Source organism: Poecile atricapillus, chromosome 27, assembly GCF_030490865.1.
Source record: "Poecile atricapillus isolate bPoeAtr1 chromosome 27, bPoeAtr1.hap1, whole genome shotgun sequence".
Classification (NCBI taxonomy): Eukaryota; Metazoa; Chordata; class Aves; order Passeriformes; family Paridae; genus Poecile; species Poecile atricapillus.
Window position 1 is genome coordinate 1,202,305 of NC_081275.1, and position 69,943 is coordinate 1,272,247.

At 39.9% G+C, this 69,943-nt stretch overlaps 3 protein-coding genes across 7 annotated transcripts in view; all 3 read left to right on the plus strand.

The window, feature by feature from the left end:
• Positions 1-11,438: 11,438 nt before the first annotated feature.
• HOXB4 (homeobox B4) lies at positions 11,439-15,399 on the plus strand. Of its 2 annotated transcripts, XM_058858158.1 has the most exons (3): positions 11,692-11,790; positions 12,536-12,731; positions 14,203-15,399. In XM_058858158.1, exons 2-3 carry the CDS (start codon positions 12,614-12,616, stop codon positions 14,991-14,993), a joined length of 909 nt encoding a protein of 302 aa, XP_058714141.1. In that variant the 5' UTR covers positions 11,692-11,790; positions 12,536-12,613; the 3' UTR covers positions 14,994-15,399. The 2 variants fall into 2 exon arrangements, with proteins under 2 accessions (XP_058714140.1, XP_058714141.1); XM_058858157.1 differs by lacking the exon at positions 12,536-12,731 and having other exon boundaries at positions 11,439-11,790.
• Positions 15,400-22,485: 7,086 nt separating this feature from the next.
• Positions 22,486-59,987, plus strand: HOXB3 (homeobox B3). Of its 4 annotated transcripts, XM_058858155.1 has the most exons (5): positions 22,486-22,588; positions 39,700-39,765; positions 47,254-47,317; positions 56,421-56,941; positions 58,494-59,987. In XM_058858155.1, the coding sequence occupies exons 4-5, from the start codon at positions 56,530-56,532 to the stop codon at positions 59,258-59,260; spliced, it is 1,179 nt and encodes a 392-aa protein (XP_058714138.1). In that variant the 5' UTR covers positions 22,486-22,588; positions 39,700-39,765; positions 47,254-47,317; positions 56,421-56,529; the 3' UTR covers positions 59,261-59,987. The 4 variants fall into 4 exon arrangements, with proteins under 4 accessions (XP_058714138.1, XP_058714137.1, XP_058714139.1 ...); XM_058858154.1 differs by lacking the exons at positions 22,486-22,588; positions 39,700-39,765; positions 47,254-47,317 and adding an exon at positions 53,269-53,342; XM_058858156.1 differs by lacking the exons at positions 22,486-22,588; positions 39,700-39,765; positions 47,254-47,317 and adding an exon at positions 54,193-54,454.
• An 8,100-nt stretch (positions 59,988-68,087) lies between these two features.
• Positions 68,088-69,943, plus strand: part of HOXB2 (homeobox B2) — a 3,318-nt gene continuing 1,462 nt past the window's right edge. The window contains exon 1 of the mRNA XM_058858277.1: positions 68,088-68,862. Coding sequence (XP_058714260.1) covers positions 68,508-68,862 — 355 coding nt within the window. The 5' untranslated portion in view covers positions 68,088-68,507. The remainder of the gene's footprint in view (positions 68,863-69,943) is intronic.

Consider the following 69,943-nt stretch of genomic DNA (forward strand, 5'->3'; position numbering starts at 1 on the left):
ATCTGTGGGTTTTTTTATCTGTGGGGTTTTTTATCTGTGGGGTTTTTAATGGGGTTTTGAGCTGTGGGATTTTTTGAAGAAGTTTTATCTGTGGGGTTTTTATCTGTGGGGTTTTTATCTGTGGGGTTTCTCGGTGGGTTTTTTATCTGTGGGATTTTCAGTGGGTTTTTATCTTTGGGGTTTCTCCGTGGGGTTTTATCTGTGGGATTTTATCTGTGGAGTTTCTGAGTGGGGTTTTTATCTGTGGGGTTTCTTGGTGGGGATTTTATCTTTGGGGTTTCCCAGTGGGATTTTATCTGTGGGGTTTCTCAGTGGGTTTTATCTGTGGGATTTCTCTGTGGGGTTTTTATCTATGGGGTTTCTCAGTGGGTTTTTATCTGTGGGGTTTTTATCTATGGGGTTTCTCTCTGTGGGGTTTCTCAGTGGGGTTTCTTAGTGGGGTTTTTATCTGTGGGTTTTTATCTGTGGGGTTTTTATCTGTGGGGTTTCTGAGTGGGGTTTTTATCTGTGGTGTTTCTTGGTGGCGATTTTATCTTTGGGGTTTCTCAGTGGGGTTTTATCTGTGGAGTTTCTGAGTGGGATTTTATCTATGGGGTTTTATCTGTGGGATTTCTAGGTGGGTTTTTATCTGTGGGGTTTCTCTCTGTGGGGTTTCTCAGTGGGTTTTTATCTGTGGGGTTTTTATCTGTGGGGTTTTTATCTTTGGGGTTTCTCGGTGGGGTTTTTATCTGTGGGGTTTTCAGTGAGGTTTCTCCGTGGGATTTCTCTGTGGGATTTTCAGTGGGGTTTCTCTCTGTGGGGTTTCTCTCTGTGGGATTTTCAGTGGGGTATTTCTCCGTGGGATTTCTCTGTGGGGTTTCTCTGTGGGGTTTTTATCTGTGGGGATTTTATCTTTGGGGTTTCTCAGTGGGGTTTTATTTGTGGGGTTTCTCTCTGTGGGGTTTTCAGTGGGGTTTTCAGTGGGGTTTTCAGTGGGGTTTTCAGTGGGGTTTTCAGTGGGGTTTCTCTCTGTGGGGTTTCTCTCTGTGGGGTTTTCTGTGGGGTTTTCAGTGGGGTTTTCAGTGGGGTTTCTCTCTGTGGGGTTTTCTGTGGGGTTTCTGCCGGGATTGGGGATCGCCTGTAACATCCCCGAGCAGCCAGCAGAGCTCGCTTCACACCAAGTTCACGTCCAGCGGGGCCAGAGCGGCCCCACAACCCCGCGACCCCCGGCGGGACCCCCCAAATCCCCCAAATCCCCCAAATCCCCCAAATCCAGCCCCAAACCTCCCCATCCCCTCCAAAAAACCCCATCGAGCTCCCCCAGATCCCCCAAAAAATCCAAATAACGCCCTGAAACCTGACGGGATTCCTTTTTCCCCCCTTCCCCACCCCTCCGATATTTCAAATTAAAAAAGCGGAAAAGGAGAGAAAAATAAAAGCAGAGATCCGAGAGGGCGGCGGAGATAAAAAATCTGAATTTTTGGGGTTAGATAAAAACTCTGATTTTTGTGGTTAGATAAAATAAAGCTCTTATTTTCTGTAGTTAGATAAAAAACTGATTTTTGTGGATTAGATTAAAAACTCAGATTTCTGTGGATAGATAAAAACTCTGATTTCTGTAGTTAGATAAAAAATGTGATTTCTGTAGTTAGATAAAAAAACCTGATTTTTGTAGTTAAATAAAAAACTCTGATTTCTGTAGTTAGATAAAAAACCGATTTTTGTAGTTAAATAAAAACTCTGATTTCTGTAGTTAGATAAAAAATCTGATTTCTGTAGTTAAATAAAAAACTCTGATTTCTGTAATTAAATAAAAAACCGATTTTTTTTTAGTTCTCCACTAAGGATAATAATTTAAAAAAAAAAAAAAAAAGGCGAGAAAAATCACATTATTTTTCCCGCTAAAAATAATAATAATAATAAAAAAAAAAAGGCGAGAAAAATCACATTATTTTCCTTTTTTTTTGGTTTTTTTTTCCTTCTCTTTCGGAAAATAAAAAGCACCGAAGCAGCGCCGCGCTGTTTTTTGGAGCTGCAGACGGCAACTGCGGTCTTGGGGGGCTTGTTAGTACAGGGTTATAGCTCGAGGGGTCAAAAAGTTGAGGGTCAAAAGTTGAGGCTGTGCGTGACTCGGTGTTGTGTACAACCCTGAGAGAGCGATGGGAAAAGGGAAAAAAAATGGAGAGAGAGAGGAAAAAAAAAAAAATAGAGGAGAGGGGGGAGGAAAAATCTGGGAGAGGAGGGAAGGATTTTCCAGCGCGAAAATTAAAAATAATAATAATATTATTATTATTATTATTATTAATGAGAATAATATTAAAAAAATTATAAATAAAATTAGGGAATGAAAGATGCGAAATTGGAAATTCAAATCCTCTCCCGCGAGGAAAAGCTGAATATTGTGTTTTGAGATAAGCCCCGAAACGCTGTTTGGGCTGGAAAGGAGCAGAATGGGAGGGAAATTCATTTATTAAATCCAATTACGCCCAGCTCCCTCTAGGATATTAACGCCAGCAGTTAAAAAATAATTTTCATTCCGGCGTCAATTTTGTTTGGAGAGGGTTTAAATTATCCAGGAAAAAAAATAAATAAAAAAAGGAATAAAAAAAAAGGAATAAAAAAAAGGCGGCCACGGTTGGTGAAAATCTGTTGGAACATCTTGGCTTGGAAACGATTCCAAAGCCTTTGGAGAACGGATTTTAAAATGCAAAAACCCATCCAAAAAAAGAATTGAGAAGTGAAAAAAAACCCAACAAAACCCTCGGCGATTTATTCTGGTTCCCACCTCAGCGGTGGGAAACCTGGAGCGGTGATTTATGGGCGAAACGCGGGGGCTGAGGGCTTGGAAAAATTCAATATATGAATTTAAAGGCGGTTTGAAGTGCCCGCTTGGCTCGGGTTAAAGGAGCCGGGTTTATTATTTGATTTTGCAGGCGGAATTGGGCTGAAAATGCGATTTTATTCCTGGCTCGCTGCAACAGTTTAATGAACTGATGTAATAAATATTTCCCTTGGCGTCCCAAAGTTATTTCTGCGCTGCCAGACTTCGGAACCCTCCAAACTCTTAAATATTATTTGCACTGGGAGCGGGGGAAGAGCTTTTCAATCGCTCCTTAAGCAAACACTCGGAGCGAGGAGAAGTCTCCTGGAAAAAAAAAGGGGATTTAAAAAAAATATAGAATATAAAAAAAAAAATAGAATATAAAAAAAATAGAAGATAAAAAAATAGAATATAAAAAGAAATAGAATATAAAAAAATAGAAGATAAAAAAATAGAATATAAAAAAATAGAATATAAAAAGAAATAGAATATAAAAAAATAGAAGATAAAAAAATAGAAGATAAAAAATAGAATATAAAAAAATAGAATATAAAAAAATAGAATAAAAAATAGAATATAAAAAGAAATAGAATAAAAAAATAGAATATAAAAAAATAGAATATAAAAAAATAGAATATAAAAAAATAGAATATATAAAAAATATAAAAAATAGAATATAAAAAGAAATAGAATAAAAAAAATAGAATATAAAAAAATAGAAGATAAGAAAATAGAATATAAAAAAAATAGAATATATAAAAAAATATAAAAAATAGAATATAAAAAGAAATAGAAGATAAAAAAATAGAATATAAAAAATAGAAGATAAAAAAATAGAAGATAAAAAAATAGAATATAAAAAAAAATAGAAAAATGAGAATAATAGATATTAAAAAAAATAAATAAAAAATCCATGGGAATTTTCTCTCCTCCCCCGCTTTTTTTTAATTATTTTTAATTTTTAATTTTTTTATTATTTCTAATTTTTAATTTTTTATTATTTTTAATTTTTGATTATTTCCTCTCCCAGCCTTTTAAACATTTCCAAGCACTAAAAACCCCTCACAAAACTCAATTTTTTTTTTCCTCGGCGGGGCGGGGGGGTGAGAAAACGATTGAAAAAATCCGAATATTAGAACCCTGGGAAAGTCCCTCTGGAAAATCCATTGGATCCGCGGTGAAAATCCAGGAGCATCTCGGAGCGTTTTGTTTCGCCTGATAAGGCCGAGCTTTAATTAATTACCGTGAATTTCCTGGGTATTTATAAAATTATAAAATATCGCTGCAAAAGAGCTCCCGTTTAGCGCAAACTCCACAAATCCATCTCCTCTCCCTCCTAATTATTCCACTTATCTCAGGCCAACACTCATTTCTAGCCCGCCTTTTTTATGGATAATAAAATCCATTTATTTCTCGGGATATTAAAGCGAGCAGGTATAAAAATAACCCCAAAAATCAAATTAAATCGATGTATACACAGAAAGATCCAGCGGGCGCCTCCCGAGGTTTTTTTTTATTTTCCTTTTTTAATGTTCGTTTCCCCCCACCCTTGGCAGCGTTTAAATTTCAATTTAGGGAGGGGAGGGGAGGGCAGAGGAAATTAAAGGTATCATTTTCAAGGATATTTCTGATTTATCTCCCGAGTCTGAGCCCGGGCAGCTGCGAACTCCTTCGGGGTTGGGGTTTTTTAAATTTTTTTTCCTTCTATAATTCAGTTTTTTGGTTTTTTATTTTAATTTTTTCCCCTCTAAATTGAGTTTTTTGGGGTTTTTTTTAATTTTTTCCCCTCTATAATTCAGTTTTTTTGGGTTTTTTAAAAGTTTTTCCCCTCTAAATTGAGTTTTTTGGTTTTTTTTAAATTTTTTTTCCCTCTGTAATTCAGTTTTTTGTTTTTTTTTTTTAATTTTTTCCCCTCTAAATTGAGTTTTTTTGGTTTTTGTAAATTTTTTTTTTCCCTCTATAATTCAGTTTTTTGGGTTTTTTTTTTTAATTTTTTCCCCTCTAAATTGAGTTTTTTGGGGTTTTTTAATTATTTTTCCCTCTATAATTCAGCTTTTTTGGTTTTTTTTTAATTTTTTCCCCTCTAAATTGAGTTTTTTGGTTTTTTTTTAATTTTTTCCCCTCTATAACTGAGTTTTTTTAGGTTTTTTTTAAAAAAATTTTCTGCTCTATAATTGACGGGTTTATTTGTTTTTTTTTAATATTTTTGCCCCTCTATAATTGAGTTTTTTTGGGGTTTTTTTTTCTTATTTTTTCCCCCTCTATAATAGAGTTTTTTTTGCTGTTATTTTTTAAATTTTTTTTCCCCCTCTATAATTAAGGTTTTTTTAGGTTTTTTCTTATTTTCCCCCCTCTATAATTGAGGGGTTTTTGCTGTTATTTTTTTAATTTTCCCCCTCTATAATTGACTTTTTTTTGGGTTTTTTTCTTATTTTTCCCCCTCCTCTATAATTGAGGTTTCTTTTCCTGTTTTTTTTTATTTTCCCCCCTCTATAATTGACTTTTTTGGTTTTTTTTTCATTCTCCCGCCTGACAATCGATAGAATCCGGTTTTTAATCTGGATTTTCTGTCGGAGCTGGCGGTAAAAACCGAGGGGGCGAAAAGGGAATTCCCGCAGGGAAGAGGAGCCGGGAGCCAAACGGGCTCAACTCACCCAAATATCCCAAATTTTAAATTATTTAGAGAGTTATTATGAATTTACAGCGGATTTTGGGGTGGGTTCACACAAATATCCCAAATTTTAATTTATTTAGAGCGTTATTATGAATTTAAAGCGGATTTGGGGCTGGGTTCATACAAATATCCCAAATTTTTTAATTTTTTAGAGAGTTGATATGAATTAAAAGCGGATTTGGGGATGGGTTCACAAAAATATCCCAAATTTTAATTTTTTTAATTTTTTTTGAGCGTTATTATGAATTTAAAGCGGATTTGGGGGATGGGTTCTCACAAATATCCCAAATTTTTTAATTTTTTAAAATTTATTTAGAACATTATTATGAATTTACAGCGGATTTGGGGATGGGTTTACACAAATATCCCAAATTTTTAAATTTTTTTAATTTTTTTTGAGCGTTATTATGAATTTAAAGCGGATTTGGGGTGGAGGGAGGGGTTTAAATCTGATTTTCCCCCTGGTAAAAGCAGGTGTGGGTTCGTTCCCACCTCTCCTTCCCCGCCTTTATCAACCTCAGAGGCGCCGCTCGCGGTTTTTTATTTATTAATTCAAAAGTTCCGCCCTGAAGAAAATCCCTTGGAACCTCCAGAGCTCGGTTTTGGGAGAAATCACAAAAATAAAAATAAAAATGGAAATGGAAATGGAAATAAAAATAAAAATGGAAATGGAAATGGAAATGGAAATGGAAATGGAAATGGAAATGGAAATGGAAATGGAAATGGAAATAAAAATAGAAATAAAAAGAGAAATAGAAATAGAAATAGAAATAGAAATAGAAATAGAAATAGAAATAGAAATAGAAATAGAAATAGAAATAGAAATAGAAATAGAAATAGAAATAGAAATAGAAATAGAAATAGAAATAGAAATAGAAATAGAAATAGAAATAGAAATAGAAATAGAAATAGAAATAGAAATAGAAATAGAAATAGAAATAGAAATAGAAATAGAAATAAAAATAAAAATAAAAATAAAAATAAAAATAAAAATAAAAATAAAAATAAAAATAAAAATAAAAATAAAAATAAAAATAAAAATAAAAATAAAAATAAAAATAAAAATAAAAATAAAAATAAAAATAAAAATAAAAATAAAAATAAAAATAAAAATAAAAATAAAAATAAAAATAAAAATTAAAATTAAAATAAAAATGAAAATAAAAATAAAAATAAAAATGAAAATGAAAATGAAAATGAAAATAAAAATAAAAATAAAAATAAGAATAAAAATAAAAATGAAAATGAAAATAAAAATAAAAATAAAAATAAAAATAAAAATAAAAATAAAAATAAAAATAAAAATAAAAATAAAAATGAAAATGAAAATAAAAATGAAAATAAAAATAAAAATGAAAATGAAAATAGAAATAAAAATAAGAATAAAAATAAAAATGAAAATAAAAATAAAAATGAAAATGAAAATGAAAATAAAAATAAAAATAAAAATATTAAAATCAACCCCAAAGCTTTTGCGGTTCTGAGAGAAAAAAATAGAATTAAATAAAAAAAAAAAAAAAACAAAAAAAAAGGGGAAAACAGCTCGGGGCGGGCGGAAAAGGAGGGAAAAAAGAGGGAAAAAAAAATAAATAAATAAAAGCTCTAAAAATTGGGGGTGAAGCGCGGGTCAGCGCGGCCCGGGGCGGACACGCCTCGCTGTTTAACAAAGACTGCCAAACTATGAGATTAATACCAAAACTTGCGCCTTTCCCACCCCAAAATGCTCAGAAGGGCCTCCCGGAGCTGCCGGCAGCGATTCCGCTCCCTCCCGGGACCATGGGGGGGTCTGGAGGGGGAGGGGGAACCAGCCAGACCCCCCCCCAAAATATTAAACAAAATTATTATTAATAATAATTATAATAATTATAATAATGATAATAATAAATACCCGCCAGCAGCAAAAAAAAAAAAATTCAAAAAAAAATTAAAATTCAAAAAAAATATCAAAAATAGGAGGGGAAACGAGAAGAAAAAAGAGAGAAAAAAGAGAAAATAATGAAGGTTTATTTTTAGTTTTAAATCAGAATTAATCGCGCTGCAAAAAGCGGAGATGAAGAAGGGAGGGGAGATTTGGGATTTATTTATTTTTTTTTGCGGGGGGGGGTTTTGGTTTTTTTTTTAGGATTCCGCCTCCAAAACCTCTCAGAATTTTGAGGGAGAGCCTTAAAAAATAAAAATAATCCCTGGGGGAATTTCTGGGAGGAAAAGGAGCCTCGTCGTGCCAAGGTAGGAACCGCTCCGGGACCGCACCTGGGGGACCCCAAAATCTCTTTTTTTTTGGGGTGGGGGGCGCTGGGAGACCCCCCCAAAACCGGGAAAAATTTGGGGCTCCCCTGGCTTTAAAACAACCCCAAAAAAATCCCAAATTCGGGGGTGTCCCACCTCTACCTTGTGGTTTGGAAATGGGGGGAAAAAAAGGGAAAAAAACCCAAAAAAAACCCCAAAATTTCGCTGTTTGGGAGTTCCGGGGGGTTCCAGGATTGGAAATTTGGGGTGGGAAAGGGAAATTTCTTGGAGTTTTGGTGGTGAGAGGGGGAAAAAAGGAGTTTTGGTTGGCGCTAGGGGTGCTGGTCCGCAAAACCCGGCGTGGAGAGCAAAAATAATCGGATTTTCTTCCCTATTATTTGGTTTTTTTAAAGAGACGTGGGAGGGGGTTAAAAATGGGGAATTAAGGCCTGGATGTTTCTCGTGCTGGGGTGGGAGAGAAAACGGAATAAAATCAAATAAATCACGGAGGAGAAAGAGGAAGGAGGAATAAAATTTAAAAGAGAGAGAGAGAGAGAGAGGGAAAAGAGGGATAAAACAAGAAAAAAAAATGAAATAAAAAATCCAAGGAGCTCTGATGGGATTGGTTCTGTTATTTTATGGCATTTCCACGTTGGAGGAGCAAGATCGGGTTTGGCTCCTCATTTTTAAGGCAGGTTTTAGAGGAAAAGGTGAATTCTGAGCGCTGCTGGCGGCCGGAGGTGGGAAATTCTGCTCGGGGCCAAAAGATTTCGCTGCTTCTGCTGGAAATTTATTTTAAATTTATTAATTTTTTAAAATTTATTATTTTTATTTTCGGGTTTTTATTTTAAATTGCGTCTGTGAAGCGATTTGGTTTTTTTTTTTATTTTTTTATCTGAGATATTTTTGGTTTATTTTCTTAAAGCGCTGCTTGGTTTATTCTGGGTTTATCCGGGAGCTTTTAGCAGGAAAAGCGATTTATTCACCTTAAAAAATACCTGAAAAATTCCGTGGAGCGGAGAACGGGGAGAATCGGGGGATTTTATTCTCTTCTTTTATTATTATTATTTTCATTTAAATGGGAAGGGAAACGCGGGACTCGGTGGAATCTGCTGATTATACGGACAGGAATTTTAATGCGAGGGGGGGAAAAATCAGCTTTTCCCTGATGCCCTCTCGTCTGCGGCATTTAAACTCAATTAATTCGGGAGATACTTGACCTGAAAATGTTCCGCCTTTTGAAATACAGAAAAAAAAGAGACAGAGAGACAGAGAGAGGGGGAAAAAAAATAAAAAATAAAAAGAAAAGAAGCGAGGTCGCTGCTCTACTTTTAATCTCTTGGGTAACTGTAATTTTAAACGAAATCTCAACATGATGCTACCCTCATTAGTTCCGAATGAAGGTTCATTACCTAGACAGTATGAATATTTTATTGCTTTATATCCCTTTTTTTTTTCTTCTTTTTTTTTTTTTTTCGGAAATGAAACGCCTTTGATCTTTTTCTCGGGTTGTAAAAAAGAATTGCCTGTCATTAAAAAAAAACCTGTCGTCCCATCTGCCTTTACATTCTGGATTTCTTTTCATCTGTTTCTTTCTTTTCTTTTTATTTCTCCCCTTTTTTTTTTCTTTTCTCTTTTTTCCCCTTTTTTTCTTTTTCCCTTTTTTCCCCTTTTTTTCCTTTTTTGCCCCTTTTTTTCCCTTTTTTCTTTTTCCCTTTTTTCCCTTTTCCCCCTTTTTTCCCCTCTTCTTCTTTTTCCCTTTTTCCCCCTTTTTCCCCTTTTTTCTTTTTCCCTTTTCCCCTTTCCCCCTTTTTTCCCCCTTTTTCCCCTTTTTTTCCTTTTTCCTTCTTTTTCCCTTTCCCCTTTTTTTTTCCCTTTTTCCCCATTTTTCCCCCCAATTTTTATTTTATCCTTTTCCCACACACTCGCGGCTAAACCCAAACCTGGGGTGACCTCCAAGAAGGGAAAACGGATGAAATCAGAAAATCGTGACGAACCTTTCAGGGCGGGGTGGGGACGGAGCTCGGGGGATTTTCTCTTTTAAAAGGCGCATTTTTGGCTTCGCCTCTCGTTGCGCGCCCGCCCCTCCTCCCTCACCCCTAGAACCGATATTTTTGGGGTTTTTAACCCCAAATTAAAGTCCAAGGTGCGGAGAGAAAGGTGGGAAAAAAAAAATCCCGATTTTCCTCCCCAGCCTCGCTGCTTTAATCCATCACCTTCCCCCCTCCCAAGCCAATATTCCGATATTTCCAATCGGAAATCCCCCCAGATTGCCCAAAACCCCAAAAGTTTGCCCCAGAAGAGAATTGTGGCGGTAGGAGAAGATCTGTGACCGAGGAGGACGCATCTGTCTTCTATATGTACCCTGTAGATCCGAATTTGTGTAAAGGAAGTTGGGTCACAAATTCGTATCTAGGGGAATATGTAGTTGACACAAACACTACAAACCCAGAAGCCATAAATCCCCCCCCAAAAATAACCCCAAAAAAACCCCAAAAAATAATAATAAAAAACTAAAATTAAAGGGTTTAAGCAGAAAAGCGCGTTAGGGCTCCAAAGGAATCCTTTGGGTTTGACCTCAGCTCAACTCGGCGATAAAAGTTTATCATCGCTCCGAGATAAACCCGCGGCTGCCAAGGGGGGTTTGGGGAGGGGGGAAGTCGCAATATCGCCGCGATTTTCGGAGCGGGGAGCGCAAATTTTTCATTGGTGAGGTGTCGACATCGATTAAAACGAAAACAACCCCCCCAAAAAAATATATTAATATATATAATTATTATTATTATTATTGATAGGAGCGCTTTCCTCCCCGCGGAGAGTTTGGGGTCTGGCTGGGGGAATTGGGGGTGGCTTTTCAAAAGCTGCCGGGTCGCGGTGGCTTTTAAAGCGTCTTTATTTCGAGAGGAGAAGATGCATTAAGACTCGGCTTAATTGGCTTTTTGTAATTGCTCATCAAGGGCCGGAGTTGGGGCTCGGAGGACCGGGGCTGTTTTCCCGGCGTGGGAAAAAAAGCGCTCGGGGCCGGCCCGAAATGTGATTTTAGGAGCTCGGGTACCCCGAATTAGCTGATGAATTTCTGATCGATCCCCGAGCAGCCCAATCCATCTCTGCCAGCTCCTCCCGCATCACCCCCAGCCCCCTCTCGGGGGGGGTCGCGGCTCAGCTGCGCTGGATGGGGCGGGGGGCTCGCAGCCCCCGACATCCCCCCAGCGCCGCCGCCACCCCCTTGGAGAAAAAAAACCGATTTTTTACCTCAAATCCTAATTATTCTGGTTTTTTTTTGTCGCCTTTCCCGGGGGGGCTGGGTGTGTTTGCCGTCCCCCAGCCCAGGACACACCCCCGGGGGGAGTGCGCAGAGCCGGGGAGGGGGGACCGCGGCTCGGGGGGGAGCGGACACCCCCCGGTGACCTCCGGGGGATACCGGGGGGCCCCGGGAGAGCCCGGCCTGGCCAGCTCCCCTCAGCCGGGGCTCGCCGTGCCCCTCGCCATTGGCCCGCGCTGTCACATGGAGCCAACTTTGTTCACTTGACAGTGAGGAGGAGGCTCCGCCGAACAGGAAAACGAGGAAAGGGAGGCGCAGGGGGGGCGGGGGGGGACGACAGGAATAAATTTTAAGGAGAGAAAGAGAGCCGGAGAGCCAGAGAGAGAGATACATACATATATATCTATATATCTATATATATATATATAATTTTCTTCCCCTCCCCGAGCGCGAATTCCCCCCCTCCCACCCCCGCCAAGAAATTAATGGCCATGAGCTCATTTTTGATCAACTCCAACTATGTGGACCCCAAGTTCCCACCCTGCGAGGAATATTCCCACAGCGATTACCTCCCCAACCACTCGCCGGAATATTACCAGAGGCACCGCCACGACTCTTTCCAGCACGAATCCAACTCGTACGAGCCGCGATCCTCGTGCAAGGAGCAGATTTACTGTCCCGCCTCCGGGATGTCCCCGCGGGGTCACATCCACGGCGGGCCCGGCCAGCGGAGCCCCGGCTCGCCCCCATCCTGCAGCCAAAATCCGGGAGAGCCCCGAGAGGAGCCCGTGGTTTACCCCTGGATGAAAAAAGTCCACGTGAGCACGGGTAAGTGGAGGGGAAAGAGAGGAAAAAAAAAACCCAAGAGAGTCTCGGGGCTTTATGGTTTAAGTAGCACCTCAAAGTCTTGTAGAAATCTTATTGCGGCGGTTGTAAAATAACCATTCCGGGGGAGATTTACGAGCGCCTGTTTGCGGAGCGCTATAATTACATCCTCCATAAATTTTTATTGCTCTGCTTGGCCATGTGCCTTTGAAGTCTCTGTTACCATCCTCCTCCAATTTCTTGCAGGCTACTTCTCTCTTTTTATTTTTTTTATTTTTTTTTTCCTTTTATTTTTTCTTTTTTTTTTCTTTTTTTTTTTCTTTTATTTTTTCTTTTTTTTTTCTCCTTCCCCCACCTCCCCCCCCTTTTTTTTTTTTATTTTTATTTTTATGGCCCTCGAACCTTCATAAGTGAAGTTTTATGTTTTGGTAATTTGTATTTAAGTGGCGGGTTGAATAAACTTTTACTATTTTCCCCTCCCCTGCCCTCTTTTATTTTTTTAATCTCTTTTTTTTTCCCCCCTCCCTTTTTCTTTTATTCCCTTTTTTCCCCTCTTTTTTTCCCCTCTCTTTTATTTTTTCCCCTTTTATTTTTTTCCCCTTTTATTTTTTTCCCCTTTTATTTTTTTCCCCTTTTATTTTTTCCCCTCTTTTCTCTTTTTTATTTTTCCCCCCTCTTTTTATTTTTATTTCTTAAGAAAACGGAAATATTTAATAAACATCACCCCCCGCTCTCGCCGCTTTTCCAGCGCACACGGAGCGGGGAGGGGGGGGAAGAACTTTTGGGGATAAATCCGCGATGTTCTGGCTCAGCTGCCTCTCCATAAATGCGAATTTCCACGCTCCAAACGTGGCCGGGGGACTTTAGGAAAACCTTGGGAAGGGAATCCACGCCAAGCCGTGAGGATGGAGGCGGAGATTTGCACATCGGGATGTTTTTAAAAGGTTTGCTTTGTATTATTTTCAATTTTTATTTTTTTCCGAAAAAAAAGCAAATCTCCCCTTTCCAGACAACACCAGACGCTTTTATTTTGATTTTTTTGTAATTTTTTAAGGGGGGGAAGAACCCATTGAAGGAACAGCTCCGTAACTCTGCTGCTTTTTCTTTTTCCTCCTTTTTTTTTATTTATTGTCCCCTTGGTTTTTCCCCTTTTTTTGTGCGTGTGCTCCTCTCTTTTTACTTTTTTTTTTGTGTTTTCCCCTCCTTCTTTATTTTTATTGTGTGTGTGCGGTTTTCCCTCGTCCCTTTTCCCTTTTTTGTGTGTGGTTTCACATCTTTTTCCCATTTTTTCTGTGTTTTCAATCTTTTTTTCCCCTTTTTAAAAAATTTCCTTTTTGTTTGTGTTTTCACATCTTCCCCCCCCTCCACCCCCCACTTCTTTTATTATTTTTATTTTTTTTTTTGTGTTTTCACATCTTCCCCATTTCCTTTTATTATTTTTTTTATATTTTCCCATCTCCTCCCTTTCTTTTTTTCAATTTTTTTCAATTTTTTTTTTTACACTTCCCCATCTCCCCCTCTTTTTTTTAATTTCCACAAAATATTTCCACATCTCTCCCCCCTCTTTTTTAATTTCTTTAAATTTTCTTTTTAATATCTTCCCATCCCCCCTTCTTTTAATTTTTTTACATTTTTTTAATATTTCCACATCTCCCCCCCACTTTTTTCTCAATTTTTTTCAATTTCTTTTTAACATTTCCCCATCTCCCCTTTTTTTAATTTTTAATTTTTTTTTAATATTTCCCCATCTCCTCTTTTTTTGAATTTTCTTAATTTTTTTATTATTTTCCCATCTCCCCCTTTTTTAATTTTTAATTTTTTTAATATTTCCCCATCTCTCCCTTTTAAATTTTCTTAATATTTTTTTAACATTTCCCCATCCCCATTTTTTTAAATTTTAAAATTTTTTTAACATTTCCGCATCTCCCCCTTTTTTAATTTTTTATTTTCTTTTAATATTTCCCCATCTCCCTCTTTTTTTAATTTTATTTTTTTTAATATTTCCCCATCTCTCCCTTTTTTTTAATTTTAATTTTTTTTTATTTCCCCACCCCCTTTTTTTTTAAATTTTATTATTTTTTTAACATTTCCCCATCTCCCTTTTTTAAATTTAAATTTTTTTTTAACATTTCCCCATCTCCCCCTTTTTTTTTAATTTTAATTTTTTTTTAACATTTCTCCACCTCCCCCTTTTTTAATTTTTATTTTTTTTTAATTTCCCCATCTCCCTTTTTTTAAATTTTAAATTTTTTTTATTTCCCCATCTTCCCTTTTTTTAATTTTTTTTTTTTTAACATTTCCCCATCCCCCTTTTTTTTTTAATTTTAAATTTTTTTTTTTTTTTGTAACATTTCCCCATCTCCCCCTCCCTTTTTTCTCCCCCCTCCATCCTCCTCTCGCCCCCCACCCTGGCAGTGAACCCCAATTTCTGCGGCGGGGAGCCCAAGCGCTCGCGCACGGCCTACACCCGGCAGCAGGTGCTGGAGCTGGAGAAGGAATTCCACTACAGCCGCTACCTGACGCGCCGGCGCCGCGTGGAGATCGCGCACGCCCTGGGCCTGGCCGAGCGCCAGATCAAGATCTGGTTCCAGAACCGCCGCATGAAGTGGAAAAAGGATCACAAGTTACCCAACACCAAGAGCCGCGCTGGATCCGCCCCCGGATCCCTGCAGATCCCGCAGGGAGGAGCCCAGAATCAGATCCCGCAAGGAGGATCCCAAAATCAGATCCCGCAAGGAGGATCCCAAAGGCAAATCCCACCGGGAGGATCCCAAGTGCAAATCCCACCGGGAGGAGCCCATAATCAGATCCCAGCAGGAGGATCCCAAAATCAGATCCCACCAGGTGGATCCCAAAGGCAAATCCCACTGGGAGGAGCCCAAAATCAAATCCCAGCAGGAGGATCCCAAGCGAGGATCCCACCAGGAGGATCCCAAAATCAAATCCCACCAAGGGGATCCCAAAATCAAATCCCACTGGGAGGATCCCAAAATCAGATCCCAGCAGGAGGATCCCAAGTGCAAATCCCACCGGGAGGATCCCAAAGGCAGATCCCAGCAGGAGGATGCCAATCTCAGATCCCACCGGGAGGATCCCAAGCGCAGATGGCGCCGGGAGGATCCCAAAATCAGATCCCACAAAGAGGATCCCAAACGCAGATCCCACCAGGAGGATCCCAGATGCAGATCACGCAAGGGGGATCCTAAACGCAAATCCCGCAAGGAGGATCCCAGACTCGATCCCACCTGGAGGATCCCCGACACAAATCCTACCAGGAGTATCCCACACTTGATCACACAAAGAGGATCTGAAACTCGATCCCACCAGGAGGATCCCAAACTTGATCTCACCATGAGGATCCCAAACTCGATCTTACCAGGAGGATCCCAAACTTGATCTTACCAGCAGGATCCCAAACTCGATCTTACCAGGAGGATCCCAAACTCGGTCTCACCAGGAGGATCCCAAACTCGATCTTACCAGGAGGATCCTAAGTACAAACCCTACAAAGAGGATCCCAAACACAAACTCTGCAAGGAAGATCCCAAACTCGATCCCACCAGGAGGATCCCAGACTCGATCCCACAAAGAGGATCCCAAACACAAATCCTGCAAGGAGGATGATCCCAGAAGACTCGATCCCACAAAGAGGATCCCAAACACAAATCCTGCAAGGAGGATGATCCCAGATGCAAATCCCAACGGGAGGATCCCATGCTTGATCACAAAAAGAGGATCCCAAACTCGATCCCACCAGGAGGATCCCAAACACAAACCCTGCAAGGAGGAGGATCCCAAACTCGATCCCACCAGGAGGATCCAAAACTCGATCCCATCAGGATGATCCAAAACTCGATCCCATCAGGATGATCCCAGACTTGATCCCACCATGAGGATCCCAAACACAAACCCTGCAAGGAGGAGGATCCCAAACTCGATCCCACCAGGATGATCCAAAACTCGATCCCATCAGGATGATTCCAAACTTGATCCCATCAGGATGATCCCAAACACAAATCCCAGCAGGATGATCCCAAACTCAGATCCCACCATGAGGATCCTAGACTCGATCCCACCATGAGGATCCCAAACACAAACCCTGCAAGGAGGAGGATCCCAAACTTGATCCCATCAGGAGGATCCCAGACTCGATCCCATCAGGAGGATCCCAAACTTGATCCCAGCAGGATGATCCCAAACACAAATCCCATCAGGATGATCCCAAACACAAATCCCACCATGAGGATCCCAAACTCAGATCCCACAAAGAGGATCCCAAACTCGATCCCACAAAGAGGATCCCAAACCTGATCCCACAAAGAGGATCCCAAACTCAGATCCCACAGACCGTCCACCCTATAACCCGAACTCACAGAGGCGCCAACACCCCAGAACTCCAATCCCTATTATTATTATAATAATTATTATTATTAACTATTATTATTAATTATTATTATTATTAATTATTACCCTAATTATTTCCACCTCTCCTCCAAAACTCCCCGCGCTCTCTGGCCGAGCCAGGGCTGGGGAAGGGTTGATTTTTCCCCGGGATTTGGCGAAGATGGATCCTCGTTTCATCTTTAATCACGCCGAGCTCGGCCCCATTTGTCATGTTTACTCTGGCGTACAAAGGCCGGACCTTATGTCTGCGATTACCTCGACAACAGCGCTGGCTTTAATAAATGAGCTCGAGCTCTCCCACACCAACTGCCATTTCTACACCGCCCCCTTTTTATTTGCCTTTTTTCCCCCTTTTTTCCCCCATTTTTCTCGTTTTTTTCTCCTTTTTTCCCCTTTTTTTCCCCTTTTTTTTCTCCTTTTTCCCCTCATTTTTTTGCCTTTTTTTTCTCCTTTTTTCCCTCTTTTTTCTCCTTTTTTCCCCCTTTTTCCCTTTATTTTTAATATTATTTTCTCCTCTTTCAAACTTTCTCCTTTATTTTTCTTTTATTTATAATTTTCCCCCTTTCTCCCCCTTTCTCCCCCTTTTTCTCCTTTTTCCTCCTTTTTTCCCTCTTTTTTCCTTTATTTTTAATATTATTTTCTCCTCTTTCAAACTTTCTCCTTTGTTTTACTTTTATTTACGTTTTTCCCCTTTTTCTCCCCTTTTTTTCTCCTTTTTTTCTCATTTTTTCTCCTTTTTCCCTCTTTTTTCTCCCTTTTTCCCCCTTTTCCCCTCTATTTTAAATAGTATTTCTCCTCTTTCAAACTTTTTTCTTTTGTTTTACTTTTATTTATGTTTTTCCCCCTTTTTTGTGCTTTTTTCTCCTTTTTTTCCTCATTTTTCTCCTTTTTTCTCCTCTTTTTTCTCCCTTTTTCCCCCTTTTTCCCTTTATTTTTAATATTATTTTCTCCTCTTTCAAACTTTCTCCTTTATTTTTCTTTTATTTATAATTTTCCCCCTTTCTCCCCCTTTCTCCCCCTTTTTTCTCCTTTTTTCTCCTTTTCCCTCCTTTTTTCCCCCTTTTTCCCTTTATTTTTAATATTATTTTCTCCTCTTTCAAACTTTCTCCTTTGTTTTACTTTTATTTACGTTTTTCCCCTTTTCCTCCCCTTTTTTTCTCCCTTTTTCTCCTTTTTTCTCCTTTTTTCCCTCTTTTTTCCCTCTTTTTTCCTCCTTTTTCCCCCTTTTCCCCTGTATTTTAAATATTATTTCTCCTCTTTCAAACTTTCTCCTTTATTTTTCTTTTATTTATAATTTTCCCCCTTTTTTTGTCCTTTTCTCTCCTTTTTTCCCTCTTTTTTCTCCTTTTCCCCCTTATTTTAAATATGATTTTCTCCTCTTTCAAACTTTTTCCCTTTGTTTTACATTTATTTATATTTTTCCTCCTTTTTCTCCCTTTTTTCTCCTTTTTCTGCTTTTTTCCCTCTTTTTTCCTCCTTTTTTCCCCCTTTTCCCCTTTATTTTAAATATTATTTTCTCCTCTTTCAAACTTTTTTCTTTGTTTTACTTTTATTTATATTTTTTCTTTGTTTCTTCCCCCTTTTCCCTCCTTTTTTCCCTTTATTTTTAACATTATTTTCTCCTCTTTCAAACTTTCTCCTTTGTTTTACTTTTATTTATATTTTTCCTCGTTTTTCCCCCTTTTCCCCTTTATTTTAAATGTTATTTTCTCCTCTTCCAAACTTTTTTCCTTTGTTTTTATTTCATTTCTTTTTTAATTCTTTCTTCCTTTCATTTTCCTTTTTTATTTTTTTTTTGTTATCCCTTTTTTCCCTTCTTTTCCCCCCATCCCATTTTTTCCCCTTTCTGATTTCCCATTTTTTATTTAATTTCAATTTCTCTCCTCTCCAAACCCAAAGTTTCTCTCCCATCATCCCAAAGACTCCGAACTGGAGAGAAAGAGGGAAAAAAAAATTTTACCAAAAGACCAAAAACTCGCTATAAAAACAACCAAAATCTGCTCCAGGGACTTGGGGAGCTCTCAGATTTTGGGACAAAAAACCAAAATTTCATAAAAAAGGAGGAAAATCAGGTCCAGGATGTGTTGGACAAAGAACGAGGATGAAGAGGATGCAAAACCCTTTTTAATTTGGATTATTTTGTGGTTTTTTTTTAATATTAAATCCATTGTGAGCCAGAGGGGGGTGGGGAGGGAGAGGATTTGGGGCTGAAAATGTGAATTTGGGGGGTGGGGGAGGGGTTTGCCTCCATCCGCCCCTCCCCCACCCCCATCGCTCCCTTTGTCCTTCGGGATATCCCGGATTTACCTGGAATTCAACCCAAAAAAAAAATCGGAAATAAATTTTTCCTCACCGATTCGCCCCCCGTGTGATTATTTTTGTATTTTTGTTATTTTTTTGGGGTGGGAGTTTTGTTGGTGGTGAAAAAGGGGGAGGGAAAATAAATGTATTTTTTTATAATTAAAAATGAAAATATAATTAAATATATTAATAATTAATATAAAAATATATATAATATATAATATACATAATATATATAATATATAATATATAATATATATAATATATAAAATATATAATATATAATATATATAATATATATAATATATATAATATATATAATATATATAAAATATATAATATATATAATATATATAATATATAATATATATAATATATATAATATATATAATTAAATATAGGAAATATTTAAATATAGGAAATATTTAAATTTAAATTTAAAAAGTGTTTTTTTTTTTCCAATTAAGAATTAAAATATGAAGAAAATGAAATGAAAATTGGATTTCTTTAAGAATTGAAGTAGGATTAGAGCTGAATAAAAAGTGTTCCTTTAAAATGAAAAATCGGAATTAAAATTAAGTAAAAAATAAACGGATTCCTTTAAAATGAGGAATAAAAATAGAATTAAAAATAAATTAAAAAATAAATAGATTGCTTTAAAATAGGGCATAAGAATATAAGTAAAATTAAATTTAAAAACGCGGATTTTTTTTAAGTTAAAGATGGAAGTGTAATTAAAATAAAAGTAAGGAATAAGGAATGAGAAATAAGAAATAAGGAATGGGAAATAAGGAATAAGGAATAAGAAATAAGAAATAAGAAATAAGAAATAAGAAGTAAGGAATGGGAAATAAGAAATAAGAAATAAGAAATAAGAAATTAGAAATAAGAAATAAGAAGTAAGGAATAAGAAGTAAGGAATGGGAAATAAGAAATAAGAAATAAGAAATAAGTAATAAGAAATAAGAAGTAAGGAATGGGAAATAAGAAATAAGAAATAAGAAATTAGAAATAAGAAATAAGAAATAAGAAATAAGTAATAAGTAATAAGAAATAAGAAATAGGAAATAAGAAATAGGAAATAGGAAATAGGAAATAGGAAATAAGAAATAAAAAATAAGAAATAAGAAAATAAATAATAGAAAAATCAAAATAAAAATTAATAAAAAATAAAAATTAAAAAATTAAAAATAAATAAATAATAAATAATAAATAAATAAAAATAAATAAAAATAAAAATAAAGAAAAATAAAGAAAAAATAAAGAAAAAATAAAGAAATAAAAATAAAAATAAAATAAAAATAAATAAAAATAAAAATAAAAAATAAATAAAAAGAAAAACCAAATAAAACCAAATAAAAATAAATTAAAAATAAATAAAAATAAGCGTTTTTTTCCCAATTTCGCTGTTTTTTGCAGCAGTTTTTGCTGTCAGCTTCGCAGCCACAGCCTCTAATGAAAACAAAAGATGTTTGAGCAGGGCCAGATCAGCTTTAAGTACCGCTAAGCCTCGGATATTTTGATTTATTTGTTCAAAGCTCAGATTAATTCGCTTTTCCCCCAGCCAGACAAAACAGGAGCGCTCATTAACGCTTTGCTGCCTCGGATTTCTCCAGAGATAATAATCGGATTTATTACATTTATTATTATTATTATTATTATTATAAAAAAAATAAAATTTAAAAACTTAAAATAAGGTAAAAAAAATATTCAAAATAATTTTTTTAAAAATATAAAAAATGTAAATAAATATTTTAAAAATTAAAAAAATATTTAAAAAAAATTTAAAATTAATTAATTAATAAAAATACAATTTTTTTTGAAAAAATATATTAAAAAATAAAAGAAAAATATAAAAAAAATAATAAAAAAAATCAAAAATATGTATAAAAAATTTTTAAAAAAATATATAAAAAATTACCAAAAAATTCAAGAAAATCCCTCCTCCTCCGAGGTAATTAATGCGTTAATGAGTCTAATTTTTGCCCAGCTGTTTCTGGGTGTTGGCTTCGGTTTTTGGGGGGTTTGGGATCACAAAAGGAGCCGCTCCTGCCATAGCTCATAGCCTGACAAGCAAATAGATAATCAAGAAGACAAATGGCTCCTTTTGTGAGCCGCAGCTCTTGTATTAATTTTCATTTTCTTTCTCATAGAAAAGGATGGAGGAGAAAAAAAAAATAATAATAAAATAAAAGGAGCCGCTCAGGATGAAAAAAAATATATAAAAAAATCGAGGTTTTGGGTTAGGAATGGGGAGAAAAATTGGGATTTTTGGGGAAATGCTGGTGATAATAATAAAAATATGTTAAATTTAAATAGGGGGAAAAGCACATTAAATATGAGTTAAAGATATTCAATGGGAAAAGGAGTGAAAGGATATTAAATGGAATTGTGAGTAAAATACATTGAATGGAAATAGGAGTGAGGTATAAATGTAAATATAAGTAGAAATAGATATAAATGTATTTATTTATGTAAATATGTTTATTTATATGGATGGAAGTGTAAATATAGGTATAAGTATAAATATAGATATAAATATAAGTGTAAAGGTAGGTATAAATATAAATGTAAGTATAAATGTAAGTATAAATGTAAGGATAAATAGATAAAAAAATAATAAAAAATAAAAATAATAATAATAAAAAAATAAAGTAAGATAAAGCAAAATAAAATAAAATAAAATACAAATTTAAGTATAAATATAAGTATAAATATAAGTATAAATATAACCATAAATAGATAAAAAATAATAAAAAATAAAAATAATGAAAAATAAAAATAAAAATAATAATAAAAAATAAAAATAAAAATAAAAATAAAGTAAGATAAAGTAAAATAAAATAAAAGACAATAAAATAAAGATAATAATAATAATAATAATAATAATAATAATAATAATAATAATAATAATAATAATAATAATAATAATAATAATAATAATAATAATAATAATAATAATAATAATAATAATAATAATAATTCCCTGATTTGTTCAACATTCCCGGGATTCTCCAAAAATCCCAGATTCCCTCCCCCCTTTATCCCGAGACAAAGGCAGGGCTGGGAATAAGGAGGAGCTCACCCCCACACCTTGTGACAATAAAAACACCCAAAAAAATTCCTCCTCCATCAAAACCCTGCCGGGATTTTTAATTTCTCCCCTTTTTTAACACTTTTAAAAATAAACAATAATAAAATTCCCGCTGTCACACGCTCCAGGCGCGCTGTGATGGAAAAAAAAAAACCTAAAAAAATTCAGATTTTGTTGTTTTGTTTGCGGGTTTTTGTTGAATTCTCGCGGTTTTGGAGGTGGCGAGGCCAAAACTTGGGAGTTTCTGGTTTTATTTCTTTTCTTTGTGGCCAGGGTTGTATTTTACCCCAAATCCCGCAGTTTTGGGACTGGTTTTGATCTCTGTTGAATTTTCTTCCGCCGTTCCTCCCTTTGATCCGCCGGTAAAGAGAGCGCGATTTTCTACTGGGGGGAAGCTCTTAAAAAACAGCCAAAAATGGAGGTTTTCAACCCAAAAAACAACAACAAAAAAAAGAAAATAAAATAAAAAAAAGAAGAGACATATGCTGGCAGGAATGCGGGGTTGGATTTTCCCTCTAAAGAGGGAAATCAAAGCTGGGGGAGCTGAAAAGGGGGAGAAAAGAAGATTTTCTATAGGACCTCAAAAGTTCACAGCCATTAAAAGCGGACAGAAGGCAAGAAAAATGCGAGAATTATACAGAAAAATCATTAATCAACTTCTTTTCTTTAAATACTTATCCCTTTTTTTCCCCCATTGTTATTCAACAGCAAATCTCCGCAGACCGTCTGTCGGGAAAAAAGCACCCGGAGTCCTCCAAGAAACCTTCTGGGGCCAGAATAATAATGATAATCATGAAAATAATAACAATTATCATTATAATATTCATAAGAATAAAAGCCGAGCCCCTAAAGGTGAAATATTTTGATTTTTTGAGGGGGAGAAAAGGCAAAAAAAAAAATCCAAGAGCTGCTCCCAACCCCCTCAAGGGCTGGATGAGTTTGGAAGGAATCACCCCGAGCGTGAGGGCGATGGAAAAAAATAAGGATTTGGGAGCGAAGCAGGTAAAGGATGGGTTTGGGGTGGGGTTGGTGCCTCCTTCCGCCAGAAATTCGGGGTGGAAATCAAAGAAAAAAATCAAAAAAGGGTTAAAAAAATTATTTAAGGCGGGAAGAGAAACTCCAAAGAGGAGTTTTCATTTTTTTGATGTATTTTTTAGGAAGTTTCTGGCGCGTCCGTGGTGATTTTGGGGTTTTTATTTGAGATTTCTCCCGGATTTGGGGCTGGGCGTGGTTGGGGTTTTGGTGCCGGAGCTCGCGGGTTTGGGAGGTCGGGATTTAAAAGTGGCTTTTTCCTGGTTTTTTTTGTGAGTTAAATCTTTCCCGGGATGGTTTGGGGGAGGGGGTGGTGGAGCGTCCGCTGGGTGTCCCGGAACTGGGAATATTCCTGGATTAAACTGTGCCAGAAATTGGGAATATTCCTGGTTCAAACTGTCCCAGGAATTGGGAATATTCCTGGTTTAAACTGTCCCAGAAATTGGGAATATTCCTGGATTAAACTGTGCCAGAAATTGGGAATATTCCCGGATTAAACTGTGCCAGGAACTGGGAATATTCCTGGATTAAACTGTCCCAGGAATTGGGAATATTCCCGGTTTAAACTGTGCCAGGAATTGGGAATATTCCCGTTTTAAACTGTCCTAGGAACTGGGAATATTCCTGGATTAAACTGTCCCAGGAACTGGGAATATTCCCGTTTTAAACTGTCCTAGGAACTGGGAATATTCCTGGATTAAACTGTCCCAGGAATTGGGAATATTCCCGGTTTAAACTGTCCCAGGAATTGGGAATATTCCTGGATTAAACTGTCCCAGAAATTGGGAATATTCCTGGATTAAACTGTCCCAGGAACTGGGAATATTCCTGGATTAAACTGTGCCAGGAATTGGGAATATTCCTGGATTAAACTGTCCCAGAAATTGGGAATATTCCTGGATTAAACTGTCCCAGGAACTGGGAATATTCCCGGATTAAACTGTCCCAGGAACTGGGAATATTCTCGGTTTAAACTGTCCCAGGAATTTGGAATATTCCTGGTTTAAACTGTCCCAGGAACTGGGAATATTCCCGGATTAAACTTTCCTGGGAATTGGGAATATTCCTGGTTTAAACTGACCCAGGAACTGGGAATATTCCCAGTTTAAACCTGTCCCAGGACCATTCCCAGTTTAGGCTACCCCAGGAGCTCCCAACATTCCCGGCTTAAAATGTCCCAGGAATTCAGAACATTCCCAGTTTAATCTATCCCAGGACCATTCCCAGTTTATCCCAGGACCATTCCCAGTTTACTCTGTCCCAGGAATTCAGACCATTCCCAGTTTACCCCAGGACCATTCCCAGTTTATCCCAGGACCATTCCCAGTTTCATCCATCCCAGGAATTCGGAATATTCCCAGTTTAATCTATCCCAGGACCATTCCCAGTTTATCTCATGCCCATTCCCAGTTTATCCCAGAACCATTCCCAGTTTACCCCAGGACCATTCCCAGTTTAGCCCAGAACCATTCCCAGTTCATCCCCTGCCCATTCCCAGTTTACCCCACGCCCATTCCCAGTTTAGCCCAGAACCATTCCCAGTTTCATCCATCCCAGGAATTTGGACCAATCCCAGTTCATCCCCTGCCCATTCCCAGTTTATCCCAGGATCATTCCCAGTTTACTCTGTCCCAGGAATTCGGACCATTCCCAGTTTACCCCATGCCCATTCCCAGTTTATCCCAGTTAATCCCAGTTTATCCCAGTACCATTCCCAGTTTATCCCAGAACCATTCCCAGTTTCATCCATCCCAGGAATTCAGAACATCTCCAGTTTATCTCAGGCCCATTCCCAGTTTACCCCAGGACCATTCCCGGTTTACCCCATGCCCATTCCCAGTTTATCCCAGTTAATCCCAGTTTATCCCAGTACCATTCCCAGTTTACCCCAGAACCATTCCCGGTTTACCCCAGAACCATTCCCAGTTTATCCCAGTTAATCCCAGTTTATCCCAGTACCATTCCCAGTTTACCCCCTGCCCATCCCCAGTTTACCCCACGCCCATTCCCAGTTTATCCCAGTTAATCCCAGTTTATCCCAGTACCATCCCCATCCCAGGCCGTGCCGGGCTGGTTTTCTCCCGGGATTTTCTGTGTCCCGGATCTGCACGGCGGGAATTTCCCTGGGAAAAGCGGGATAATGTGGGAAAAGCGGGATAATGTGGGAAAATGTGGGAAAAGCGGGATAATGTGGGAAAAGCGGGATAATGTGGGATAATGTGGGATAATGTGGGAAAATCCGGATAATGTGGGATAATGTGGGAAAATCGGGATAATGTGGGATAATCGGGATAATGTGGGAAAAGCGGGATAATGTGGGAAAAGCGGGATAATGTGGGAAAATCGGGATAATGTGGGATAATCGGGATAATGTGGGAAAAGTGGGAAAATGTGGGAAAATCGGGATAATGTGGGATAATGTGGGATAATGTGGGAAAAGCGGGATAATGTGGGATAATGTGGGGAAATCGGGATAATGTGGGAAAATGTGGGAAAAGTGGGATAATGTGGGAAAAGCGGGATAATGTGGGAAAATCGGGATAATGTGGGATAATGTGGGATAATGTGGGAAAATCGGGATAACGTGGGATAATGTGGGATAATGTGGGAAAAGCGGGATAATGTGGGAAAAGCGGGATAATGTGGGATAATGTGGGATAATGTGGGATAATGTGGGATAATGTGGGATAATGTGGGAAAAGCGGGATAATGTGGGATAATGTGGGATAATCGGGATAATGTGGGAAAATCGGGATAATGTGGGAAAAGCGGGATAATGTGGGATAATGTGGGAAAAGCGGGATAATGTGGGAAAAGCGGGATAATGTGGGATAATGTGGGATAATGTGGGAAAAGCGGGATAATGTGGGAAAAGTGGGATAATGTGGGAAAATCGGGATAATGTGGGATAATGTGGGAAAAGCGGGATAATGTGGGATAATGTGGGAAAAGCGGGATAATGTGGGAAAAGCGGGATCTGAGGAGCGGCCGGGCTGGGGTCAGCCAGAGGACACGCTTTGTGCCGGCTCCTCCAGCCCAGGAGTGACCTCCAAACCCCTTGACCTCCCTTAGGCCGGACTTTGTGCTCAACCCCCGGCCCAGCAAAGCTCGGCTTATCCCCAAAAAAACCGGGAATGGCACCGGGAAAGGACAGAAAACAGAAAAAATCGTGTTAAAAATTGATTTATTTGTGTTTTTTCAGATGTTGATAGGGTTTCTCCGCTCGTTTCGCTGTTAAAAAATTGGGGTTTTGGTTTGTTTTTGGTTTGTTTTTGGTTTGTTTTTGGGTTGTTTTTGGGTTGGGGGAGGGAAATTTGGCTCCGCGGGAGGTTTGGTCCTAAAAAAGTCAATTTTTAGGGGGGGAAAAGGGAGCGGAGCGGAGAAACCGCGGCTTGGAATGGTCTCGGTGGTGATTTTGAGAATTTCCTTTGTTTGTGAGAATCCCTCTGGTTCCTCCTCCTCCTCCTCCTCCTCCTCCTCCTCCTCCCGAGCCTCCGGGGCGGGACCCGGGATCCTCGGGAATCTTCTCCCGGGAATCCCCCGAGATTCCCAACCCCGATCTGCGGGAGCCCTTTGTTATCTGTAGCCAAAAACTGGAAAAATGAGAATTCCCAAAATCCCCAAAAATTGGAGCAAAAGATTCTCAGGGAGATCCCCAAAATTGGAGCAAAAAATCAGCCAAAGATCCCCAAACTGGGCCAAAAAAACCCCCAAATATCCCCAAATTGGACCAAAAATCCCCCAAAAATCCACGAATTGGACCAAAAATCCCCCAAAACTCCCCAAATTGGACAATAAAATCCCCCAAAAATCCACGAATTGGACCAAAAATCCCCCAAAAATCCCCAAATTGGACAAAAAACCCGAATTGGACCAAAAAATCCTCCAAACATCCCCGAACTGGACCAAAAAGTCTCCCAAACATCCCCAAATTGGACAAAAAAGCCGAATTGGACCAAAAAATTCCCCCCAGGATGCCCAAAATTGGACAAAAAAAAAATCACCCGAACATCCTCAAACAGGACCAAAACCTCTCAAAGATCCCCAAAATTGGACCGAAAATCCCCAAAATTGGACAAAAAACCCCCCAAAATTGGACAAAAAAACCCCAAAATTGGACAAAAAATCCTCCAAAATTGGACAAAAAAACCCCAAAATTGGACAAAAAAAACCCCAAAATTGGACAAAAAACCCCAAAATTGGACAAAAAACCCCAAAATTGGACAAAAAAAACCCCAAAATTGGACAAAAAATCCCCCCAAAATTGGACAAAAAACCCCAAAATTGGACAAAAAATCCCCAAAATTGGACCAAAAAACCCCAAAATTGGACAAAAAAACCCCAAAATTGGATCAAAAAAACCCCCAAATTGGACCAAAAACCCCCAAAATTGGACAAAAAACCCCAAAATTGGACAAAAAAACCCCCAAATTGGACCAAAAACCCCCAAAATTGGACCAAAAACCCCCAAAACTGGACCAAAACCCCCAAACTTCCCCCAAAAAAATGGATTTTAGTGAGAAAATCGCGGATCCCAACCCCAGCGGGGCACCAGGACCGCGGGAATTCCACGAAAAAAATCCAGGAAAATTCAATTTATCGTCCCTTGGCTTCTCCCGTGCTGATCAGGGGGGGACCGGGGGGATTTGGGGACAAATTTGGGGCCAAATTTGGGATTTTGGGGAGGGGCTGCGAGTCCTTTTTAAAGCAGCTCCGGGAGTTTCTCAGCTGCGCTGACAGATTTATGATCCTCAGTAAGAAATGCGTGTTTAAATCTGTAAATCAATCCGCGCTATATAAACTCACATTTTATCTTCACAAAACCCTTTGATCGCTCCCAGGGCCCGAGCTTCTCTTTTTTTTTTTCTCTTTATTTTATTTATTTCCCACCCTTTTGAACCTTTTTTTTTTTTTTTAAATTATTATTATTATTATTTATTTAAAAAACAGAATTTAAAGCGAGGCTGCTCTGGGGTGAAACAACCCCAAAAAAAAACCCTCAGAGGAGGGGGGATGGATTTATTCCCGTTTTTTGGGGGTTTTTTAGTTGTTATTTTCTATTTTTTAATGGATTTACCCCTTCGCACGCGTTTTATGAGGAAATAAAAAAAAACCGGGAAAAAAAGAGGGGAAAATAATGAAAATAAGAGAGAAACGCGGCTTAAGAATTGACCTGAAGTTCTCCTAAAATTCGCTTTTTCCTCCCTCTCGGAGCTCCCCCAGGCAGGGGAACCTCTTTTAATGGGATTTTTTATCCCTCCCAGCCTCTGGCACTCGATAAAATCCATTCAAAAATAATCGAGGGGTTTTCAAATCCGCCCAGCGAGTCCAAAATCCGCTTTTTTTTAAAATATTTTGAATTATTTTATGTTTAATTCCAGCTCTCTCCGGGGTTTATTATGAGAAATGATATATTTTATATTTATTTATTGGGGTTTTGGGGTGTTTCTGGGGGGATCTTGGGATCTGGGGGGGTTCCGAGGCGGTGACCCCGAGGTTTTTTAGGATTTTTGGGTTTTTCTCGGTGCTGATTTTTGGGGGATCCCCTCCCCCTGTTCCTCTCCCTGGCTTTTCCCAGCGCTTCCCTTTGTTTCTCTCTCTCCCTCTTTTATTTTTTCCCGGGATTCTTGCACTTGGCAGCGCTCCTCAGACACGAAATTTGATTTTTTTTCCCCATTTTTTTTTTGCTCTCTGGGTCTCCCCTCCCTCTTTATGGCAATAAAACCCGGAGGAACAATGGGAGCAGCAGGAGAGGCCGCGGGACTCGGGGGAAACTCAGATTTTCACAGCAGGAATTGGAATTTTTTGGGCTCCGGGAGGTTCGGGGGGAGATTTGTGATCAGAATCTCAGCGTGGGTGGAGGGAAAAATAAAATAAAATGAAATGCGGTGAAATAGGAAATAGAATGAAATTTGATGTAATATAGTGCAATAAAATATAAAAAATAAAATATAAAAGATAAAATAAAATATTAAAAAAATACATAAAATAAAATATAAAATAAAATATAAAATAAAAGATAAAATAAAATAGAAAATAAAATAGAAAATAAAATAGAAAATATAAAATAAAATGAAATACAATAAAATATAAAATACAATAAAATTCAATACAGTATAATAAAATAAAATATAAAATAAAATAAAATATATAAAATAAAGTAAAATAAAGTAAAATAAAATAGAATAAAATAAAATAAAATATATAAAAATTAAAATATAAAATAAAATAAAAATTAAAATATAAAATAAAATAAATAAAATATAAAATATAAAAAAATAAAATAAAATAAAATAAAATATAAAATAAAATGAAATACAATAAAATAAAATAAAATAAAATAAAATAAAATAAAATAAAATAAAATAAAATAAAATAAAATAAAAATAAAATAAAATATATAAAATAAAATAAAATAAAATAAAATAAAATATAAAATATGAAACGAGGGAAAACCGGGCTGTGCTTTGGCTGAGCCAAGCTCCGACAAAACCAAACCCCAGGACTGGTTTAGGAAATTCTTTGAGGGGGAAATAAACCCAAAATCGCGGTGTTTAACAAAGAATTGGGTTCCTTTGAGAGGCAGCGCGGGGCGAGGGGTCCGTGCTGGAGTTGGGTTGGAAAGTCCATTTATTTTTTAATAAAAAAAAATAAAAAATAAATAAAAAAAATTAAATTAAATAAAAAAACTCTGTGTTCCGGTGGAAGGTCACAGTGGTCCTTGGAGGCTGAAAGTGAGAGACCCCCTTCCCCCTTCCCCATCACGTGATTCATTAAATAATTAATGCAGAGCTTGCAGAACCGATATGGATTCGTCAGGAAAATCGCGGGCGCGCTCTCCCCGCGCCTGACGTGAAATTCAACCGCCCTTTAAAAAGAGGGGGGAAAAAAAACGGAAAAAAAAAGAGATAAAAAGGGGAAAAAAAAAGATAAAGAGGGAAAAAATATAAAGAGGGAAAAAAAGATAAAGAGGGAAAAAAAAGGATAAAAAGGGGGAAAAGAGATAAAGAGGGAAAAAAAAGATAAAGAGGGAAAAAAAGAAAAAAAGGAAAAAAAAGATAAAGAGGGAAAAAAAAGATAAAGAGGGAAAAAAAGATTAAAAAAAAGATAAAGAGAAAAAAAGATAAAAAAGAAAAAAAAGATTAAAAAAAAAGATAAAAAGAAAAAAAAGATTAAAAAAAAAGATAAAAAGAAAAAAAAAGATTAAAAAAAAAGATAAAAAAAAAGATAAAGAGAAAAAAAAGATAAAGAGGAAAAAAAAAAAATCCGAGAGGGGGAAAAAAAAAAAAGAAAAAAAAAAAAAAAAGGAGGAGGGGGGGAGAGAAAAAAGCGAGAGGGAAAAAGAAAGAGGAGGAGAGAGGGAGAGGAGTCTGCAATAAAACAATTCTCGGGGAGCACCAAGCCACGCCGAGGGCTGGATTATTGTAAGTAGCAGGGGCTTCCCGAATTCCGAGCGTGTCTTCTATGTCCATGTAAATTTATTGTTTGTTATTAATGTTATTGTCGTAAAAATGTGACAAATCGCCGTCTTCATTTCCTGCCGTTCCTCTTCCTCTGTGTGTTTAGACCCATCCAGGCATTTCATTGAGAAATTCAGTTTTTTTAACAATTTTTTTTTTTTCTCTCCGCTTCTTTTTTTTTTTTTTTATTATTATTTTATTTTTTTTCCCTTTCTTCCCCCTCCTCTCCTCTTTGATTTATTACAATAAACATGTCAGCGGCGGCTCTGCTGCCATTGTGCGCGTGTTTGGGAGCCGGAGCTGGGTTGTTTATGGCGCTAACCCAGATAAATCAAATTTTTTTTTCCCTTTTCCTTTCATTCCCCGAGCCAAAGCGATGAAATTTCCGAGCGAGGATCTCTCCCCTTTACCCCTCTCTCCCTGGAGTTGATTATTTCATCCTCTTCGCAGCCATAGATCAGCCGCTAATATGAAAGCTCTGTAGCTGGGGGTCTTAAATTACGGCGTCTGTGATTACCAATTAAGGAGAGATTTGTATAAATTTTGGGGGAAGCGGGAACGCCTCGCTGCCGTGGAAACCTCGGGGAAGAGCGCTCGATATCAAAACCTCCCCATGGCTTTTTTTATTTTGGCGAAAAACTCATTTTTCTCCCCGATTTTTAGCCCAGGATTTGGGTTTTTTAATGGAAATTATTAATCCGCCAGGGGCTCAGGGAACAATGAGGATCCGGGGTGACCCCAAGAGGTTCCCCCAACACCCCTGGAAACCGCGGCGAGGGGAATCAGCTCATTCGGGGGCTTTTTGAGCTCTCTCGGTGTTTTTTTACATTTATTTTTATTTTATTTTATTTTATTTTATTTTATTTTATTTTATTTTATTTTATTTTATTTTATTTTATTTTATTTTATTTTATTTTATTTTATTTTATTTTATTTTATTTTATTTTTTTATTTTTATTTTATTTATATTTTATTTATATTTTATTTCTATTTTATTTTAATTTTATTTTTTTAATTTCTATTTTATTTTTATTTTATTTTTATTTTATTTTTATTTTATTTCTATTTTATTTTAATTTTATTTTTTTTTATTTCTATTTTATTTCTATTTTATTTTTATTTTATTTCTATTTTATTTCTATTTTACTTTAATTTTATTTTAATTTTATTTTAATTTTATTTTAATTTTATTTCTATTTTATTTTTATTTTATTTCTATTTTATTTCTATTCTATTTTTATTTTATTTTTATTTTTTCCGCGGATTTTTTTAGGCTGGAGATGAGCCAGGGGAGGTTGAGGATGGGATCAAAGTTGGGAAAAGCGCCCCGAGGTTGGAATTTCTCCTCATGAGCCCGGCCTGGGGATAAAACCGAGCTGGGAGGAGAAAACGGAGCCCAAAATGGGCTAAAAACGGGCAAAACTCGGCCGGGAGCTGCTCCTGGTTGTAAAATATCACCGGGAATTCTCTGCGGAGCCGCCGGGGCGGGCGGGGAGCGGATTGGAGCGGCGGGAATAAAGGGACAGGCTGGGGGAGAGTATCCTCTGAGTATCCCCTGTGTATCCTCTGTGTATCCTCTGAGTATCCTCTGAGTATCCCCTGTGTATCCTCTGAGCATCCCCTGTGTATCCCCTGTGTATCCCCCAAGCATCCTCTCAGTATCCCCCATGTATCCCCCGAGCATCCTCTGAGCATCCCCCATGTATCCCCCGAGCATCCTCTGAGTATCCCCTGTGTATCCTTGGAGCATCCTCTGAGTATCCCCCGTGTATCCTCAGAGCATCCTCTGAGTATCCCCTGTGTGTCCTCAGAGCATCCTCTGAGTATCCCCCGTGTGTCCTCAGAGCATCCTCTGAGTATCCCCCGTGTGTCCTCAGAGCATCCTCTGAGCATCCCCTGTGTATCCCCCAAGCATCCTCTGAGTATCCCCCATGTATCCTCAGAGCATCCCCCGCACATCCTCAGAGCAAACCCCGTGAATCCCCCATGTATCCCCCGTGTAACCCCCGTGTAACTCCCGTGTAACCCCTGTGCAACCCCTGTGTAACCCCCGTGTAACCCCTGTGTAACCCCCGTGTAATCCCTGTGTAACCCCCATGTAACCCCCGTGTAACCCCCGTGTAACCCCCGTGTAACCCCCGTGTAACCCCTGTGTAACCCCCGCGCAGACCGGGGAGGTTCAGGAGGCAGCGCCGCCTTCCCCGAACTGCCACAATTCTGCCCCAAATTCCCCAATTCTGCCCAATTCTGCCCCAAATCTGCCCCAAATCTGCCCCAAATCTGCCCCAAATCTGCCCCAAATTCTTCCCCAATTCTGCCCCAATTCTGTCCCAATTCTGCCCCAAATCTGCCCCAATTCTGCCCAAATCTGCCCCAAATCTGCCCCAAATCTGCCCCAATTCTGCCCCAAATTCCCCAAATCTGCCCCAAATCTGCCCCAATTCTGCCCCAATTCTACCCCAATTCTGCCCAATTCTGCCCCAAATCTGCCCCAAATCTGCCCCAATTCTGCCCAATTCTGCCCAAATCTGCCCCAATTCTGCCCCAAATTCTGCCCCAAATCTGCCCCAACTCTGCCTCAATTCTGCCCCAATTCTGCCCCAATTCTGCCCCAAATCTGTCCCAATTCTCCCCAATTCTGCCCCAATTCTGCCCCAATTCCTCCTCAATTCTGCCCCAATTCTTCCCAAATCTGCCCCAATTCTTCCTCAATTCTGACACAAATCTGTCCCAATTCTCCAATTCTGCCCCAAATTCTGCCCCAATTCTGCCCAAATCTGCCCCAAATTCTGCCCAAATCTGCCCCAATTCTACCCCAATTCTGCCCAAATCTGCCCCAATTCTGCCCCAATTCTGCCCAAATCTGCCCCAGTTCTGCCCCAAATTCCCCAAATCTTCCCCAATTCTTCCTCAATTCTGCCCCAAATTCTCCAATTCTGCCCCAATTCTGCCCAAATCTGCCCCAATTCTTCCTCAATTCTGACCCAATTCTTCCCAACTCTGCCCCAGTTCTGCCCCAAATTCCCCAAATCTGCCCCAAATCTGCCCCAATTCTGCCCCAAATTCCCCAAATCTGTCCCAATTCTGCCCCAAATTCCCCAAATCTGCCCCAAATCTGCCCCAAATTCCCCAATTCTGCCCCAATTCTGCCCCAGTTCTGCCCAAATCTACCCCAAATTCCCCAATTCTGCCCCAAATCTGCCCCAAATCTGCCCAAATCTGCCCCAATTCTGACCCAAATCTGCCCCAAATCTGCCCCAATTCTGCCCCAATTCTTCCTCAATTCTGCCCCAAATTCCCCAAATCTGCCCCAATTCTGCCCAAATCTGCCCCAATTCTTCCTCAATTCTGACCCAATTCTTCCCAACTCTGCCCCAGTTCTGCCCCAAATTCCCCAAATCTGCCCCAACTCTGCCCCAATTCTGCCCCAAATCTGCCCCAATTCTGCCCAAATCTGCCCCAATTTTGCCCCAATTCTGCCCCAATTCTTCCTCAAATCTGCCCCAAATTCCCCAAATCTGCCCCAAATTCCCCAAATCTGCCCCAATTCTGCCCCAAATTCCCCAATTCTCCCCAATTCTGCCCCCAGCCCTCTCCGGGGGTGGCGTTGAAAGGCGAGAGGATGAACGCAGAGCTCTCGCTGCTCTCCCGTTGTTTTGGGTGGGTTTTTTTTTATTTTTTTTCCCCGTTTTTCCTTTTATTTAAATATTTTACAAGCTCCGACAGGCGGGGAGTCAATAAAACTGACAACGGGAGCAAAGATTAAACGCTGGCAGCGGATCCTCGGCTGAGAATTCACCGCGATTTTCCTCCCCCCTCCCTTCCCTCCCAGCCCGGCCGGGGAAATCCAGCTCTGCCTGCCAGAATAAACCTTTGTGGAGCGGAATTAGGGGAATTCGGGCGATTTCATTAAAAATTCAGGGATATCCAGGGACGGGGAGCGAGGCAGAAATGCGGCATCGCTCTCTGTCAAAGCCTCCTGGTAATTGGAGTTGTCGGCTCGCAGTGGGTGCAGAGCCCCCTCCCCATTTCTCCCCCTTCTTTATTTTATTTTATTTTATTTTATTTTATTTTATTTTATTTTATTTTATTTTATTTTATTTTATTTTATTTTATTTTATTTTATTTTATTTTATTTTATTTTATTTTATATCATTTTATTTTATTTTATTTTATTTTGTTATTTTCATTAAATATATTTTTGTTTATATATAAGTATATAAAATATATATATAAGTATATATAAGTATATAAATATATATATTTTATATATATAAGTATATAAAAAATATATATATTTTATATATAAGTATATAAATATATATATTTTATATATAAGTATATAAAATATATATAAGTATATATAAGTATATAAATATATATATTTTATATATATAAGCATATAAAATATATCTATAAGTATATATAAGTATATAAATATATATATTTTATATATATAAGTATATAAGTATATATATAAGTATATATAAGTATATAAATATATGTATTTCTTTATTTGTTAAATATATTTACATTTATACATACAAGTATATAAAATATATATAAGTATATATAAGTTATATATGCAATAGATATACAATAGATATAATATAATATAATAAATATAAATATATATTTCTTTATTTGTTAAATATATTTATATTTATATATATGTCTATAAAATATATAAATACATATATAAATACAAAAAATATATAAAAATATATATATACGTATATAAATATATAAAAATTATTTATTTATTAAATATATTTATATTTATGTACTTATATAAAATATAAGTATATATAAAAATATATAAGTATATAAATATATATATAAGTATATAAATACATATTTCTGATTATTTATTTATTATATTATATTATATTTAATTTTAAATTCCTCTCTGATAAATGGGGTCTCTGAGGGGGGGACCCAGCCCAGAGCCCCCCGCGTTTAAATCAGTCTCGGGGTTTTATTTAATTGATTTAATTGATTTAATTGATTTAATTGATTTATTTTATTTATAAAGGGTTTAATAAATCCCTTTGTGTGGGGTTCCGGGCCCCAGCCCCTGCCCCGGGGGGATCCCGGGGGCTCCGGACCCCGAAATGATCCCAAGGGAGCCCCGGGGGGACCCGAACATTCCCAAGGGAGCCAAAAACTGCCGGGAGAGAGCCGGGGCCTTCGGGAGACCCCAGACCCAAAACAGGAGCCAGAGCCAGAGCAGGACCCCAGACCCAAAACAGGACCCCAGACCCAAAACAGGAGCCAGAGCAGGACCCCAGACCCAAAACAGGAGCCAGAGCCAAAACAGGAGCCAGAGCCAGGAGGGGACCCCAGACCCAAAACAGGAGCCAGACCCAAAACAGGACCCCAGACCCAAAACAGGAGCCAGAGCCGGGAGGGGACCCCAGACCCAAAACAGGAGCCAGAGCCAAAACAGGACCCCAGACCCAAAACAGGACCCCAGACTCAAAACAGGAGCCAGAGCCAAAACAGGACCCCAGACCCAAAACAGGACCCCAGACCCAAAACAGGAGCCAGAGCCAAAACAGGACCCCAGACCCAAAACAGGACCCCAGACCCAAAACAGGAGCCAGAGCCAAAACAGGACCCCAGACCCAAAACAGGACCCCAGACCCAAAACAGGAGCCAGAGCCGGGAAAGGACCCCAGATTCAGAACGAGGAGGGGACCCAAGACCCAGAATGGGGAGGGGACCCCAGATCCAGAGCCGGGAGGAGACCCCAGACTCAGAACGGGGAGGGGACCCCAGACTCAGAGCCAGGAAGGGACCCCAGAGCAAGAACAGGACCCCAGACACAGAACAGGACCCCAGACCCAGGGTGGGACCCCAGCCCCAGGGTGGGACCCCAGACCCAGGAGGGGACCCCAGACACAGAACAGGACCCCAGACCCAGACCCAGGGTGGGACCCCAGCCCCAGGAGGGGACCCCAGACACAGAACAGGACCCCAGACCCAGAACAAGACCCCAGACCCAGAACAAGACCCCAGACCCAGGAGGGGACCCCAGCCCCAGAACAGGACCCCAGACCCAGGGTGGGACCCCAGCCCCAGGAGGGGACCCCAGACCCAGAACAGGACCCCAGACCCAGCCCCAGGGTGGGACCCCAGCCCCATCTGAGGCTGCAGCAGTCAGAGCCCCCCTCTCCCGCTCCTCCGGGCTCAGGGCTGGAAGTGACCCCACAAAACCTCCCCAAGAAGGATTTTCTGGGGAGATCCTCGCTCCCCCCGCAGCTCCTGATTGCTCCTCAGACCCTCAGGGCTCATCCCCGCTTCCCACCAGCTCCAAAATCCCAAATTTTCCAGGGACAGGAGAAAAAATTTGGCTCAGATCTGCCGAGGGAAGCCGGGCCCAGCAGCTCCGCTCCCCTCTCATCATCTCCCCTTCCCCACCTCCCTCCCCACTTTTAAACCCCCATTTCTTGATAAACTCACTAAAAACCAGGTTTTTTCCCCCCTCTCAGCATCTTCTCCCCTTCCCCACCTCCCTCCCCATTTTTAAACCCCCATTTCTTGATAAACTCACTAAAAACCAGTTTTTTTCCCCCCTCGCAGCCTCACACGGCGGATAAAACCCTCGGGAGGCTCGGGCTGGGGGATAATTGGCTATTTCAAGTGGCTCGAGCGAGCGGAATTTCATTGATTTCTGGGCAATCAGCCCTTTCTCCTCGGCTGTCATCTCCTGCCAAGGTCCCGCTCCCAAAAGAAACCTCCCTCCTCTTTCCCCTCCCGATTTTTTTTTTTGCCCGGAGAGGAAGCGATTAACGCCGTAAATATGAGTCAACAGCACCTTAATTCAGAATTTATTGCGGGCGGCAGGGGAGAGTTATTTCACATCAAAGCCTGGCGGAGGCGCGGGGGAAAAAAAAAAAAAATATATATATATATATAAAAAAAATATAAAAAACTAAAGGACAACGCGGAGTTTTGAGGTTTAGGTTCCCCTATTTTTTATTTTTAAGGTGTTTGATGTGTTTTGAGAGCTCAGAGCCGCGATCAGCCCGGTCCCACCAGGCTCGGGAGAGCCGCTTCATTCTCATTTTAATTTTTAAAACCCGACTCGCAGGCGGCCGAGACAAAAGGGGAAAAAAAGTTCCGAGGCTTCGCAGCCAAACAGGGAAAAGTTTGGGAGCGGGGAGAGTTTTCTTTGAAGTTTTCTCCTTTTTTTTTTTTGCGGGGAGGAGGGAAAGGAGGGGGACACGAAAGAAATAAAAGGCAACAAGGGCGTTTCAACACTTCCCTGCTCGCAGCATCCCGAGATGAAAAGCGGGGCAATAAATCAGAGGCGATGGTGGCGATTTGACTTTTTTTGGGTTTTTTTTTCCTCTAATTTTTGGGGTTTTTTTCCTCTTTTTTTTAGGTTTTTTTTCAGGTTTTTTTTCCTCCCTTTTTTGATTTTTTTTTCCTTTTTTAAAGTTTTTTTTTCTCTCTTTTTTGGGGTTTTTTTCCTCTTTTTTTGAGTTTTTTTCCCTCCCCTTTTTGAGTTTTTTTTTCCTCTTTTTTGAGGTTTTTTTTTCCTCTTTTTTGGTTTTTTTTTTCTTTTTTTTTCTTTTTTTTTATCTATTTTTTTGTTTTCTTTTTCTCTTTTTTGTTTGTTTCTTTCCTTATTTTTGGAGGGTTTTTTTCCTCCCTTTTTTGAGGGTTTTTTCTCTTTTTGGGGTTTTTTTTTCTCTTTTTTTTTTTAATTTTTCTCTTTTTTCGGTTTTTTCTCTCTTTTTTTTTTTTTCCCCTCTTTTTTCGGGGTCGTTTTTTTTTTATTATTGAGATTTTTTTTTTTTCCCTTTTCCCTCCTTTGTTTTTTAGCGTGGAGAGGAGGGGAGGGGTTAAGGAGAAACCCTCGCGTCTCCTTTTGGATGTTGAAATCCCTCAGGGTTTTATTGGCAGCGCCACCGGCAGCTCGGGGGAGAAGCCTGAGAAAAACTCCGGCTGGAATTTTCCCCTCTGGAATTCCTCCGGGATGGGGAAAACAGGGATCCAACCCCTCTCCCACCGGGAATTCCCATCCCATCACCTGCCGGCTTTGTTTTTTTTTTATTATTAATATTATTATTATTATTATTATTATTATTATTATTATTATTATTATTATTATTTTTTAGGATGAGGAGGCTTTTCCCAAAAATCCCCAGCAGCTTTTTGGGGATGGAATTCCCTCTCCCCTCTCTCAGCTCTTCTTTGATGCGCTGATGAGAATTCCCAGGATGGGGAAAAAAAAAAAAAAAAAAAGGGATTTTTAACCCTTTTTTTGGTGTTTTTGGGATGCCCCGAGATGGGAGGAGAAATCCCGTGAAACCACCCCAAAAAAGGGGGGGAAAATCGGATTTTTCCGCGCCGCTTTTTCCTTTTCCCCAAATTCTTCCTCCGGGAGATTTTTTTTGGGATCTCTATGGATATTCCAGGAGCCTCCTCAGGCTTCTCCCTCATTCCCAGGATTCAGGAGAGGATCCTCGCAATGCAAAATTCCCGGAATTCCTCCTTTTCCTCACCAAAATAAACCCCCAAATCTCTTTTTTTTTTTTTTTTTTTTTGTGGCTACCGGGACCTTTCCAAAAACCCCAAAACCCCTGGAAAAACCAAGATTTAAGTCCGGGCTTCCCTTCCAAGGGCGGGATGGGAGGGGAGATGAAAGAACCTAAAAATCCTCTCCGCCTTTTAATTTTAATTTCAATTAAAATTAATTTTAATTCCAACTTTAATTCTTCTCTCTCCTTTTCCTTCCCCGACTTTCTCCCTCTCCTCTGGGGTTTTTTTTTCCCGTTTTTTTTCCCGGGATGAGACATCTGGAATTAATTCCCGGCCCTGACACCGAGCTCTGGCCGCTTCCCACTGGCTCGGGGCAGCAGAACCCGTTTGGTTCCCCCTCTCTCCAGCACCCCCTTGTCACCCTCTGTCTCAAACTTCTCGCAACATTTGAAATCTTCATCAAGAGAAAAAACTTTTCCCGACAGATCCCGGGGATTCGGGACTGGGGGAGGGATTTTTGGGAGTTTTTTCCGCGTTTTTTGGGAGTTTTTTTAGCGGTTTTTGGGAGTTTTTTCCATTTTTTTGGGAGTTTTTTCCCGTTTTTTTGGGGTTTTTTTACCGGTTTTTGGGAGTTTTTTTTCATTTTTTTGGGAGTTTTTTCCCGGTTTTTTTGGGTTTTTTATTCCAGAGGGAAACGCTCGCTCGCTTCTCTTCATCCCTCCTGGCTCGCTGCTTCTCCAGGAGGGATCCTCATCCTCTCCATCCTTTTTCCATCCTTTTTCCATCCTTTTCATCCTTTTTCCATCCTTTTTCCATCTTTTTTCCATCCTTTTTCCACCTTTTCCATCCTTTCCATCCTTTCCTAAATTACTAAATTTTTTTAGTATTTTTTTTTTAATATTTTTGCCCCAATTCCTCATTTTTTTCCCTCCACTCCCTTCTGTTTGCAACCAACGCGTCCCCCCCGCCCCTTTAAAAAAAACCTAAAAAATTAAAAATAATAATTTAAACCATCTTTAAAGAAGGGAAAAAAAAACCACCAAAATAAATTAAATAAATTCTCCCAATCCCACCGAGACCCAGCTGGGGGTGAAATAAATCAAAATATTCTTAATTTTCCTGCTCCAGTGACGAATCCTCAGCGCCCCGAGCCGGCTTTTTCCTCCTCCTCCTTGGAGTTCTGGAGTCTCGCAGGTAAGAAGTTCCCAAAAAATCAAATAAAAATCAAATAAATCAATTAAATCAATTAAATCAGGGGCGGCGAGCTGCAATTAATTGCTCCAAAATCTTTGATGAGGCTTCACCAAGAGCAGGAGCTGCCTCAAATTAATGGGGGGAGCTGAAAAGGAGCAAAAAAAATTATCAAGAATCGGATTTTTTCCCAAAATTCCGGGGGGTTTTTGGGGTTTTTCTCTCCTCTCACTGATTTTTTGGGGTTTTTTTTGGGTTTTTTGTCTCCTCTCACCGATTTTTTTTGGGTTTTTTTGGTTTTTTCTCTCCTCTCACCGATTTTTTGGGGTTTTTTGGGGTTTTTTTGGGTTTTTTTGGGTTTTTTCCCCCTCCCCGGAACGCATTTGTTAAAAGATTTCTCACTTTCTGTGTGGTTTGAAAAAAAAACAAAACAAAACAAAAAAAGAGTTGGGAAAAGGTGATTTATGGCCCCAGCGAGGTTTTCTTTTTTTGTTGTTTACTCGGAGGGAATTGTAATTAAATCCCAAAAAAAAAGGAAAATAGGGATTAAAAAGGGTGAAGTTCCCAAAACTCGGCGCTTTTCCCTCCCCAGATGTGGCCCCGGAACATCTGGATGCTCCAGCTGCTTCTCCTTCCCCCGGGGAACTCCAAAATCGGCTTTTTTTGGGGGAAAAAATGAGATTTTTGGGGAATTGTTTGGTTTGGAGGGATGAGGGAAGTGCCCGGGTTTGGAAGGGAGGGCGTGGGAATTTCGGGTTTTTTTTAATTCTTTGGATTTGAGCTCAAAATTTCTGTCCCAGGGAAGGAAAAATTCGCGTTTTCTCCTCCCCCGGAACTTTTAAACACGACAGGAAAATCCTTTGTGTGGATGGGGAGGGGAAAGGGGGAAAAAAAACCCGAAAAATGGAATTAAAGCGGCAAAATTGGGTTGTAAATTGAAATTTTTTTGTGCTCTCCCCTCTCCTCCCTCCGGAGCGAGAGAAGAACTCAGGAGGAGCTTCCAGCTCCAAAAATCTCCTCAAACATCGGGAAAAGCGGGGAAGTTTTGGGCTCGGATTTATTTTATTTTATTTTTATTTTATTTTATTTTATTTTATTTTATTTTATTTTATTTTATTTTATTTTATTTTATTTTATTTTATTTTATTTTATTTTATTTTATTTTATTTTATTTTATTTTATTTTATTTTATTTTATTTTATTTTATTTTATTTTATTTTATTTTATTTTATTTTATTTTATTTTATTTTATTTTTTATTTATTTCATTTTATTTTATTTTATTTTATTTTATTTTATTTTATTTTATTTTATTTTATTTTATTTTATTTTATTTTATTTTATTTTTATTTCATTTTATTTCATTTTTATTTCATTTTATTTCATTTCATTTAATTTTATTATTATTTTCTATTATTTTATTTTAGTTAATTTCATTTAATTTCATTTAATTTCATTTCATTATTATGTTCTATTATTTTATTTCACTTTATTTTCTGTTATTATCTTTTCCTCTTATTTTATTTTGTTATTATTTTATTTTATAATTTTATAATTTCATAATTTCATAATTTTATAATTTTATAATTTTATAATTTTATAATTTTATAGATTTATTATTGTATTATTTTATTATTTTATTATTTTATTATTTTATTATTTTATTAATTTATTATTTTATTATTTTATTATTTTATTTATTATTTTATTATTTTATTTTTTATTTTATAATTTTATAATTTTATAATTTCACAATTTTATAATTTTATAATTTTATTTGCTAACTTCATTTAATTTTATTTCACTGCTGACCCGAGCTCTTCATCCTCTGCCCAACAAAACCCGCGCAGAACCCGCAGCCCCGAGCGGCCGGAATTTCATTGATTTTCTCATAAATCACCAAATCCATCAAAAACCCAAAGTTTTCTCTGCAGTAAATTGATATTAATGAACATTTTCTGCTCTTTAACCCCGTGGATTTTCCAGAGGGGATGTGGATTTATTTCATTTTTATTTGATTTTTTTAGTGTTTGATTTATGTTTGATTTATATTTGATTTTGTTTTTTATGTTCGATTTATCGATTTGATTTATTATTTTTATTTTTTTATTTATTTTTTTATTTATTTTGGATTTATTTTGGATTTATTTTGGATTTATTTTGGATTTATTTTTTATTTATTTTGGATTTTTTTGATTTATTTTGGATTTATTTTTTATTTATTTTTTATTTATTTTGGATTTTTTTTGATTTATTTTGGATTTATTTTGGATTTATTTTCGATTTATTTTCGATTTATTTTGGATTTATTTTGGATTTATTTTGGATTTATTTTCGATTTATTTTGGATTTATTTTTGAATTTATTTTTGATTTATTTTTTATTTATTTTCGATTTATTTTTGATTTATTTTGGATTTATTTTCGATTTATTTTGGATTTATTTTGGATTTATTTTTTGATTTATTTTGGATTTATTTTCAATTTATTTTTGATTTATTTTTGATTTATTTTGCATTTATTTTTTATTTATTTTGAATTTATTTTCGATTTATTTTTGATTTATTTTCGATTTTTTTTATTTATTTTGGATTTATTTTGGATTTATTTTGGATTTATTTTCGATTTATTTTTGATTTATTTTTGATTTATTTTTAATTCATTTTGGATTTATTTTTGATTTATTTTTGATTTATATTTGATTTTCCCAGTCTCCCTAAAACCAAAAAATCCGATTTTTATTCCCGGTGTGAGGAATCCGATCCCGGCTGGGACTTTCTTGAGAAAACTTTTTATTTATTGTGAAAAATGAGTTTATTTGGGGTTTTCCCCTCTGGGGGCTCTCCCGGCCTTGCTGGGAATGGGATATTTGGGATATTTTGGGATATATTTGGGATATTTTGAATATTTTGGATATTTTGGATATTTTGGGATATATTTTGGGTATATTTTGGGATATATTTGGGATATTTTGGGTATATTTTGGATATTTTGGGATATATTTTGGATATTTTGGGTATATTTTGGGATATATTTGGGTATTTTGGGATATATTTTGGATATTTTGGATATTTTGAATATTTTGGGATATATTTTGGATATTTTGGGATATATTTTGGATATTTTGGGATATATTTTGAATATTTTTAATATTTTGGGTTTATTTTGAATATTTTGGGATATATTTGGGATATTTTGGGATATATTTTGGAAATTTTGAATATTTTGGGTATATTTTGAATATTTTGGATATTTTGGGAAGTATTTGGGATATTTTGGGATATATTGGGATATATTTTGGATATTTTGGATATTTTGGATATTTTGGGATATATTTGGGATATTTTGGATATTTTGGATATTTTGGATATTTTGAATATTTTGGATATTTTGGGATATATTTGGGATATATTTGGGATATTTTGGATATTTTGGGATATATTTTGGATATTTTGGGTATATTTTGAATATTTTGGATATTTTGGGATATATTTTGGAAATTTTGGAAATTTTGAATATTTTGGGTATATTTTGAATATTTTGGATATTTTGGGATATATTTGGGATATTTTGGGACATATTTTGGGAATTTTTGATATTTTGGGATATATTTTGGATATTTTGGGTATATTTTGAATATTTTGGATATTTTGGGATATATTTGGGATATTTTGGGATATATTTTGGATATTTTGGATATTTTGAATATTTTGGGATATATTTGGGATATTTTGGATATTTTGGGTATATTTTGAATATTTTGGATATTTTGGGATATATTTGGGATATTTTGGGACATATTTTGGGATATTTTGGATATTTTGGGATATATTTTGGATATTTTGGATATTTTGGGTATATTTTGAATATTTTGGGATATATTTTGAATATTTTGAATATTTTGAGTATATTTTGATTATTTTGGATATTTTGGGATATATTTTGGGATATTTTGAATATTTTGGGATATATTTTGGATATTTTGGGATATATTTTGGGATATTTTGGGATATTTTGGGATATTTTGGATGTTATTTTGGCCACTCCCAGCTGGAATTTTATCCCGGCTCATCCCTGTGAAAATCAGGGATGGGATTTAACCCCTTCCTCTCCCTCCAACTCCCCTCGCTCCCAAATTCTCCCGGATTAAAAATTAACCGGGATCTCGGGAGTTCTTTCAAGCGCTGATGAGAATTCCCAGGATGGGGGGGAAAAAATGGGATTTTAACCCTTTTTTTGCTGTTTTTGGGATTTCCCGAGCGGGGAGGAGAAATCCTGTGAAATCACCCCAAAAAATGGGGAAAAAATCGGATTTTTCCGCGTGGCTTTTTATTTCCCCAAATTCTTCCTCCGGGAGTTTTTTTTTTTGGAATCTTTATGGATATTCCAGGAAATTCCTCGGGTTTCTCCCTCATTCCCAGGATTCAGGAGAGACAGAAAAATTCCCGGAATTTCTCCTTTTCCTCACCAAAACTCTGGCGTGGCTGCTCCGGGAAAAGTTTTGAGGAGAAAAAGCTTAAAATCCTCATTTTCTCCTCCTTTTTTCTCTGTTTTTTGGTCTTTTCCCTCCTGATTTTTTTATCTTTTGGAGGAGGAAGGTGAGGGGTTAAAAAAATGGGGAAAAAATGGGAAACGCCTCCTCAGTGCTGTGAAAAAAAAAAGTTATTTTCGTTTTTTTCCCGATCCCAAATCTCGTTATTTTTTCCTTGGATTTCCGCTCTCGCTCTCCCCGTCCGGGTTTGTTCTCAGGAAGGAGCAAACATCAAAAAAAAAGGGAAAAAAGTCAATTAAAAGTTAAAAAAAATTATAAAAATTGTAAAAGGGAAGGGAAAAAAATAAAATAGTCCCGGGGGAAAAAGATGAAAAAAAAATTTAAAAAAAATTAAAAAAATAAAATAAAAAAATAATAGAAAATGAAATGAAATAAAATAAAATAATTAATAATAAATAAATAAATAAATGAATGAAATGAAATGAAATGAAATGAAATAAAATAAAATAAAATAAAATAATTAATAAAAAATAAAATAAATAAATAAATTAAAAAAATAAAATAAAATAAAATAAAATAATTAATAAAAAATAAAATAAAATAAAATAAAATAAAATAATTAATAAAAATAAAATAAAATAATTAATAAAAAATAAAATAAAATAAAATAAAATAAAATAAAATAAAATAAAATAAAATAAAATAAAATAAAATAAAATAAAATAAAATAAAATAAAATAAAATAAAATAAAATAAAATAAAATAAAATAAAATAAGGTCGGGATGGGAATTGGGAGCTGGAATTCCCGGGAATTTTTTGGGAATTCCTGGGATGTGCGGGAGGGATCCTCTCCTTTCCCGATTCTCGGGAAAATGGGGAAAAAAACCCCAAAAAAAATCGTCTTGACGTGGTTGGGTCACGTGGGGAAAATTCCCAAATCCAAAGGATCGGGAGCAAAGGAAGGTCGGGAATGAGGGGGAGGAGAAGGGAAGAGGGGATGGGAATTCCCATCTTTTATCCCAAAATCTCCCAAATCCCCCCCAAAAAAACCCCTCGCTGAGCCGGGAGGGGATTTTTGGTTTCCCCACGCCAGGACCAACCCCGGGGGGTTTAATTTTGATTTTTTTGGGGTTTAATTTTGATTTTTTTGGGGTTTAATTTTGATTTTTTTGGGGTTTTTTAAATGATTTTTTTTTGGGAAACGATTCCAAAGTGATTAATCATTAACCCTGGGATTTATCGCTGCTCCCAGCAAAGGTCAGGGAAGGAAAAAACTCCGATTCCTCCAGGCAAACCCAGCGTATTTTCATTTTTTTATCCTTTTTGGGGTTCTAAAAAGGCGGAAAAATTCAAATTTCTGGGTTTTTCTGGCCAAAAAAACCGAAAAAAATAAATAAATAGAGATGGGGGGAGCTCCCCCCCCTCAGGGGGGCGGGACCGGCCCCGCCCCCGAGAGAAAAATTAATAAAGAAAAGAGGAAAAAAAACTCAAATCAAAACAAAGAGCGCGGAGAGGGGGCGGGGGAAACCTCGCTCCATCCAGGGAATTAATGAAAAACCAGGAAAAACAAAGAAAAACAAAGAAAAACACAAAACAACGAAAAAAAACCCTCGGCCTCAGCCGTTATTTATTCCGCCTCCTTGTTCGTTTGTTTCTCTTTTTCCCTCCTTCCCTCACCCCAAAAAATCTCGATTTTCCCTCTTTTTTCCACTTTTTTTTTCCCATTTTCCCCTCCTTGGGATGAACTCGTGAATCGCCAACCCACAACTCATAAATATCATTTTTTTCCCCTTTTATTTTGATTTTTTTTTCCCCCTTTTTTCAACTCCAGCGGCCTCAGCTGAGCAGGGGGGGGATGGAAAACCTCCAAAAAACAAAATAAAAATAAAAATAAAAATAAAAAATAATAAAAAAATAATAAAAATTAATAAAAAATAATAAAAAATAATAAAAATAAAAATAAAAATAAAAATAAAAATAAAAATAAAAATAAAAATAAAAATAAAAATAAAAATAAAAAATAAAAAATAATAAAATAAATAAATAATAATAATAATAATAATAATAATAATAATAATAATAATAATAATAATAATAATAATAATAATAATAAATAATAAATCTGCGGGCAGAGGCTGAGGAAGGTCAGGGAACATCCGCGGGTGATTTATGGACTCGGGGATTTTGTCACAAGCGGAACATTTTTATTTCAGATTAATAACATCAACATTCACAACGGAAACGGAGTTATTAAAACCGGCCCGAATGTTTCCCAAAACGAAAATATTTTTAAATGAGATCGCTTTTGGCTTTTTTTTTTTTTTTTTTTTTTTTGGCTTTTTTTAACCCTTTTTTTTCCCTCCTCCTCCTCCTCGCGGAGTTGCGGTGGGAAATCTGGGAGTGGTTTTTTTTTTTTGGGATGTTTTGGAGTTTCCAGGGTGTGAATTTTGGGGGCAAATCGGGGTCGTGTCCTCGTTATCCTCCTATAAAACATCTCCGCCCTCCCCCTCCTTGGGAAGCAGGAAATTACCCAAAAAAAAATGAAAAAAATTTAAATTTTCAGGAAAAACCCCTCGTGTTTCCCCTCCTGTTTTATTGCTGTTAATTAACTGCGGGTAATTAATCTGGTTTAACACTGAAATGAGCAGGACTGAGCCAGAATTCCCTCCCCACGCCCAAATTTTGGGAATCACCTTCAGAATTCCCCAAAGGGAGCCCCAAAAACCGGGAAAAGTTTCCCAAAACCGCGGGGAGGGGGATGGGAATTTCCAGAGGGGAAAAAAAAAATGGGAAAGAGACGGGATTGCCCCAAATCTCCGGGAATAAACCCCAATTCCCACCCCTGGGTGTTTTTGACTGGGGAGGAACCCCCAGAGGGGTTTTTAATTCCATTTTCCCCCAATTCCTTCCCCAAAAAAATCCCCAAATCCGCCTGGTTCTCACCCGACTTTCACCGCGTTTTGTTGTTTTTTTTTTTTCCGCATTTTTCCCCTTCCTCAGCATTTCTCCTCTCCCAAAATCCGCCTGGGGCCGGGATTTGCTGGAGCTGCCCTCGCAGGACCGGGTGAGTTTTGTCTGTCGTGTCCGTCTGTCCTTCCTCTCCAAACCCCTCAGCCTCGCTCCCTTTGGATTCTTTTCACCCCCCTAAAATTCAATTTAAATTCAAATTTAAATTCAAATTTTTCCGCCTCACCCCCCAAAACGAGCAAAAACCGCTGCGCATCCCGAGCCCTTTCCCTGCACGGCGAGCCTGGAAATTCCGGGATTTATGGAATAACTTTGGGATCGGATTGTCTGTCGTGTCCGTCTGTCCTTCCTCTCCAAACCTCTCAGCCTCGCTCCCTTTGGATTCTTTTTCCCCCCCTAAAATTCAATTTAAATTCAAATTTAAATTCAAATTTAAATTCAAATTTTTCCCCCCCAAAACGAGCAAAATCCGCTGCGGATCCCGAGCCCTTTCCCTCCACGGCGAGCCTGGAAATTCCGGGATTTATGGAATAACTTTGGGATCGGATTGTCTGTCGTGTCCGTCTGTCCTTCCCCTCCAAACCCCTCAGCCTCGCTCCCTTTGGATTCTTTCCCCCCCCCTAAAATTCAATTTAAATTTAAATTTAAATTTTTCCGTCTCACCCCCCCAAAACGAGCAAAATCCGCTGCGCATCCCGAGCCCTTTCCCTGCACGGCGAGCCTGGAAATTCCGGGATTTATGGAATAACTTCGGGATGGGAATTCCTGCGCTCCCTTTGAAGGGATAAAAATCCCTCCCCGCTCGCCACATTTGGTGCCGAGGGAGAAATGAGCTGCGAGCCGAGCAGAAATGACAAAACCTGCCAGGGTTTTTTTTTTTTTCCCAGCTGGTTGAGGTTAAAATGGGAATTTTTTGCGCTCCAGAGGAGGCACCCGCAGAATTCCAGGCGCTTCTGGGTGTCCAGGAGCTCCGGATGAGCGAGAGGAGCTCCGGGGATCCCGAGGGGAGCTGCCCCAGAGGGTTTTAAAGACGTTTTAAGTTGTCCGAGATGGATTTAAAGACGTTTTAAGTTGTCCAAGATGGATTTAAAGAAGTTTTTAAGTGGTCCGAGATGTTTTAAAGAAGTTTTTAAGTTGTCCAAGATGTTTTTTAGGAAGTTCTGAAGTTGTCCAAGATGGTTTTAAAGAAGTTTTTAAGTGGTCCGAGGTGTTTTAAAGAAGTTCTGAAGTTCTCCAAGACGGTTTTTAGGAAGTTTTTAGGCTGTCCAAGATGGTTTTAAAGAAGTTTTAAGTTGTCTGAGACGGTTTTAAAGAAGTTTTGAAGTTGTCTGAGATGGATTTTAAGAAGGTTTTAAGTTATCCGAGATGGTTTCAGGAAGTTTTTAAGCTGTCCAAGACGATTTTGAAGAAGTTTTTAGGTTGTCTGAGATGTTTTTAGGAAGTTTTAAGTTGTCCAAGACGGTTTTGAAGAAGTTTTTAGGCTGTCCGAGATGGTTTGGAAGAAGTTTCGAGGTTGTCCAAGATGTTTTTAGGAAGTTTTGAAGTTGTCCAAGACAGTTTTAAAGAAGTTTTGAGGTTGTCCAAGATGTTTTAAAGAAGTTTTGAAGTTGTCTGAGATGGATTTTAAGAAGGTTTTAAGTTATCCGAGATGTTTCAGGAAGTTTTAAGCTGTCCAAGATGGTTTTGAAGAAGTTTTTAGGTTGTCCGAGATGTTTTTAAGAAGTTTTTAAGTTGTCCAAGATGGTTTTAACGAAGTTTTAGGTTGTCCCAGAGGGTTTTAAACAAGTTTTAAGTTGTCCAAGATGTTTTTTAGGAAGTTCTGAAGTTGCCCAAGATGGTTTTGAAGAAGTTTTGAAGTTGTCTGAGATCGTTTTGAAGAAGTTTTGAGGTTGTCCAAGATGTTTTTAGGAAGTTTTAAGTTGTCCAAGATGGTTTTAACGAAGTTTTAGGTTGTCCCAGAGGGTTTTAAAGAAGTTTTAAGTTGTCTGAGAGGGTTTTAAACAAGTTTAAAGTTGTCCAAGATGGTTTTAGGAAGTTTTTAAGTTGTCCGAGATGGTTTTGAAGAAGTTCTTAAGTGGTCAAGATGGTTTTAAAGACATTTTAAGTTGTCCAAGACGGTTTTAAAGAAGTTTTGAAGTAGTCCGAGATGGTTTTAAAGAAGTTTAAAGCTGTCCAAGATGGTTTTAAAGAAGTTTTAGGTTGCCCCAGATGGTTTTAAAGAAGTTTTTAGGTTATCCGAGATGGTTTTGAAGAAGGTTTGAAGTTGTCCAAGATGGTTTTTGGGAAGTTTTTAAGTGGTCAAGATGGTTTTGAGGAAGTTTTAAGTTGTCTGAGAGGGTTTTAAACAAGTTTTAAGTTGTCAAGATGGTTTTTAGGAAGTTTTGAAGTTGTCCGAGATGGTTTTTAAGAAGTTTCAAGTTGTTCCAGATGGTTTTGAAGAAGTTTTAAGTTGTCCAAGATGGTTTTAGGAAGTTTTTAGGCTGTCCAAGATGAGTTTTAAGAAGTTTTTAAGTTGTCTGAGATCGTTTTGAAGAAGTTTTTAAGTGGTCAAGATGGTTTTTAGGAAGTTTTAAAGTTGTCCCAGATGGTTTTGAAGAAGTTTTGAGGTTGTCCGAGATGGTTTTAGGAAGTTTTTAAGTTGTCTGAGATGGTTTTTAGGAAGTTTTATGTTGTTCAAGATGGCTTTAAGGAAGTTTTAAGTTGTCCAAGATGGTTTTTAGGAAGTTTTTAAGCGGTCAAGATGGTTTTGAGGAAGTTTTAAGTTGTCTGAGAGGGTTTTAAACAAGTTTTAAGTTGTCCAAGATGGTTTTTAGGAAGTTTTGAAGTTGTCCGAGATGGTTTTGAAGAAGTTTTAAGTTGTCCAAGATGGTTTCAGGAAGTTTTTAGTTTGTCCAAGATGGTTTTTAAGAAGTTTTGAAGTTGTCTGAGATGGTTTTGAAGAAGTTTTAAAGTTGTCCACAGTGGTTTTTTTTTCCTCTTTCCCTTTTTCCCTGGGAATCCCACGCCGGGGTTGCTGTCTCGTAGCAGGAGATTGATGTCGGAGCAGCTCATAAAAATGAGTTTTTTATGATTTTATGAGGTTTTTTTTTCCTTTTCCAGATGAGAGGGGTGGGGAGGTGAAAAAAAATCACAATAAAATGGTAATTACGGCTTTTCCTGGTCCCATCTGGGGCTGGAGGCTGCGGGCAGGACAAAAAGTGGAATCCTTGGGAAAAAAAACTTTATCCATCACCAGGAAAACCTGGGCTGAGCGAGTCCTCAGAAGTCCAAACATTTCCTTGGGCATCCTTCTTTTTTTATTTATTTTAATTTATTTTTAATTATTTTTAATTACTTTTATTTATTTATTATTTATTATTTATTATTTGTTTTTATCTTATTTTTATCTTATTTTTATCTTATTTTTATCTTATTTTTATCTTATTTTTATCTTATTTTTATCTTATTTTTATCTTATTTTTTATCTTATTTTTATCTTATTTTTTATTTATTTTTATCTTATTTTTATTTATTTTTATCTTATTTTTATCTTATTTTTATCTTATTTTTATCTTATTTTTAAGTGTTTTTAGTTATTATTTATTTAGTTAGTTAGTTAGTTATATCTTCTTTTTTATCTTCTTTTTAAACTATTTTTAAACTATTTTTATTTATTTATTTAAATTTTTAAAATATTTACTTAATTTTTAAATTTTTTTATTTATTCCCCCTCCTCCCCCCCGATTTATCAGCCTGAAGCTGCAGCAATCAGAAATAATAATTTTAAAAAAAAATTAAAAATTCTAATAATTTAAAAAATAAATAAAAAATAAAGAGGCGATGGAAGCCCTGGACGGGTCCAACCTTCCCGAGGCAACTCCAAAGAGCTTTTGTGGCTCCTCTTTTCCCTTTTTCTCCACAAAATTCCCCCCTCGTCAGCACTTCAGGCCCACAATTAAAGCAGCGCCGATAATTGGGACGGGAAACAAAAGGAACGCTTCCAAAAAAAAAGAGAAAAAAAAGAAAAAAGAAGAAAAACCCAGGAAAAAAAAGAAATTGCAGACACCTAAAATTCCTCTCCCTGCCTTCCTCCCACTCTCCGGCCCCTCCTCATCCTTTGCTTTTTGTTTTTACCGCCCTAAAATCGCTTTTTTTGGCCTCTTTTTGCTGCCGGGAGAGGCGAAAATCGTAAATCTCCCTTGGCGACAGCGGCCCGGCGGTGACGGGTTATTAATACCAGCAATAATAATTATTTTTATTGCCCCCAAAACTCCCCTGAGAGCGCTTGAACCCCCCCTAAAACCAGGCCTAAAGTTCCGCCCAAGTTACTCCGGGTTGTAACCGGTCCCAGCATCGCTGCTGCTTCACCAAAAAACCCGAAAAAACCCCAAAAAACCCAAAAAGAAGCCCAAAAACCCCCCAAAAAACCCAGAAAAAACCCAAAAAAAAACCCCAAAAAAAACCCCCAAAAAAACCCCAAACCCCCCCCAAAAAAAACCCCAAAAAACCCCAAAAAACCCCAGAAAAAAACCCAAAAAAACCCCCCAAAAAAACCAAAAAACCCCACAAAAAAACCCCAAAACCCCCTCAAAAAAAACCCCAAAAAACCCCCCCAAAAAACCCCCCAAAAAACCCCAAAACCCCCTCAAAAAAACCCCAAAAAAACCCAAAAAACCCCCCCAAAAAACCCCAAAACCCCCTCAAAAAAACCCAAAAAACCCCCAAAAAACCCCCCAAAAAACCCCAACCCCCCCCCCCAAAAAACCAAAAAAACCCAAAAAAACCCGCCAAAAAACTCTAAAAAAAAACCAAAAAAAGCGAGTTTTGGGGGTTATTTTTAATTTTGGGGGTCCCCAGAACAGCTGGGAAAGCGCGGGGAGCATCCCCAGGCTGAGGAAGAGGAAGGCCAAGGCTCATTTGCATAAATTGACGCCTAATTGTTCATCACGTGGATCAAAGGGCGCCGCTGCCGCCCGCAATTAGCGGCGCTTCCCACTCGCGACCCCGCTCCGGAAAAAAAAAAAACCACAAAAATCCAGATTTTGGGGAGGAAAAAACCCACAAAAATCCAGATTTTGGGGAGGGAAAAAAAAAATCCACCCCGAGCTTCCCATCCCCCCCTTTCCTTCATCCCCCCCCTCCTTCATCATCCTCCAACCCCCCCCGCGGGGGGATTTTAATCCCGGTTCGGTTTTGGGGGAGGTTCGGTTGATTTTAGGTTCGAGATTTTGCCTTTCAGCTTTTTTAGGTTTGGGTTTATTTCTATTATTTTTTTTTTTCCCGATTTTTTTTTCTCTATTTTCTCTTTTTTTATTTATTTTCCTTTTTTTATTTATTTTCTTTTTTTTTATTTATTTTTTTTTTCCCTTTTCCTTTTCCTCCCTCCCTCCCTTCTCCTTTCCCTTCTTCCCCTTTGCGAGGCCATTGTTATCAGTGAGCAGCGCGTACCAGAGGCCAAGTAGAACCCTCAGCCTTTGGCCATTTCAAAAAAAAAAACCTCCCTCCAACCCCTCCAGATTTTTTATTTTCCCTCCCCCTTCCTTCCCCTTCCTGCCGGGAAGCATCCCCGATTTTTTTATTATTTTTTAAAAAAATTTATCCATTATTATTTTATTTTTAATATATTTTTTTTTCCGGGCTTTCCTTTTCTTTTTTCTTAACCCCGATAGGAAAACGAGCGAGACAATTTGAGCCGCCGTAAGCGACCGGCTGAACCCCCTCCCCCCCTTCTATTTCACCATTTTTTATAATTTAATTATATTTATTTTTATATATTTTAATATTTTTAACCATCCTTTCCACCCGCCCTCACACCGGATTATCCCTATATATATTTTAATATATATATATGTTAAAATATATATTTAAATTATATTTTTAACCTTTCCCCACCGCTTTTACGCCCCCTCTAAAAACACATTTCGCCAACAAAAAAAAAGCAAAAAAACCAAGAAAAAAAACAGCGAAGCGACCAAAAAAAAACCAAAAAAAAAAAAAAAAAGAAAAAAGAAAAAAAAAAAAAAGCGGGGAGTAACGGGAGGGGAAGAGGGAGGGAGGGGGGTCACTCCTCGCTTATTGATTGCGTGGATGCTGGATGTGAAAATATATTATGTCTGCCTGTGCTTGGCTCGTCAGAGACTAAGGTAAGCCGGACTCAAATAGGCTATCACTTTGTGAATGGCGGAGTATATGTCCCAATGATTTATGACCATATGACTCCAATCTCGGTTCAAGAAGAGTTCACAAGCTTTAAGCTTCCTTCCACGCAGAGCCGCTTTTGCAGCCCTCACCCCTCTCTCCTTCTTCTTCTTCTTCTTCTTCTTCTTCCTCCTCCCCGGCTTGATTTGTTTTAATTCCGCCGCCTTCGCCCTCTTATTTTTATTTTTATTTATTTTTTTTTTTGTACTTTAATTTAATTTTTTTCCCGTTTCTCCCCGCGTTTTTTTTTTTTTTAAATTTTTTTTCTCGATTTCGTGGGTGCGGGGGGAGCTGTTGTTTTGGGGTGGGGGAGGAAGGGAAATTTTGAGGGGGGTTGCTCGGTTGGTTTTTATTTTCCTCCAGGCGTCTCCACGGCGTTGGGGGTCGGAGCTGGCCGGGAGCTCCCCACCTATTGTTGCGATATTTGGGATTATTAATAATCGCAATTAATAATCGAGGGCTTCTGCGGCTCGGGGAGATGGAGCCGGAGAGGGGGAGGGGAAGGGGAGAGGCGCTGCTTTTCCCCAGGAACGCTCTCAGGTTGGGAATTTCGGATTTTCCAACATGGAGGGGACGCGATTCCGGCAGAATCCTCCCTTTTATCTCCTTCCCCCCTCCCCGAGCGCTTCATTTCTGCTTTTTTTATTCATCTTTTTTTTTCCCCCCCTCCCGGAGCATCCTCATCCTCCCCTCCACCCTCTCTCACCTTTCCCCCCACCCCCCACCCCCCAATCCTTAATTTATCATTTTTTACTTCATTCCTTTTCATTTTAAAAACCCCCAACACCCCAAATTTTGCCCTTCCAAAGTTACGGGCAAAGAGTTTGTGGGGGGGAAAAAACCAAAAGTGAAACTCGGAGAGGGCCGGAGCAGCTCCCGCCCGCTTTTAATTGGAACAGGAGATCATCGAATATTTATTATTCTGCCCGGGATATTTTTTTTTTTTCCCTTTTTTTTTTTTTTTTTTCCTAAGCAATTCCTTGGAGTAAATAATTAGGATTGCGGCCGTCCCCGGCGAAGATAAATGAGCGGCATTTGTGAGGCGCTGAGAGATGAGGTACAAAGCGAAGCTGTGGAAGCCACGAGCGAGGCGAAGGGGGTCGTAAATTTATTTTATGGACGTTTAAAACAACAAGGACACGAAAAAAAATACAGGAAAAAAAAAAACATCGCGGTTATTTTTAGCTGCTTTCGCCCCAGCTTTGGGTTTGGGGTCGTTTTGTTGATTTTTTTGGGGTTTTTATTTTTCTTTTTTTTTTTAAAAAAAAAAAAAAATTAAGAAATATTTTCCAGGCCTTGGAGAAATTCCCACCTCTGCCCCCCCTGGCAGATATTTCCAAACCTATTCATAATAAAGGCGCTGCTGTTTGTTAATTAATTAATTCACGGCTCGGGGAGCGGAGGCTACTTTTTAATAAGACAAATTTATCATGGCCAGGGAGGCGGAGGGGGAAAAACTCCCAGCCAGGATCTGCGCAGACAATAACGCAGCTCCCAGGAAGATTTTGGGAATGCAGGAAGGATTTTTCCATCAGGATTTAAAAAAAAAATAAAATTAAAAAAACCCCTCCAGCAGCTCTGAGGGGTGAAGAGAACGGAGCTTTGGACATAAAAACAGCAGCCGGGAAAAGAAGGGAGGAAAAAAAAAATGTTATTTATTATCGAGCTGAGGCTTCTGTTAAAGCCCCGGCACTTAAAAATATCGCGCTGGGTTTTATCTCCGCGGGGTTTGTTTTGTTTTGTTTTGCAGGATGAAAGAGGCCCAGATAAAATTGAATATACAAGAGGTACAATTAAATATACAATGGGTATCAATCCCCAAACAAACGCTCCTTGCGGGCTCCGGGCTGCGGAGAGGAATTTTTGGCTTTTTTAAAAAATCCCTCTGATTATTTCCGAGTAGTTTTCACCCTTTTTTAGGGTTTTTTTTGGGTGTTTCTACTCTGCCTTTAGGGAGGAGAAAGTTTAGGGAGGAGAAAAGCGAAAGAGGAAAGAGATGGAGAAAAATAAGGAAAAAAAGAGAATTTAAAAAAAAAAAAAAAAAAGAGGGGAGGTTTCATTTTGTGATTTGAAGCTTTGGAATGGAGTTTTTTTTTTATTTTAGATTTTCGGAGCTTGGATTGAGGGAGGGAGGAGCGCTGGAAAATCCAAGGGGTGGAAAGTGAGGAGCAAATGGCCTCGTCAAGTGTTTGTTTTCCAAGAGAGAGAGAGAGAGAAAGAAAAAAAAAAAAAGGAAAATAACAGCAGCGATGGGTTTGGAATCGGCACCATCCCAGCGGCAGCTCTGGATTTGGGATGAGAAATACAAAACCCTGCCGGGAAAATAAAAAAAAATAAAATAAAATAAGGGAATTTATTTTCTAAATTCAACCTGTGCTGCCAGAGAGAGGGGGAGAGAGACTCTCGTTCTTGAATTCTTGTCCCTGCTCCGATCCTGGAAATCTCTGCCCTGAATTCCAGAGGCGCTGAGAGTTCCTGCATAAACAAAAAAAAGGGATCCGAGTGTGGCAGGACGGCGTTACCTGGATTAAAAACACGGATATTCGCTGCTCGCGCCTCAAAACCAAACCCTGGCGGTAAACTTGGGATTTCTGCTGGTGGAAGGATTTTTGGGGGCGTGAGGAGCCGATTTAAACGGAAATAGCGAGAGTTGAGTGTTCCTGGGCAGGAATTCTGCGCTCTGTGCTGTGATATTTGTGACAATTTGGATTTTTTCTCCGGGGCCGGGTGTGTAAATCGCGTGTGCGGTTCGCACGCGAGGATCTCCGCGGGGGGATAAAATAAAACCTACGCAGCCAAACTGAGGTGGGGGTGAAAAAACCCATCCCAGCCACCCCCAAACTCCTCCAAATCATCCAAACCATCCCCAGCCCCGCTGGCGGAGCCTCGGGAGGGTGAAATCTGCCGGCGGCATCTGTTCCCCCCGTTCGGCGGGACCCCTATTCATGTCACGGGCCTTTCAGGCCCCAAGATGGATTCCTGGGCCCGGCACTATTATTGTGTGTTTTCTCCTAACCTTTCAGGTCAGCTCCCACCAGACAGCTGGAGAGGGGCCGTCACGTGGCCTCGGGGTGCCAATGTTCTGCCAGAGGGGTGTCAAGACCCTGGTAGCCAAAAAAACCCTCGCCGAAGATGCAGAAGGCCTCGTACTACGACAGCTCCACGCTCTTCGGGGGTTACTCCTACGGCGGCGGCGCCAATGGATTCGGCTACGAGGGTGCCCAGCAGCCTTTCCAAGCCGCTTCCCACATGGAGAACGACTTCCAGAGGTCCGCCTGCTCCCTGCAGTCTCTCGGCAACGCCGCCACGCACGGCAAAAATAAAGAGCTCAACGGGAGCTGCATGCGGCCCGGTTTGGCCCCGGAGACGCCGGGCTCGCCCAACGCCAACAACGGCAACGGCGGCGGCGGCAACGGCCAGGCCGGCGGTGGGAAAAGCGCCGCCGGGAAAGCCAACCTGGGAGCCGGCATCTCCAAGCAGATCTTCCCCTGGATGAAGGAGTCGAGGCAGAATTCCAAGCAGAAGAACGGCTCGCCCAGCGCAGGTAGCTCGCCGGGCCTCGGTGACGCGCTCTGCCCTCCCCGGCTCCGAAAGGACCAGGCTAAAAATGGAGAAAAGGATTGAGAAGCGAGGCCCGAGGATCGCAAAGGGTTGGAGGAATCGGTTTAGGGAAGGTCTAAATTCCCGTTTTTGAGCCCAGAATTCCGCAGAGAGGTCTAAGAATGTCAAGTGGTTGGAGAAATGGGTTTAGGGAAGGACAAAATTCCAGTTTTCCCACCCAAAACTCCACAGAGAGGTCTAAGAGTTGTAAAGGGTTGGAAGAATGGGTTTAGGAAAGATCTAAATTCCACTTTTCCCACCCAAAACTCCACAGAGAGGTCTAAGAGTCATAAAGGGTTGGAAGAATGGGTTTAGGAAAGATCTAAATTCCACTTTTCCCACCCAAAACTCCACAGAGAGGTCTAAGAGTCGTAAAGGGTTGGAAGAATGGGTTTAGGAAAGGTCTAAATTCCACTTTTCCCGCCCAAAATTCCACAGAGACGTCTAAGAATCGTAAAGGGTTGGAAGAATGGGTTTAGGAAAGATCTAAATTCCACTTTTCCTGCCCAAAAAATTCCAAAGAGAGCTCTAAGAATTACAAAGGCTTGGAGAATTTAGAGAAGGCCCAAATCCTGCTTTTCCAGCCCGGAATTCCACAGAGAGGAAGAAAGAGTTGACAGGTCTGGGTATTTCCCTCGGCCGCTGCCGGCGCGAGGTCTCAGAAGCGCCGGGGTCCCTGGGCGGAGCGGATTTGTTGGGATTTATATTCCCTAAGGAATCCCAGGTGATCCTGGAAGATTCCAGAGCGGATCCGGGCACCGCCCACCCGCTCCCGGTTTATTTCAAACACAACCACGGAGGGAAACGCGGCCGGGGCGTCGTCCCCAGCCCAGGCTGGACACAAATACGGGGAAAATGCGCTCCCAAGGGCTCATCCCAACCCTAAAATTCCGCTCGGTGCCTTCCCACCCCTCAGAGAGAGCAGATGAGGCACCACGTCCGTCTTCTCCACGTCTCCCACCAGTCCAAGCAGATAAAAACCAAAAATCCAGCCCGGATTTACCGAAATTTTGGCAAATCCGTTGTCACAAACCTCGTGGTGAACTCTTCACCCCCCATGGATGTAATTCATGGTGTTTACCTCTGGGAAAGGTGGGTGCGGAGGCAAATATTGGTGCTGCACCTGTGTGCAAACCAAAGCCCTCCCAACCCCTCGTTAATTGGCCCTGCGCTAATTGGCCCCGCGGCGGCGGCCGCCTCCCCCCCACCCCATCCCGCCAAACGTTATTTTCTGGGGAATTATCCGCTGGAAATAATCGAGCCCTCAATAAATGGCCCTGGAATCCTCTTCTACATGACATGATCAAATTTTCATAAAGCAGGGGCAGCTTTGGAGAACAGAACTCTTAATAAATGACACGATTATGGAGTGCAGGCTAATGCGGAGGGGCGGGCGGGGTGGGGGAAGAGGAAGGCGAGGATTTATTAAGAACCGACGCATTCAATTTTCTGCGTGTAAGTAATTCTCTTTTATTTCATTCCGGGGGCCCCGGCAGAAACCTGCAGCGGCGGCGAGAAAAGCCCCCCGGGCTCCTCGGCCTCCAAGAGGGCGCGCACGGCCTACACCAGCGCGCAGCTGGTGGAGCTGGAGAAGGAATTCCACTTCAACCGCTACCTGTGCCGGCCGCGGCGCGTGGAGATGGCCAACCTGCTGAACCTCAGCGAGCGCCAGATCAAGATCTGGTTCCAGAACCGGAGGATGAAGTACAAAAAGGATCAGAAATCCAAAGGCGTGGGCTCCTCCTCCGGAGGGCCTTCCCCGGCGGGCAGCCCCCCGCAGCCCATGCAGGCCTCGGCGGGGTTCCTCAACGCCTTGCACCCCATGAGCGGCGCCTACGAGGCGCCGTCGCCGCCTTCCTTCAGCAAACCCCACCAAAACGCCTACGCCGTGGCCGCCCCCGGCTACCAAGCGCCCCTCAAGGCTTGCCCCGGCCAGCAGAAGTACGCCGGGGCCGCCGGCGCCGCCGAGTACGAGCCGCACGTCCTGCAGGCCAACGGGGTGGCCTACGGCGCCGCCGGCGTGCAGGGCAGCCCCGCGTACGGCGCCGGGAACTTTGTGGATTCTCTGCCCGCCTCTGGCCCGTCCCTTTACGGCCTCAACCACCTGCCGCACCACCAGGCCGCCGGCGTGGACTACGGCGGAGCGCCGCCGGGCCAGCCCCACGGACCGTGCGAGAGCCACGCCGCCTACGCGGAGCTCTCCTCGCACCACGCGACTTCTCAGGGCAGAATCCAAGAGGCGCCCAAGCTCACCCACCTGTGAGAGGGGGAGGCCGCCGGGATGGGGGAAGGCCGAGGGGAGGTTTGGGTTTCAGGGATGTTGGGTTTCCCTCCGGCCTCGCCGCCGAGGTTTTGGGGTTGTCGCGCTCGGGGTTTTGGGGTTGGCGAAGCACAAAATCCGAGAGTTGGCGGTGGTTTTGGAAGGGAGAAACTTCCTGGGTTTTGACATGAATTTCTTCGGGAACGGGCTCGGGGTGGTTTTGTGGGAATGCCAGGGGGTGTCCAAGCCACGTTGGGATCGTCACCGATCGTTCCCGGATGCTGGGAAGGAGAAGAAGCCGAATTTCGGGGTCTCTGCGTCCACAAAACCCCAAAGGGATCCACTGGGAAGCTTCCCCCTCCTCCTCCGAGTCCTTCTCCAGATCCAACCGTGGTTTCCTTCCCAGCCTTCAGAGGAGGGCTCGTCCTTTCCCACCGGAAAAGGGATAAATCCAATTCCCCATTGGAAAAGGGATAAATCCAATTCCCCACCGGAAAAGGGATAAATCCAATTCCCCATTGGAAAAGGGATAAATCCACTTTCCCCATTGGAAAAGGGATAAATCCAATTCCCCACCGGAAATGGGATAAATCCAATTCCCCATTGGAAAAGGGATAAATCCACTTTCCCCACTGGAAAGGGATAAATCCACTTTCCCCACTGGAAAAGGATAAATCCAATTCCCCACCAAAAAAGGGATAAATCCAATTCCCCACTGGAAAAGGATAAATCCAATTCCCCACTGGAAATGGGATAAATCCAGTTCCCCACTGGAAAAGGATAAATCCACTTTCCCCACTGGAAAAGGATACATCCACTTTCCCCACCGGAAATGGGATACATCCATTTTCCCCACCAGAAAAGGGATAAATCCAATTCCCCATTGGAAAAGTGATAGATCCAATTCCCCACTGGAAAAGGATAAATCCAGTTCCCCACCGGAAATGGGATACATCCGCTTTCCCCACCAAAAAAAGGATAAATCCAATTTCTCCACTGGAAAGGGATACATCCATTTTCCCAACCGGAAGAGGATAAATCCAATTCCCCACCGGAAAAGGGATGAATCCAATTCCCCACTGGAAAAGGGATAAATCCACTTTCCCCACCGGAAATGGGATAAATCCACTTTCCCCATTGGAAAAGGATGAATCCAATTCCCCACTGGAAATGGGATAAATCCAATTCCCCACTGGAAATGGGATAAATCCGCTTTCCCCACCAAAAAAAGGATAAATCCAATTTCTCCACTGGAAAGGGATACATCCATTTTCCCCACTGGAAAAGGGATAAATCCAATTCCCCACTGGAAAAGGATAAATCCACTTTCCCCACCAAAAAAGGGATGAATCCAATTCCCCACTGGAAAAGGGATAAATCCAATTTCTCCACTGGAAAGGGATACATCCATTTTCCCCACTGGAAAGGGATAAATCCACTTTCCCCACTGGAGAAGGGATGAATCCAATTCCCCACCGGAAATGGGATAAATCCAATTCCCCATTGGAAAAGGGATAAATCCAATTCCCCACCGGGTCCCTTCCCACCGATCCCCCCCAAAACCCCAAATCTCCACACCTGCCAAGGCCGGGGAGCCACGCTCGCCCCTCCAGGCCCTGCTCCCCCTCTCCAAAACAACAACAAGGCAAAATAAAAAATAAAAATAAAAAACAAAACCGGGATGGAAAAGGTCTGAGCACCACAACGGGACGAGGAAAATTCCGGGGGGAACGCCTAAATCCCCCCTTTTTTTCCCCCCAGCAGGAATTCCAAAGAGAGGAAGAAAGAATTGACAGGTCTGAATATTTCCCTTCAAATCAATTTCTCCAGTTTGGGGGATTTTTTTATTTTTTGGTTTTTTGGGGGGATTTTTTTTTTTTTTAGGGTTTTAGCAGGAAAAAAAAAAAACCAAATTGGAGAAATCCTGAAGTTCTTTCCTCCTCTCCTTTTACGTGAAAACAGGGTATATTTGAACAGAGGGAATGTCCTCCCACGGAAGCAGAAGCCAGGAGATCCCTGGGATTTTCCGATGCTTTCCTGCCTGGACATCTTTGTTGCACTTAGAGTTTACATATAATGGCTATTAAATAATAATAATAATAATAATAATAATTAAAAAAATAATTAAAAAAAAAAAAAAACAACAACTTTGAAGGGCTCTCAGCTCCGTGGAGGCGCCCTTCAGTTAGGTGTGTGTTCTGGTGAACATTCAGATATATTTATTGGTTATAGGCAGTTGAAAATATTTTTCCTTTCTTTTTTGAATTTTGAATTTTTTAATTTTTTTTTTGTTGTTGGTTTTTTGGTAATATTTATCCCGGCGAGACGATGTATTTATACGAGGGAAAAACAAGGGAAAAAAAAAACAAGAAAAAAACAACAAAAAAAATACATAAAAATAAGTATCAAAGGGGTACTTTTTTTTTTAGTATTTCCTTTTAAAAAAATAATTAAAAAAATATAAAAAAATATTAAAAAAGCAGGAAAAAAACCCCGAAAAAAACCCAAAAAAAGCCCCAAAAAAAAAAAAAGGACGTTGTGTTCCCCTTGTCATTGTACCACGAGCTTATTTTAGTTTATTGTAATTTAGGGAGAAGCAGTAGTTTTATGTTACCTCGGTACTTATGAATAATGTAATTAGTTCTGGAGGCATGAGAGCAGAACCAGACTGTAATTGTTTAGTCCTGAATTAGAAGAATTTCATCGCGAATCCCTCCCCTCCCTGCCCTCCTCTTGGGAGCTCTTTCTTTGTTCTTACAGTAGTTCTTTTTCTCTCCTCGCTTCAAGGGTTGTCTGCTGAACAATTCCTGAATAAACTTTTCTGCTATGGATTTTATCTCGTCCCTATCCTCGTCGGATTTGGAGGTGGGAAAAGGAAATAAATTAAAATATTCCCCCCCCACAAAAAAAAATAAAATTATAAAGGGTTTGAGGGGTGAGAATTAAAAGAAATATGGAATGGGGAGGTGGGGAGTAAAGGAAGGGGTGGAGAGGAGTCCTGGTTTGGGGTGAAATCCTGGGAATTCGGGAGTCCACAAAGAGGGATCACGTGGAGCCAGGGCTGGGCTGCCATTGGAGAGGGAATGAAAACAAAGGAAAAGGGATTAATCATGGAAAAGAAAAAAAAAGAATATAAATAAAAACAAGGAGAGAGGGGGGGCGGGGAAAAAAAATTAAAAAAAAAAGGAAATAAAAAATAAAAGGAAAAATGACCCCAGAGTTTCCACCCCGGGGCCTTGGGAAGTGAAGAGGAATGAAATGGATAATTATTATATGATTAAATTGAAAATTAAATAATTGGATTCTGGCTAAAAGAAGGGAGTTCTGGTGAGAAAAATGGGATTATTTCTAAAATACGAGCGTGAGCACCAACACCCAGCCACACCTCCCCGAGCACCCCAAAATTTATTAAAAAAGGAGAAAAAAACCCAAAAAACCAGAAAATGTGAAAAAGAAGCGAAAGCAGACGGGAGAAGGCCGTGAATAATTTGCTTTTTATGCTCTAAAGCCCTAAGAAAACTTCATTTAAAGCTGCGAGGGGCAATAAAAGTTTTATGGCTCTGGGAAGGGCTTGGAAAAGCCGGGGAGGAGGAGGAGGAGGAGGGGAAGGAGAGGGGGATTTGAGAATTTCATTGCGGCCGCGAGAAAAGGGTGGAAAAGCTGGAAAAGGGATTAAAAAAAACCCCCCAAAAAAATTAAAAATAAAAAAAAAGGGGGTGGGTATTGTAGAAGCAGCGAGTGGGATTTATATTTTATGGTTTATGTCGTTTATATATTTTATATATTTATATATATTACATATTTTATATATATAATGTATAAATATATTATATATTTATAGATATTATATATTTTATAAAATATATTATATATTTATATATGATATAAAAATATATTATATGTATTTTATATCTTATATATAAACTATATATAATATATTTTATATTTTTATATCTATTATATATTTATATATTTATAGCCTATATCCTATATATTATACAGTACATTTTCTATTTTATACATTAATATATATGACATCTTTTATATTTTTATATCTACTATATATTTCTATCCTATATCCTATATTTTATACAGTATATTTTCTATACCCTATATTTTCTAGAGTATATTTTATGTTTTCTACTTTTCTATTTTCTATTTTACTATTTTCTACTTTTCTATTTTCTATTTTTCTATTTTCTATTTTTCTATTTTCTATTTTTCTATTTTCCACTTCTCTATTTTCTATTTTTGTATTTTCTACTTTCCTATCTCCTATTTTTATACCCTCCATATTTTTATATTTTATACCCTATATCCTATATTTTTTTTTCCATTTTACACCCTACATATCCCATATTTTTTTTTAATCTTTTATCCCCTATAATTCACCCACCATATTCCTATTTTCCACTTCATTCATTTTACCCACCAGCCACGATAAATTCAAGAAATTAAAATAAAACAACCCCAACCTTGGAGCTCCAACAAAACTCATCCCAGGGAATTTTCCCACCCATCCCAAGGATCAATTCCCACCTCGAGCCGCGCGATTTAATCCAGATTTAATTAATATTTCCAATTAAACCCCACTCTCACAACAAGGGCCGCGATTTCTCTCCTCCCCCTCCCATTCCCAATATTTTATTTTTTTTTTTTTCCCGGGCGCCATGTTGTGCCAGGGATTCCCAGGAAATGGTTAAAACCAGGGAAAACGGGAAAAAAAAAAAATTCCAATTCCGGCCGTGACGCGTCCTCCGTGGGCTCCGTTTCCTGCTCGGTTTTAAAGCAGCAGCTCCGGGCCCTTCCCAGCGGGAATTTTGGGGTTTTTCTCTCCTTCTGGAACTCCGGGAATTTATCCCAAGGATGCGAAACCTCTCCCCTGGAGTTGGGAGATTTATTTTCCCCCCCCTTGTGCCTCCGTTTGATGCGTGGGAAAAAAGAAATCCCAAGATTTCCCCCAAAAGTTGTTTTAAAATTTTTCTTTTTTTTTTTTTTTTTTTCCTCTTTTCTTTTTCCCCTCCTTTCATTTTTCCCTCTTTTTATCCTCCTTTTCTTCCCCCTCCCCCATTTCATTTTTCCCTCTTTTCATCCTTAATTTCATCCTTCATTTCATCCTCCTCCTCCTTTTCATTTCTCCATCTTCTCATTTCTCCCCAATTCCATTTTAATCCTCTTCTCGTTTTCCCTCCTTTTCTCATTTTTCCCCCTTTTCATCCTCCTCATTTTCATTTTCCCCTCCTTCAATTCTTCCCTCTTTCAATTTTTCCCCATTTCTACTTTTCCCTCTTCTCATTTTCCCTCTTTTTCTCATTTTTCCCTCCTTTCACCCTCCTTTTCATTTTTCCCCCCTTTTCTTTCCCCATTTTCTCATTTCCCCCCTTTTCATCCCCATTTTCTCATTTTTCCCCCCTTTTCATCCCCATTTTCTCATTTTTCCCCCCTTTTCATCCCCATTTTCTCATTTTTCCCCTTTTCATTCCCCATTTTCTCATTTTTCCCCCTTTTCATCCCCATTTTCTCATTTTCCCCCCTTTTCATCCCCATTTTCTCATTTTTCCCCTTTTCATCCCCATTTTCTCATTTTCCCCCCTTTTCATTCCTCATTTTCTCATTTCCCCCCCTTTTCTTTCCCCATTTTCTCATTTTTCCCCTTTTCATTCCCCATTTTCTCATTTTCCCCCCTTTTCTTTCCCCATTTTCTCATTTTTCCCCCTTTTCATCCCCATTTTCTCATTTTTCCCCTCTTTTCATCCCCCCTTTTTTAATTTTCTCCTGTCTGGGGAAAATTTCTCATCCCAAATTCTCCCTCTTCATCCCAACTCCTCCATCCTTCAAAAACCAGGAATTCCCACCACAGACAAAACCCGAGAACCCCAAAAAAATCCACTTTAAACCCTCCAGCAACCCCCCAAAAACCAAATTATTCCCATTTTATCCACCCACCTGAACGGATTAAACCGAATTTTTTGGTGTTTCCCATAAGCGAAATCACAAAAAAAAACCCAAAAAAAACCTCGGGGAAATTCTCTTTGCGCTCGGTGTTTTTTTAATTATGATAATGATTTGCTTTTCCCCCCTGGCTAAATGAGTTTTAGATTTATTCCCTCCCAAAGCCTCCCCACCCACGCGGATGTTTGAAGTGACAAAAGTTTCCAGGCTTCTCCCTGCGGGATCGGAGCCTTCCCGCCTGGGAATCGCCAGCAAAAAAAAAAAACCTCCAAAACCCCAAAAATCTCCTTTTTCATCCCCCAAAAATTAAATTTTTTAATTTCTCCCCCTCTCCTCGGTGAAATTTGGGGGTTTTAAGCTGGAAAGAGGCGGATTAAAGTTTTTAATTCTTCCCCTAGGTTAAAAAAAGTGGGAAATTTCTTTGCTGAGTGAGTCAGGGCGAGCTGTCAGAAAGTCTTTGGGGGGAAAAGATTGATGGTTTCTCTTCTTGTGTGGAGCCGGGGAGCTTTAAAGAGGGGAAAGAAAAAAGAAAAAAAGAAAAAAAAAATCTTGACGGAAACGACTTTTTAATTTGATTTATTTATTTTGTAAACTCTGGAAGTGGCGCTGCTCATTGGAGATGGAGGGGGGGGAAAAAAAGAAATGAGAAGGAGGGGGAAGAAAAAAGGGGGGAAAAAAAGAGAAAAATCTTGACGGAAATGACTTTTTAATTTGATTTATTTATTTTGTAAACGCTGGAAGTGGCGCTGCTCATTGGAGATGGGGGGAAAAAAGGAGATGGGAAGGAAAAAAAAAGCGATTTCAGAGATATCCGTGACCTTAAAACGCTTTTGGCCTTTAAGGAAAGTGCAAAGCGTCCATTAAACCCGGCTGGGGAAGGAGAAGGATTAAGCTGCTCTTTAAAAGTAATTTAAGCCGATAAATGGGCTCGGTTTAACTAAACTTGACTTAAAAGCTCGCTCGATTTGCTGAGGGTTCACAGCCGGACTCCAAAGCCCGGGTGCAGAGGTGGGAACGGGAGCCCGGATCCAGCTGGGAATGCCCGGCGGGGAGGGGAGAAAATTCCCTTTTCCCACAGCTGGGGCTGCCCCTGGGGGTGGGAGAGATGGGAAAGGGGGAGAGGGGAAATCGGGAAAGGGTTGGGAAAGGGGAGAGGAAAAATCGGGAAGGGTTGGGAAAGGGGAGAGGGAAATCGGGAAAGGGATGGAAAAGGGATGGGAAAGGGGGAGAGGGAACTTGGGAAAGGCTGGGAAAGGAGAGGAGGGAAATTGGGAAGGGTTGGGAAAGGGGAGAGGGGAGAGGGGAAAGGGATGGAAAAGGGGGAGAGGGAAATCAGGAAGGGCTGGGAAAGGAGAGGAGGGAAATCGGGAAGGGTTGGGAAAGGGGGAGAGGGAAATTGGGAAAGGGATGGAAAAGGGGAGAGGGAAATTGGGAAAGGGATGGGAAAGGGGAGAGGGAAAATGGGAAAGGGATGGAAAAGGGGAGAGGGAAATTGGGAAAGGGATGGAAAAGGGGAGAGGGAAAATCGGGAAGGGTTGGAAAAGGGGGAGAGGGAAATTGGGAAGGGTTGGGAAAGGGGAGAGGGAAATCGGGAAGGGATGGAAAAGGGGAGAGGGAAATCGGGAAGGGTTGGGAAAGGGGGAGAGGAAAATTGGGAAGGGTTGGGAAAGGGGGAGAGGGAAATTGGGAAGGGTTGGGAAAGGGGAGAGGGGAGAGGGGAAAGGGATGGAAAAGGGGGAGAGGGAAATCAGGAAGGGCTGGGAAAGGAGAGGAGGGAAATCGGGAAGGGTTGGGAAAGGGGGAGAGGGAAATTGGGAAAGGGATGGAAAAGGGGAGAGGGAAATTGGGAAAGGGATGGGAAAGGGGAGAGGGAAAATGGGAAAGGGATGGAAAAGGGGAGAGGGAAATTGGGAAAGGGATGGAAAAGGGGAGAGGGAAAATCGGGAAGGGCTGGGAAAGGAGAGGAGGGAACTTGGGAAGGGTTGGGAAAGGGGGAGAGGGAAATCGGGAAGGGTTGGGAAAGGGGGAGAGGGAAATTGGGAAGGGTTGGGAAAGGGGAGAGGGAAATCGGGAAGGGCTGGGAAAGGAGAGGAGGGAACTTGGGAAGGGTTGGGAAAGGGGGAGAGGGAAATCGGGAAGGGTTGGGAAAGGGGGAGAGGGAAAATCGGGAAGGGTTGGGAAAGGAGAGGAGGGAAATCGGGAAGGGCCAGGAAAGAGGGAGAGGGAAATTGGGAAGGGTTGGGAAAGGGGAGAGGGAAATCAGGAAGGGCCGGAAAAGGGGGAGAGGGAAATTGGGAAAGGCCGGGAAAGGGGAAATTGGGGAGGACAGGGAGGACAGGACAGGGGAAGGAAGGAAGGGCAAGAAAAGCAGGCAGGATGGGAAACAGCTGGAAGGACCGGGAATATCGGGAAGGACCGGGAATATCGGGAAGGACCGGGAATATCGGGATGGGCAGGGAGCAGCAGGCAGGGAAAAAACACCGGGAGGAACGGGATGGAAGGAAGGAAGGAAGGAAGGAAGGAAGGAAGGAAGGAAGGAAGGAAGGAAGGAAGGAAGGAAGGAAGGAAGGAAGGAAGGAAGGAAGGAAGGAAGGAAGGAAGGAAGGAAGGAAGGAAGGAAGGAAGGAAGGAAGGAAGGAAGGAAGGAAGGAAGGAAGGAAGGAAGGAAGGAAGGAAGGAAGGAAGGAAGGAAGGAAGGAAGGAAGGAAGGAAGGAAGGAAGGAAGGAAGGAAGGAAGGAAGGAAGGAAGGAAGGAAGGAAGGAAGGAAGGAAGGAAGGAAGGAAGGAAGGAAGGAAGGAAGGAAGGAAGGAAGGAAGGAAGGAAGGAAGGAAGGAAGGAAGGAAGGAAGGAAGAAGGAAGGAAGGAAGGAAGGAAGGAAGGAAGGAAGGAAGGAAGGAAGGAAGGAAGGAAGGAAGGAAGGAAGGAAGGAAATGTCGATTCTGGGGTGCTGCTGGGCCGTGTTGGATTTCTGGGGTTTCCTCTCTCTCTCCGGGCTGTATTTTTAATTATTTGAGATCAATTAAAGAAAATCACGCTTTCTGGATGCCACCAGGCCCCGCCTGCCATTGGCCAGGGCCTCCCACGTGACGAGGAATTGGCTGCAATCCTCGAGTTTAGCAGAGCCAGTCCCCCCTCCGCCCGGATTTATCGGCAATATTACAATTATAAACAGCCCGAGGACCTTCATCATCCTCGCCAGCACAAAAAACCGGGGCCTTCACATTCCTCTCCCTCTCCCCCTCCTCCTCCTCCCTCTCCCCCGCCTCCCTCCCGCTTTTTAAAGGCCCTGGAAAAGCCATGAATTTTGAATTTGAGAGGGAGATCGGGTTTATAAATAGCCAGCCCTCGCTCGCCGAGTGCCTGACGTCTCTCCCCGCTGTCCTGGAGACATTTCAAACTTCATCAATCAAGGACTCGACGTTAATTCCTCCTCCTTTTGAGCAAAGCCTCCTCCAAAGCCTGAATCCGTGTTCGGAGAGAGCGAGGAGCCAAAAAGGAGCATCCCATGGCCTTCCCCAGCCTCAGCCCCCGGCTCGGCCCGGCCCCTCCGCAGCCGAATTCCCTTGGATGAAGGAGAAGAAATCCAGGAAAACCTCTCAGGCTCCGTCCTCTTCCTCCCCACCTTCCTCATCCTCGCTGCCGGTGCCCGCAGGTTCGTATCGGGGAGTGGGGGGGGGGGGGAAAAAAATGAAATAAATCTTAAATTCTCCTCGCCTCGCCCCAAAATCCACCCCGAGCCCATCCCCACCCCCCAAAAGGATCCCCCGAGGGGGGAAATTCAGGGAGCGATCCCTGGATCCGGGGGGGTTTGGATGCTCCTCCCTCCCTCTCGTCCCTCGGGGGTAAAAAGAACAAATTGAGGCGATTTCTGCCAAAATTGGGAGCCAGAAGAGTCCCCCGGGGGGTTCGGGTGGGGTTTGTGAGACTCCGGGGGTTTTGGGTTGTTCTGTCAGAGCTGCGTTTTGTTAGGGGGGAAAAAAAGGGGAGAAAAGGGGGGAAAAAAAGGGAGAAAAGGGAGAAAAAAAAAAGGGGAAAAAAAGGGGGAGAAAAAGGGGTGAAAAGGGAAAAAAAAGGGGGGGAAAAGAAAAAAAAAGGGGAGAAAAAGGGAAAAAGGGGGGAGAAAAAGGGGAGAAAGGGGAAAAAAAAAGGGGGAAAAGAAAACAAAAGGGGGAGAAAAAGGGAAAAAGGGGGAAGAAAAAGGGGGAGAAAGGGAAAAAAAGGGGGAAAAGAAAAAAAAAAAAAAAAGAAAGGAAAAGCAAAGACAACAAAATGCCAAGAAAACGAGGAGGGGGAAGGAAAATGGGTGGGGAAGGCGGGGGTTGCTGGCAGCGGGGTGGGGAGGTGAAAGAGCGAGGGCTGGTCCTACAAAATGAAATTATTCCAGCCCCAAACGCCCCCCGAGCCCCCCAGGAAAAGCAGCAGCGAGGCGCTGCTGGGCCAGGAGCCGCTTTCCCCCGGGATAAAGCGCTGGAAGAACAATTCCAGGATTTCCATGGCTCGGCGCAGGTAAAATCGGGCAGGATAAAAATCAGGTAAAATCAGGGCGGGGCTGATTGGCCGGGGAAAGCTGGAATAATGAAATTAAAGTACCGGGAAAGGGTAAAAAATAAATAAAAAATAAAAATAATAATAAAAAAAACGGGAAGAAGGAATTGTTTGAAATTCCGTTTATCATCCAGAGTGGCTGAGAGGGAAGGGCTCTAAAGGGAGAGGCCGGGGAGCAAAATTCCTTC

Bases quoted from the DNA above. Each gene is read 5' to 3' on its own strand.
- HOXB4 (XM_058858157.1), top strand. From the start codon at position 11,448: ATGGCCATGAGCTCATTTTTGATCAACTCCAACTATGTGGACCCCAAG. The intron at 11,791-14,202 runs GTAAGTGGAGGG...CCACCCTGGCAG, and splicing joins AAAAGTCCACGTGAGCACGG to TGAACCCCAATTTCTGCGGC.
- HOXB3 (XM_058858155.1), top strand. From the start codon at position 56,530: ATGCAGAAGGCCTCGTACTACGACAGCTCCACGCTCTTCGGGGGTTAC. The intron at 56,942-58,493 runs GTAGCTCGCCGG...GGGCCCCGGCAG, and splicing joins GAACGGCTCGCCCAGCGCAG to AAACCTGCAGCGGCGGCGAG.